This window comes from Artemia sp. Qi Xiang Cuo, chromosome 5 (genome assembly GCF_049724085.1).
Source record: "Artemia sp. Qi Xiang Cuo chromosome 5, ASM4972408v1, whole genome shotgun sequence".
In the NCBI taxonomy this organism is placed as follows: Eukaryota; Metazoa; Arthropoda; class Branchiopoda; order Anostraca; family Artemiidae; genus Artemia; species Artemia sp. Qi Xiang Cuo.
In genome coordinates, this window is record NC_142798.1 from 56,090,156 (window position 1) to 56,150,435 (window position 60,280).

General features: G+C 35.3%; 1 protein-coding gene and 1 long non-coding RNA gene across 2 annotated transcripts; one reads left to right on the forward strand and one right to left on the reverse strand.

Annotated features, from left to right (window-relative positions):
* The first annotated feature begins 7,557 nt into the window (after positions 1-7,557).
* Syn2 (Syntrophin-like 2) lies at positions 7,558-58,673 on the forward strand. Its single transcript, XM_089089743.1, has 10 exons — positions 7,558-7,645; positions 21,058-21,213; positions 25,783-25,942; positions 28,950-29,075; positions 33,785-33,991; positions 36,371-36,555; positions 39,310-39,483; positions 44,097-44,330; positions 48,837-49,034; positions 56,740-58,673. The coding sequence occupies exons 1-10, from the start codon at positions 7,586-7,588 to the stop codon at positions 56,857-56,859; spliced, it is 1,620 nt and encodes a 539-aa protein (XP_088945869.1). The 5' UTR covers positions 7,558-7,585; the 3' UTR covers positions 56,860-58,673.
* LOC148952297 (uncharacterized) lies at positions 29,082-42,569 on the reverse strand. Its single transcript, XR_016141800.1, has 3 exons — positions 42,402-42,569; positions 38,807-38,937; positions 29,082-31,317 (listed from the first exon to the last, which is right to left on the reverse strand). It is a non-coding gene; the product is annotated as an uncharacterized LOC148952297 (long non-coding RNA).
* Positions 58,674-60,280: the final 1,607 nt, after the last annotated feature.

A 60,280-nucleotide genomic window follows, 5' to 3' on the forward strand; every position in this document is an offset into this window, starting at 1 on the left:
GTATTTATTTTGTCTGAGCAATAACTTAAATTTTTTAATTCCTCTTAGAAAAATACCTGAAAATTTTCAAATAAGTTGTTTTTTTATTTCGATACAACGAACTCGTTCTGTCATTTTATGGTTAGAAGCATATACATTGAAAAGATATGGTTGCAAGTGAACGAAAGGAAAGAAAGAATAACCTTAAAAAGTATCAGAGCCGATCAATCCATATAGGCTTTGTATAAGAAAAAAGTGTTATAAAAAAATAAAGTTTACATCCTGAAATATAAAAGAAAATACATTAGCATAGTCAAGGTTTTAAGAAACTTAAATATGACAAGGAAAAAGAACGGTATTCCAGAGATCAAGGATATCCAGAATTAAAGACTGGAGTAAGTGGTAGCTAGCAACCTAAAAAGAGACGATCACGTCTAATACATAATAATGTAATAGCCCATAACTCCTGAAAAAAGTTTCAGATTAAAACAAGAAGTACACTATTTGAACTGCCTTGTTCGAAACCCTTATAAAAATACAATAAAAATAAAATAAAAAAAGTTCTGTTCTAAAGGGCTGTAAGTGAAAGAAGTGTCTGAATCGAAAGTGTAGATTTTTCTCATATAGATAGGCTAGAACTGAGTTTATGCTCCAAAATGAGTTGGGCCTTTTGGGGATCACATTTGGTATACGTTGAATCCACATCAAAATTGCCAATTCTTGTATTTAGTTCAACTGAAACTTGATTTACCTTGAAAAAAAAAACAGTGGAATTTTAGTGTAGGATTTTTGAGCCTGAATTACTGGGCGAAATACAACTGACAAGAATTGCCCTATTTTTGCTTTAGGAGAATTAAATGAGGAAACAATGGGTTGAAGTGGATTACCGGGCTTGTGAATTTTAAGAATACCATAAAAATGAGAAGATGTACACCCACGTGGGTGAAACCTTTTGTACAGATAATCTATGATCTTCATCATCTTGATCTGTTATCTTCGTCATGCTTATGGGGAGCCTTCTACCAATGTGGTTACTATATTGATATCTCTTGCAAGAAAAAAAAACTAATTTAATTAGTCAACAGTTTTTTTTTCATAATTGTTGAAAGAACCGTCTTTTATCCAAGTCAATGCGACCTTCACTTTACTTAAACACGCGTAACGAACGGCAGTTTACAGAACGCATATGGAATGGTATTTTAAATCATGTTTTTAGTTAATATAAAAGCAAGCGCTACGATTAAATAGGAATATTTTCAGGCTAGAGCGAGAAATGTTAAGCATGCTTTCTTATGCTGATTTTTATCAAACTAATGTCATCGCTAAAAATTCTTTTCGGCATGAATTTAGCATTTCTAGACAAAGACTTTCTGAGAAATTCTACTGTTTAAAATTGAAAAAAAATTACTAATAATACAACTCTTTTTCCCAAAAGTATCTCCTGGTCCGGCTTTGACAAGTTTCAGCTCCAGACACCTCACAACAGAGCAAAATCAGGTTCTGTCAAAAGGATCCAATTTTAAATAGAACCCTCAAAAATACCTTATAGTGAAATTATCACGAACACGGAAGGGGTATTTCATGACTCTCATATGGAGGTTGGAGAGATTGCTGAGGTTAGAGCACAGTTTGATGAAAGCTTATTGGTTTCACTTTCCGTTCATGATCCAAAGTTAAACATTTTTTAGTAAATATGAACGCTTAATCTTACGGTCACTACATAAAGAGCATTCCAGGATTATTGCTAAAAGGCAATATTGTTCTTGTACTGGACAGTGACATGTACAAAAAGTGTGGGTTCAATCCGGTTTTCTATGACTATAATAAAAGAAAGGTTGAGGTGGCTAGGGCATGTTATATGGATGAAGGATGACAGATTGTCATTTTAGACCAACTGTCTAGGGTTAAATGGATAGCAGGTCTTCTGCGGTTGGGATTGGAGGGTGTCATAAAGAAAGATTTAAAGAAAATGATAACTTCCCGGGAGGCTGTAAAGAGAAATGCTTAGAGTAGATTGGAATGGAGGAGAGGCGTGCGTAGCTGTTTTAGCGTCAGGCGGCCTGGTACTGCGGTGAGTTGTTGATAGTAGTAGCATTAGTAGCATTTAATGACCAAATACTGCGTTGGTTATAAATAGAACCTAGAAAATTGCAGTAGTCTATAACCCTACTGTTTTCTTTTCCAACGCCGAATTTACCTAAGCTTTGATACCATCTATCCCCTTTTGCACCAACCTGGGCATTAAAGGTCCTTAGTAAAAACACCTTATTTTTACCTGGGATCCTGTCTATTTGTTCTCGGATCTGTAATTAGAATTCATCTTAGCGACTATTAACTCCATCTGTCGGTTCTACAGGGGCATATACTACTGTGACTAATACAAGGCATTTTTTAGTCGTTAAATGAGCGACTAGCATTTTAATGTTAACACGTTCCCAATCTAAACAAGACATAGCTGCGTCCTTATTCATCATGAACCCTACACTCCACCTTTGCGCCTTATCCTTCCTGCCTGATTAAATAAATTCTTTTTCACCTTATTTAATGTTTCCTACCCAGTATGAGTTTCTAAACCACCTAATAAAACCAGTTCAAACTGTCTAAATTCATCAGTCCACATGTCAATACGATATTTCGTTTTTATTGTTGTAACCTTCTAAGTTGTAATTTTCATATTATTTAAATTATTGAAATTATTATGGCCTCGGAAACAGCAATGGTCCCAGAACCAGTGCAGTACGGGACAAACGCGTCCTTTCAAGTCTACGCGAAGCGCTTAATCTGGCTTTGAGTTGAACAGCAAGAATTCCCTGGGACCTCCAGTTCTAATGGAGGCTTTGTGCAATCCCGTGCCCGTCATGGTCTCATGGTTTTCCACAATTAGCAATGCTCTTCTATCAATACGATTCGAAATACTGAAAAAGCAATCTCAAGCATCTTACCACCGACTCTTTCCATATTCATGCCTACAAATATTAAAATACTATGGAGAGGCAGCCCACAATAGATATATTAGCAAGGAGGAGGTTTTTCATCTAAAAATAAACTACCAAAACACAAAAAGCCAAGAAGAATTATTCAAGAACCAGAATCCGGTGCAATTACTATGTTGTTTACTAAGCTATAATTTTTACAATTGGTGCCACTCTAATAGTATTATGGATAAAAGTTTATAAAATTGACGGTTTTTTCTTTTGAAGGATTTTTGCCGTTAATTCTAACACACGAAGCTTGAATGTGTTAGATGAATTAGTATTGACAATTTGCACATATTTGCAAACCATTATTGATTATCCTTAGTGCTCCTGTGGGAGGTGGAACATCTGGAGCACTTGTTTAATTTTGTTTTATTTTTTATTTAATCGGTTTTACTGTGGATCATATGTAGGAATATTGTGAAGTTTTATCAATAGTTTTGCTTACAAAACAAAAATGTTGAATTTTCATTTGAAGTTTAGGAAAAATTCTGATTCAACATTGATAGGATGAAAGATTTTCAATCAGGGTAAGTTTTGGTCTTCTATGGGTTTGAATCCATTCCACCTCTACCCTGAAGACATCCTGGAATATAGACCTAAGTCAATCCATCGTTTCACAAGAAAATAATTTCATGCTCTGCTTTGCTGTAACAAAAGAGATCATGAAACAAAAAAGTGATTATGTCTGCCATTTCTTCCAGTGAATCATAATCTTTCACTCAAATGACAACACATAAACCAAATTTCAATTTTGAGACTTCCAGGCACTTTAGGATTATTGGTAAATATACATAACCAACAATTTTCAAAGCCTATCAGGGCAAAGTACCTATTTCTCTAATTTTGTACTGCGAAACAGGAATCTCAGTGTGGAGAGGACGCAAATGCTATCAAGTCCAGATTCTAAGATAGCTAGTCAGCATCTAACTATTTTAGCCATATTTATTGACACACTTGACATAGCACTAAGAAGCACTAAAACTGAGTAAGCAGTCTACACAGTACATAAAAATGGCACAAACACGAAACACTGTATGAATTTTCTCTCGGTTTCAGAGGTCGCACGTCACATGGTACGCATTCGTCCGCGAAAGTGTGCAAAGTTCACACACAATTAAAGAACTATCTTGTGGCACCAATGTAGAATATTAATAGCCATATAAAGGGTTACATTACTACACACCTACAATTTGGGAGGAAGAAACTTCAGGCGTCTTTTTAAGAGAAGGGGGTGTTTAAACTGTCAAAAACAAAATTTCTAAGACCAAATTTTCTGACTTTTTGTGAAAAGTCCTTCTGATTACAAATACAAAAGGGTTAAGCCTCTAGTATACTCTCATTTAGAATAATACCCTTTTTTAAAGCATGTAATTTGGAAGCTAAGCTAAGAATGGGTTCCCTTTTGTTAAAAACAATATTTATAGTGTAAATAGGTTTTTTCAGACGATGCTATTAAATGGCTGCTGAGACTATTCCCGATAAATATTGGTCAAGTTGAAAAATGATTAGACATTTTATTGACAAAGTCCACACTGCCTTTCCATATCAAATAGGTAGTCCGGGAATCAATCGAAATCAGGCTCGAAATAAATAAAAATATTTCCTTAAATAGGGACTTAGGAGAATATTCACTGAATTCTTTATACTCAAATTTAATTAAAAATGATCTAACAAAATATTTTATTAAACCAATTGACAAAAGTATTGAACCCGTTACAAAGAGGCCTTTAAGACTAGCTGCCAAAAAAGCAAGATTAGCTTTGAAAACATGTATTTAATTATTTTATTTTATTTCGTTTGAATGAATTTATCATCTCACATCATTGTATTTATCAGTCCTGGTTGAACTCCGTTGAAGTAAGGATGCTGGGGCTGTTTTAAAAGTTTTTAAGAGCATTTTTAGTTTTAAACTTTGCATTTTAATGTAAGTTGTTTATATATATATTTTTTCTTTAATGTTGTGCTGAAGACGGCCCTTGGACATAGGGCCGAAATATTCACCGATTTAAATTGCACTGTCTTGGAAAAAAAAAAATTCCCTATTGTTTTTAAGTTGTGTTTGTTAGACATTTTAAAATTGTTCTTAAGGCATTAGGAACAAAAAACTAAACCTTAGCCATCAATTAAAAAAAGAATAAATAACAAAATTTTAAGAGGCTACCAGACATTTAAAATTATGCCTCACAACAAGTTCTAGCAGCAGTTAAACATAGTATCTCCATTTATTATTTTTTGAATTATACCATAATGCGCTTGTTAATCAAGTGCCGGTATTTGTGCAAATTAAGTACTTAGATAAGACCTTAAAATACATTTCACAGGATGTTCCTTGAAATTCTTTGAAATGTACTTTTATGCACGTACTCAAGTACTTTTTCAATACAGGTAGAAATAAAAGTCGAGAACACTTTTCAAGACTCTGATTTTAGTTTTAAATTAATTTTTGAAAGGATCCTTACCTCAAAGTTTTATCATCATGGGTTTGTCAACTCAATTTAACAATGGACAAATAGCTATCAGATCCAGTAGAAGCATTTCTATATGTAAGACCCGGTTTGCAATACTTCAACGCAAGATAATAAAAAACTGTCATGCATATTTCAAAATTAATCATAAAAACTAGAAATGTTCAAAACGGTTGATGGCTGGCCTAATATGTGCAAGCTTCAGTAACTTGTTCTTAAATTGACTAGCATGCTATTTTAACTACCAGCCTATTATGTCACCTATATGATCTTTTCGGGTAAAAATAAACTTCAAATTGGACTGTTTCTTTTATAGTGATATATTTAATTAACAAAAAGTTTAAATACAAAAATCAATATGATTCACCCAAAATCAAACGGCTGACGTTGGGTGAAACATGTAAAAAAAAAAATAATACATATATGTAACATCATTAAAATACACTATAATAAGAAAGAAAGATAAAAAGAGAGAAAAGAAAAGAAAGAAAAAATAAGTAAAGAAAAATAATAATAGTACAGGGACAGCAACTACATACCATATTCATGTTGTGGGGTCGCAATCACAAACCAACAAACAATTACAACTTAATTTAAATTAAATCAAATCAAGCTACCTCCAAAACAAACAAAACTAGAATTCATACTTACTTAATAATTTTTCCCTCAATTTTGCTTTTAAACCACTAAAATTTTCAAGTTTCTTCATATCATTATCCAAATTATTCCATAAATTTATACGCTTTATAACAAAAGAAAACGTGGACCTGGCAGACACTATAGGTGGAGTATAATAATCATTTTTACCCCTAGTATTTTGGTTATGTATATTCCATCGGCTGTAAAACCAACCATTAAAGCACTCTGGCAGCTGCTTCATATTGTATCTATACATAAATACTAATATATAAAAATGATGAAGACCCGCCGCTGGCAGTATCCTAAAATCCCTATAGACTTCTCGAACCGATTCTCTTTCTGATTTTCCTGATAATACTCTAATAGACTTGTTTTGGATAATTCGCACAGGACTAACAATTGAAGAAAATGTACCCATGTATACAGAAGAACAATACAAAATATAGGGATGGATTAACGAAAAATAGAGAAGCCTAAGTATACTAATTGGAAACATATACTTAAGTTTACGAATCATCCCCAAATTACGCGATAGAATCCGGGATAAAGTTTCAATATGGGATCGGAAACTGAGAGTCTCATCTATAATAATGCCAAGATACTTTACTGCCTTTTGACAAGCAATCATACCATCTTCATATGCTATATGCTGTATTCATGGATAATAATTCGATGTCCTCGAAAGTATAAGAAAATTACTCTTAGAGGGGTTCACCTTTAGCTGATTCACTCTCAGCCATCTTGAAACCTCATTTAGCGATTCTCGTACACTCTCTAGGAGCAATCTCTCTGACTTTGCGATCACCACTAAAGAAGTATCATCAGCAAACATAGGCACTGTAGCCGCGCTATCCTTTTTGACGATCTCACTTGCGGTCATTTCGTTTAGGGCAGCATGTTTTAAGTGTATTTATGTATTCAATTTATCCGAACTGGGGTTTCATAAAATTTGAAGGACATTTGAAAAATCATATGCATTACATCTGTGTGATACGATCTATCTGCAATTACATCTATGTCAATCTTTGGTAGGTCGATTTGATCCTTGGGAGCAATTGGTTACATCGCTTATTATAAATAGAAAAGTATTAAGGCCATATTTTGCAAAATTTTGAAGTTGGATTCCATAATAAACCCGGAGTCACGCTACATATTTGAACGTAATTCCAAAAAACAACCAAAACTATCGAAATTCTAACCTTAATGAACAAAATTTTAAATTGTTATAGTAGGACCCGATGAATCTAAAAATTAATAAAAGACAAAATCTTCTTCACACTCTGTAGGATAGAAAAATTCTAAGTTTGAAATTCTAAAAATTTTCCTCTAAATGTGTAAATGGTTATCCCCTTAATTTTTTTTGCCATTTTTCCATCACTGTGTTGTACTGTTGGCCCTTTGTCTAACGGTTTCTTTTATCTGCATTGTTCAGGCTTTTTGGATTCAACGTCCAACTGCACCATTATAAAAATTTTCTATTCGAAGAGAGACTGGAATGGAATAATTTTAAATCAGGAAGGGCCAATGCATTTAAAAACCTCTGGATCATGGAAAATAAATGAAATAAAAACAGATGATGGGATAGTAAGATTTTGCACACATAAATTTGACTAGGAATCAGAAATTTGCAGCCCAAGAGTTTCCTCTGTCTATCCTGAATCACCCAATAAGCCCCATCAACAACAAGAACAAAAGCAGAACCCCTAGATGTTCCAATATAGGCCTACATCCCTAGGCTGATAATACAAAAAGCTGTTGAAAAAGATTAAGGCCTATTGCAGTGCAGAAATTATATAAGAAAAGATATTAGATCCTCTAGTCAATCCTTTCCAAAAATAGAATGGTAAAATTCTACTTTAGTTACTTTTGGCTATCTTGGAAAGGGGTTGGGTTAGGAAAATGAAACTTTCAGGGATGGATGTACATGCTAAGGTATGTCCCAGGAAGGTACTTTGAAGTACCTACCTCCACTCTTCCCCCCTCTATATAATGGTAAATTACTGCACATTACTAGTTGTTTTAACTCATATTTCATCCTATATTACTATCATAGGCCTAGTTTTAAATCACTGCTTACCTTACGCAACTTCAGCTTTTAACCTTGTTCATTAAAATATATTCCAAAATCCTATTTAAATCCTAAACCATTTAATTTCCTATCCTTGCTGACTATTGTTATGGTATAGTAAAACCAGTTTTGTTGTGATGTCACGACTTTGCTTATCAGAAACCCTTACCCTTGAGAGTAGCAGGCACATGCCAAACACCTCTGTGTTGAAAAGACCATTTAAACTGTAGTAATTAGGGAAAGGATTTGACAAGAGGGACCAGTAAAAATAACCTAATTGTTTTTAGAGGACAAATTATGTCATGGGAAGATGTTTTTGAAATCCCTCTTCCACCCAAACTCAAAGTTTTCTAAAATTCTACTTTAGAAGCTTTTAAAGTATTTCTAAAGTACTAAAAGATAGAGTGCTAAAAACATCAGAATCAACTTCAGAGGAGACGTTATATCACGGGAAGAGGTTTTTAAAATCCCCCTTCCCCCCAAACTCAAAATTTTCCAAAATTCTACTTTAGAAGCTTTTTAAATATTTCTAAAGCACTAATAGATAGAGCACTACAAATATCATAATCGACTTCAGAGGACAAATTATGTAACAGGAAGATGTTTTTGGAATCCCACTTCCCCCCAAACTCAAAATTTTCCAAAATTCTACTTTAGAAGCTGTTTAAATAACATCTTCCCATGACATAACTTGTCCTCTTAAGTTGATTCTGATGTTTGTAGTGCTTTGTGTCTTACCTAGACCCCAGCACCATGCCAACGCATCAACCAAACGCTGCCAACGAGAGGCTCGGTTGACCGCCACTGAAGTGTCACAACGTTGCTGGCATGCAGCTGGAAGAGGCGGCGATGTTTGGTTGACTTTGAATTAATTTTGCAGCAATTCTTTATTGCGTCAACTGCAAAGTCAAAGCTTTTCTTTTCTCGTGAGGTTTAAGTATTTTGATTTTTCTGATTAGAAATCAAGCAGAGCTTGCACTATTCCCAAATTTCCGGGGATTTTCCCAGAAATCTATTTGCCACCCCAAAATAAATTTGGTTCCCCAAATCTTCAAAAATCATCCAATCATGTTGCCATCCCTAGTGATTTATCCCTAGTGACTATCCCTGCCAAATATTACTTTGTATACCCAAATTCTTCACTACTCTCTTGTATGTTAATTTTTGTCTCTTGTGTTACTTTGCATATAAACCAGACAGATATAATTGCAATATACACGGCTCTTCATATGCTGACAAAAGTATTGTCTTTTTGAGATTAAGTAATAAAAACAAGTTTTTTTTTAACTGAAAGTAAGGAGCAACATTAAAACTTAAAACAAACAGCAATTATACCGTATATGAAAGGGACTGTCCCCTCCTTCACACCTTGCTCTTTACGTTACTTTAGCGTAAAGAGCTAGGGGTTGAGGAGGGGACAGCCCCTTTCATATACTGAATAATTGAAAGTAAGTAAGAACTGAAATTGAAAGTAAGGAGCAACGTTAAAACTTAAAATGAACAATAATTATTCCGTATATGAAAGGGGCTGTCCCCTCTTCAACCCCTAGCTCTTTACGCTAAAGTAACGTAAAGAGCAAGGCGTGAAGGAGGGGACAGTCCCTTTCATATACGGTATAATTGCTGTTTGTTTTAAGTTTTAATGTTGCTCCTTACTTTCAGTTAAAAAAAAACTTATTTTTATTGCTTAATCTCATAAAGACGATACTTTTGTTAGCATATGAAGAACCGTGTATATTGCATTTATATCTGTCTGGTTTATATGCAAAGTAACACAAGAGATGAAAATTAATGTACAAGAGAGTAGTGAAGAATTAGGGTATACAAAGTAAGATTTGGCAGGGATAGTCACTAGTGATAAATCACTAGGGGTGGCAACATGATTGGATGATTTTCGGGGATTTGGGGAACAAAATTTTTTTTGGGGTGGCACAGAGATTTCTGGGAAAATCCCCAAAAATTTGGGAATAGTGCAAGCCCTGCTTGATTTCTAATCAGGAAAATCAAAATACTTAAACCTCATGAGAAAAGAAAAGCTTTGACTTTGCGGTTGGTGCAATAAAGAATTGCCGCAAAATTAATTCAAAGTCAACCAAACACCGCCGCCTCTTCCAGCGGCACGCCAGCAACATTGTGACCTTTCAGTGGCGGTCAACCAAGCCTCTCGTTGGCAGCATTTGGTTGATGTACCGGCATAGTGCTGGGGTCTAGGTAAGAAATAGATTACTACCAATATCAGAATCAACTTCAGAGGATAAGTTATGTCATGGGATGATGTTATTTAAAAAGCTTCTAAAGTAGAATTTTGGAAATTTTTTAGTTTTGGGGGAAGGGGGATTTTAAAAACCTCTTCCTGTGATATAAAGTGTCCTCTGAAGTTGATTCTGATGTTTTTAGCACTCTATCTATTAGTGCTTTAGAAATATTTAAAAAGCTTCTAAAGTAGAATTTTGGAAAATTTTGAGTTTGGAGGGAACGGGGATTTCAATAACCTCTTCCCGTTATATAACATGTCCTCTGAAGTTGATTCTGATGTTTTTAGCACTCTATTAGTGCTTTAGAAATATTTTAAAAGCTTCTAAAGTGGAATTTTGGAAAATTTCGAGTTTGGGGGGAAGGGGGATTTTAAAAACCTCCTCCCGTGATATAACGTCTCCTCTGAAGTGGATTCTGATGTTTTTAGCACTCTATCTTTTAGTACTTTAGAAATACTTTAAAAGCTTCTAAAGTAGAATTTTGGAAAATTTTGAGTTTGGGTGGAAGAGGGATTTCAAAAACATCTTCCCATGACATATTTTGTCCTCTAAAAATGATTAGGGCATTTCTACTGGTCCCTCTTGTCAAATCCTATCCCTAATTAATACAGTTTAAATGGTCTTATCAACACAGAGGTGTTTGGCATGTGCCTCCTACCCTCAAGGGTAAGGGCTTCTGATAAGCAAAGTTGTGACATCACAACAAACCTGGTTTCATTATACCATAACAATAGTCAGCAAGGATAGGAAATTAAATGGTTTAGGATTTAAATAGGATTTTGGAATATATTTTAATGAACAAGGTTAAAAGCTGAAGTTGTGTAAGGTAAGCAGTGATTTATAATTAGGATAGTAATATAGGATGAAATATGAGTTAAAACAACTAGTAATGTGCAGTAATTTACCATTATATAGAAGGGGGAGGAATGGAGGGAAGTACTTCAAAGGACCTTCCCGGGACATACCTTAGCATGTACATCCATCCCTGAAAGTTTCATTTTCCTAACCCAACCCCTTTCCAAGATAGCCAAAAGTAACTAAAGTAGAATTTTACTGATCATTATTCTATTGCATTTCTTTCTCTTCCCCCTTCTATATAATGGTAAATTACTGCACATTACTAGTTGTTTTAACTCATATTTCATCCTATATTACTATCATAATCATAAATCACTGCTTACCTTACACAACTTCAGCTTTTAATCTTGTTCATTAAAATATATTCCAAAATCCTATTTAAATCCTAAACCATTTAATTTCCTATCCTTGCTGACTATTGTTATGGTATAATAAAACCAAGTTTGTTGTAATGTCACAACTTTGCTTATCAGAAACCCTTACCCTTGAGGGTAGCAGGCACATGCCAAACACCTCTGTGTTGATAAGACCATTTAAACTGTATTAATTAGGGAAAGGATTTGACAAGAGGGACCAGTAAAAATAACCTAATCATTTTAGAGGACAAATTATGTCATGGGAAGATGTTTTTGAAATCCCTCTTCCACCCAAACTCAAAATTTTCTAAAATTCTACTTTAGAAGCTTTTAAAGTATTTCTAAAGTACTAAAAGATAGAGTGCTAAAAACATCAGAATCGACTTCAGAGGAGATGTTATATCACGGGAAGAGGTTTTTAAAATCCCCCTTCCCCCCAAACTCGAAATTTTCCAAAATTCCACTTTAGAAGCTTTTAAAATATTTCTAAAGCACTAATAGAGTGCTAAAAACATCAGAATCGACTTCAGAGGACATGTTATATCACGGGAAGAGGTTATTGAAATCCCCGTTCCCCCCAAACTCAAAATTTTCCAAAATTCTACTTTAGAAGCTTTTTAAATATTTCTAAAGCACTAATAGACAGAGTTCGAAAAACATCAGAATCGACTTCAGAGGACACGTTATATCACGGGAAGAGGTTTTTAAAACCCCCTTCCCCCCAAACTCAAAATTTTCCAAAATTCTACTTTAGAAGCTTTTTAAATAACATCTTCCCATGACATAACTTGTCCTCTTAAGTTGATTCTGATGTTTGTAGCGCTCTGTGTCTTACCTAGACCCCAGCACCATGCTGGCACATCAACCAAACGCTGCCGACAAGAGGCTTGGTTGACCACCACTGAAGTGTCACAACGTTGCTGGCGTGCCGCTGGAAGAGGCGGCGGTGTTTGGTTGACTTTGAATTAATTTTGCGGCAATTCTTTATTGCGTCAACCGCAAAGTCGAAGCTTTTCTTTTCTCATGAGGTTTAAGTATTTTGATTTTCCTGATTAGAAATCAAGCAGGGCTTGCACTATTCCCAAATTTTCGGGGACTTTCCCAGAAATCTCTGTGCCGCCCCCAAAAAAAATTTGGTTCCCCAAATCCCCGAAAATCATCCAATCATGTTGCCACCCCTAGTGATTTATCACTAGTGACTATGCCTGCCAAATATTACTTTGTATACCTTAATTCTTCACTACTCTCTTGTACGTTAATTTTCATCTCTTGTGTTACTTTGCATATAAACCAGACAGATATAATTGCAATATACACAGTTCTTCATATGCTGACAAAAGTATTGTCTTTATGAGATTAAGTAATAAAAACAAGTTTTTTTTTAACTGAAAGTAAGGAGCAACATTAAAACTTAAAACAAACAGCAATTATACCGTATATGAAAGGGACTGTCCCCTCCTTCACGCCTTGCTCTTTATGTTACCTTATCGTAAAGAGCTGGGGGCTGAGGAAGGGACAGCCCCTTTCATATACAGAATAATTATTGTTCATTTTAAGTTTTAACGTTGCTCCTTACTTTCAGTTTCAGTTCTTACTTACTTTCAATTATTCCGTATATGAAAGGGGCTGTCCCCTCCTCAACCCCTAGCTCTTTACGCTAAAGTAACGTAAAGAGCAAGGCGTGAAGGAGGGGACAGTCCCTTTCATATACGGTATAATTGCTGTTCGTTTTAAGTTTTAATGTTGCTCCTTACTTTCAGTTAAAAAAAACTTATTTTTATTACTTAATCTCATAAAGACAATACTTTTGTCAGCATATGAAGAACCGTGTATATTGCAATTATATCTTTCTGGTTTATATGCAAAGTAACACAAGAGACGAAAATTAACGTACAAGAGAGTAGTGAAGAATTAGGGTATACAAAGTAATATTTGGCAGGGATAGTCACTAGTGATAAATCACTAGGGGTGGCAACATGATTGGATAATTTTCAGGGATTTCGGGAATCAAATTTTATTTGGGGTGGCACAGAGATTTCTGGGAAAATCCCCGTAAATTTGGGAATAGTGCAAGCCCTGCTAGATTTCTAATCAGGAAAATCAAAATACTTAAACCTCACAAGAAAAGAAAAGCTTTGACTTTGCAGTTGACGCAATAAAGAATTGCTGCAAAATTAATTCAAAGTCAACCAAACATCGCCGCCTCTTCCAGCTGCATGCCAGCAACGTTGTGACACTTCAGTGGCGGTCAACCGAGCCTCTCGTTGGCAGCGTTTGGTTGATGCGCCGGCATGGTGCTGGGGTCTAGGTAAGACACAGAGCGCTACAAACATCAGAATCAACTTAAGAGGACAAGTTATGTCATGGGAAGATGTTATTTAAACAGCTTCTAAAGTAGAATTTTGGAAAATTTTGAGTTGGGGTGGAGGGGGATTAAAACAAACTTGTCTTGTACCATAATGTCTCTTCTTATGACAATTCTTATATGTTCATCTATCTATCTTATAGTGCTATAGAATTTTTTAAAAGGCTGATAAAGCGAAATGTATTACATTTACCTGGGGTGGAAGACGAAGGGTTTTCATAATATCTTCCCGTGACATAACGTCTCCTCTGAAGTTGATTCTGATGTTTTTAGCACTCTATCTTTTAGTACTTTAGAAATACTTTAAAAGCTTCTAAAGTAGAATTTTAGAAAATTTTGAGTTTGGGGGGAAGGGGGATTTTAAAAACATCTTCCTATGACATAATTTGTCCTCTAAAAACGATTAGGTTATTTTTACTGGTCTCTCTTGTCAAATCCTTTCCCTAATTAATACAGTTTAAATGGTCTTATCAACACAGAGGTGTTTGGCATGTGCCTGCTACTCTCAAGGGTAAGGGTTTCTGATAAGCAAAGTCGTGACATCACAACAAAACTGGTTTTACTATACCATAACAATAGTCAGCAAGGATAGGAAATTAAATGGTTTAGGATTTAAATAGGATTTTGGAATATATTTTAATGAACAAGGTTAAAAGCTGAAGTTGCGTAAGGTAAGCAGTGATTTATAACTAGGCCTATGATAGTAATATAGGATGAAATATGAGTTAAAACAACTAGTAATGTGCAGTAATTTACCATTATATAGAGGGGGGAGGAGTGGAGGTAAGTACTTCAAAGTACCTTCCCGGGACATACCTTAGCATGTACATCCATCCCTGAAAGTTTCATTTTCCTAACCCAACCCCTTTCCAAGATAGCCAAAAGTAACTAAAGTAGAATTTTACTGATCATTATTCTATTGCATTTCTTTCTCTTCAGTATGTTTTTTGATAAATTTCTAGTGGGCTAGGTTATATAGCCTAGGCTAATTTAGCTAAGATGAAAATGTCATTTGATGCCTTTTTTAGGCCTATGCTCTTTCATAATTCAAGAATCACTTCTGGAGATAGTTGCATCTTGTGTCCTTTTAAGGGGTCCCAAATGTATTTCATTTTTGTAACCACACAAAGAAGTTATCAACACTTTTTAAGCTATTGAAAAGTTGTTAATAACATATCAGTAGCTTATAAATAAGTTGTGGTAAATTTCTACCAAATCATATTGGTAAATATCTACCAAATCATATTATTGAGTTAGGACTAAAGTGAATACACCATTCGATGCCTTTTTTTTATACTGATTACTAATATAATAATCATTTCTTTTGGCCATTAATTTCAGCCCCCCCCCCCTATATTGGCCAATTCAGGTTTAGGTTGTAGAAATATATACCCTGATTTGGCATATATAGGTGGGGGGGGGGCTGAAATTCATTTCCGATAGAAATGATTACTATATTTGTAATCATCATAAAAAAGGTATCAAGTGGTTTATTCACTTTATGCGTAAGTCAATAATATACTACTGCTACTAACAACTCATCGCAGCACCAAGCCGCCTGAGGCCAACACAGCTACGCACGCTCCTCCTCCACCCCAATCTATTCAAAGCCTCCCTTTTTACACCCGCCCACGAAGTTCCCATTTCCTTTAAATGATTTGGTAGAAATTTACCTAAGTTATATATTCCAAAAATGTTGATTTATAACATTTCAAACCTCATTTATTAAGCAACTCAAATATCCTGTTTCAAGTTTTTTGAATGTTGTTGACAAAAATAGCATTGTATTTTATGATTCAAAACTTTGCTGTCAACAATTCAGGATATAATCCAATTTAGGGTATATATTTGCACATTGGAGGGAATGGTGATGGGTAAATTTCAATGTTAATTTGCAGTTGGCCATATAGTTTAGCATGGATGAAAGTGAAAACATCAATTTATGCTTTTTTATGCTCTTTCATTATTCATATAAAATACCTTTAGGGCCCCTTTAAGGGCTCAAGATGCAATTAGCCCCCAGAAGCAATCATTAGATTGTGAAAGAGCATAAAAAAAGGCATCAAATGACATTTTTACTTCCATCTTTGCTAAATTATATAGCCCATTAGAATTTTACCTGTTTTTTTTATATTAAACAAAGCTATTTGAATAAAGAAGAATTTGCAAACTCTTATAAAGAGCCATGCTAACATATGCTAGTGTAAAGGTAAAAATAGAGAGATAAGGCTCCTCTAAAGGAGCCATGATAATAAAGATACTTGAGTTTACTTTCAATAAATTGAAACTCAAGAGACCAGAAGAAAAGTTCAAATTACCAAGATGATCAAAATAACAAGAGTTCAAATAATCAAGAAGGAACAAGGAAGAATTTCAAATAAACAAGTGCTTTGTTGAAAAACATAAAACATATATGTACATACTTAGGCCTACATGTAAACTTTTTTATTTAACTTCTGATTAGCATATGTATATTGAGTATGGTAAAACCATGCATATAAAAAAATAAAATTATTTTGTAAAGTAGTTTATAATTTATTTATAGACTTCCATCTTACATTGTTCAACTTATTTTCAATGGTAATGAAAGCTGTAAAGAAATTATCACTTGTTTCTCTTCTGAGAGCATAGGAACACAAGGTCCAGATTAATAATCTTGCCTAGTTAATATTACTGAAATAAATGTTTCTTCTTATTTATCCTCCCCCTCATCAACTTGAAAAGAGAATAATTTGGCATCAATAAAAGCACTATGGACATTAATTCCATCATCCATTTGAACAAAATCCTCAAAGGTAATCACAATTTGGTAGAAGTAACCGCTCTGTGTCTATGGGGATGAATCCTGTTAAATATCAGGACTCTGATAATTATGCAGGGTTTTCTGTTTCCTTAGCAAACCCACCTTGTTTGAAGCAGTTATGTAGGGTGGTAGAACTGACATCTTTCAAGGCCTAATCAATCATAATTACAGAGGTCAAAACTGCTCAGATTCTCACTTTTATCAAGGCAATCCAGTGGAATTTATATATTTTCATAGACTACTGCAAAGCAAGATGCCCTTATTACAAATCCAAATTATTGAGGTATTTCTTTTCCAACTTATAAAGTGTTTTTCAAGGGACCACAAACACAGTTCTAATTATCAACAGATTCAAAGTGTCAAATTATCTAGAGTTTACTGTACTGTTAGGTTTCTTATTTTATGCTTGGCCATTCCCAAATATTTGTCACTTTGCTATAAATGTACCATCACTCCCCAGGTGGTCCCTCATACATCTGTAGGATTATATTACACAGCCTAGGGAGAGTAGTATACATGATGTGATATTTTTTGTATGGTAAAAAAAAAAATCATATAAAATGGTTGACTAAAGAACTGGTTAATAGGTCAAATGGAAGCCCATTACCAGGAGAATAGAATGTGATTTTTTTCAGTTATTTTACTTTTCAACTGAAGAAAAAGATGGGAAATTCCTGAACGTATCAGTTGTCCCACTAAATATCAGGGGGTTCTGCATACAGGGACAAGGGATGGTACATAGTGGGTTATGATCTGTTTATTAGCAAAAACAAATAAACTAAAATCGTGAAAACTAAAAAACAAAACAAATAAACATCAAATAACTAAAATCAAGCAGTCCATAAATGGACTGCCTGTTGGGAAACATTAAATATGAAGTTGTTCTGGAAGCAGGAACAGGGAGTGATAATTTTTTGAGTATATCTTCTCTGAGGTTAAAGATAGAGTCCCCTTGGTTTGGCCACTTCCAATTTTGAAGTCTGGCCAGACACATGACATATACTTTTGCACTGTATGTTCATATATAGATTTGTAAATATATAGTTAATCTTAAAAATAACTTATTTGAGTGATAGCAGTTGTAGTTATAATAACAGTTACAGTCACAAGTAGTCACAGTTACAAGAGTCACAGTTGCATGTAGCCATTTTCACAGTTTGAGGTGCCATTCATATTTGCAAGTAGTTCATGCAGTCAAAGTTGTATGTACTGGCAATTGCAGATGTTGCAGTTACAATTAGTGGAAGTTGGAGTTGCAATCAGTCACAGTCATAAGTATTTACAGTTGCAAGTAGTCACAAATGCAAACAGTCAAAAGCAGTCACAGTTTGGAATAGTCAAAATAGCAACAATACTAATAGAATAAGTAGTAGTTTTAGTAGCACTGAAAGGTTCAATTGAACACTTTCAGCTGTTCCTCAGATTTTGTTAATATACTTTTTTGAAAAACTTGCATGCATAGAGTGCATTTTGGTTTTGCTCCACATTCACTGCACTATTTCCTGATATTTTCACCTTAATACCCTTACCTTTTGCATATAGGCCATTTTGACATGCATATTTAATTATAAATCAACCTCAACATACCCTGAAAGTTTCAACTAAATACTTTTATCTGTTCCTAAGATGTTCTGAAGATGCTCTTATGACAAGCTTGGATGGATTGTCTTTTGATTCAATTAAACATCTCCCCTTGACCTCCCTGTTTTTCTGGAATATTGCACGTGCACCCTTTCAACAATATGGATATGCATAGTGCCTTTTGATTTAGTTTTACCCCTCCCCCTCGAATTTCCCTGAAAGTTGAAACTTAATACCCTATTTTGTTCCTAAATGTTATCTATGCTGCTTTGACAACTTGGATGCACCTAAACCCTTTTGGAGAAAATTATCTTCAGAAGAAAAAAAAATCTCCCTTGATGTTGTAGAGGGGTGTCATCTGGTACATGCTGAGACATGTCCCAGTGTGTACCATCTTTTTTTTGTCCCATTGTATACCAGATGACACCCATCTACAAAATCAAGGGTTGATTTTTTTTTTTTTTTTCTGAATATTTTGCCATAAGATGGACACAGAACATGACAAGATAATTCAGCTTTTTTCTAGTAGACTACTACAAGGACTAAATTCCACTGAATTAAAAAAGAACAAACAAAGGAAATTTAAATGCAAAATATTTTTAAAGGGGGTATTTCCCAAACTTTGAGGTAGGTTTACTCAAAAACAAAAGTTGTAACATATCAAAATGATTTTCTGGATGGTTGAATATCAAACAGAACTATGCTAGATGACCTTGAGTAATGTTTTAGAGAATGCTGGATGGCAGAAAGGCAGCTTTACCTGACAGCAATGGTTCTTTGTAAAAACAGGTTTTTGCATTCTAAACTCAATGATGTCTGTTTTACCTGTATCTGATTACCATGTTGGATAAAAATATTGTTAGAAATTATTTTGAAAAAGCAGATAAGAATTGGAAATTCTTTGGGCTATATCTGGGACCACCTTTTCTAGCTATGAGGATTGATGTTTTGCTTGGCAATTTAGGGCGAATGGATCAATTATCCACTGCAACAAGATTAGGCAACAGGCTTGTTACTTTCCTTGCAAAAAAAGACCCTGCAACCAAATTATCAATTCAATGACCTATATGCCAGCAATGACTCTGGAAAATCATGTTTTAGGGGATAGACTGCATTTTTATAAAACCAGCCATGATATTTTAAAGTGTATAAAATAAAGAATCTAATAGTACTACTCTTATTTTATTTGGTTGTTTCTTTCAAAAGAATCCTAACTCTCAAGTGTTACCAATATTTCATTCACCAGAACCAAAAATAGTGTTTTGAATATAAATATACATAAGTTTTATAGTTTTATGTATATCATAAATATACATAAGTTTGTACAGATTCAAAAAAAGAGAGACAAACCTCCCAAAATGTACTTGAAACATGAACAATATAAACTTCCAAAAAAAATAATGAAATAATGACAAGAAACCCCTTAAGTCTGCTTCTATGTAAACGTTTTTCATATGCTTTACAGTATTCTAGTTAGAAGGACCAGCAAGGCACATGTCAAGACAAGCTTAGACTCTTCAATAGCATTGTTCTTTCAATTCTGATGTATGCAGCTGACTCATGACATATTAATGGAGAGCAATGGGGGAAGCTTTCAAAAGGCCAAATGAAATCTGATGATCAAATGTCTTATTGCGTTGTATCAAACTTAGACTCTTCAATAGAAATGTTCTGTCAACTTTGATGTATGCAGCCAAATCATGGTATAATAATGGATAGCAATGGGGGACCTTAGAGCTCCCAAGGCAATCCTCCAGTGGCAACTTGGAGGATCAAGAAGAAGTTTCATCCCAAGAGCACGCCATGCCAAACTTGCCAGTCGGATCTCTGCTCTCATAACACATGCCTGCAACCCAAGTGGGAAGATGTGCTAGTGCTGTGGGATATGAGAAAGACTGGTGACTCTTTGTTGATGCCCTAAGTGCCTCCGGAGGCACATGAGGATCTGGGGTCTAAGTATTAGCATAAGATTATGACAATTTAGCCACAACTGACCTCATTCATAAATAGGAGCAATTAAATATTGATTTTGCAAGTAAATTCAAAAATCAATCAGATACTTACTAAAAGCTCAAGTGATGGGTAGGATTTTCAGAAGAAATGACAGCCCATAATGCTGTACAATTCTATTGTATTAAAAAAGACCTTTGCTGATGAAACAAATCTCCAATATTGATTCTGACTTGATTAAAAATCCCTGATTTTCCCAGTTTCTGATGCCTATAGCTCATGCTATTAAAAACTTTCTGAAGTTCATACCATGAAGACTACAATCTCCAAGAATGAATTGTGGTCAGTGAAGGGGAAATAGGTGGACGAGGAGATGGCGCAATAGACTTGCCAAGACAACTCTGAAATTTCAGGTGCAGAAGGTCATGTTTTGAGCCCCCCCCCTATAGAATTCCCAAAAGAATAGCTGTAACCTCCCTGAAAATTTGATTTTCTTGTATGAAACGTATTCATACCTACAGTTGTAAATCTACAACCTATATCATACCTGCAAAGTGGAAGAATGAAAAAAAAACTTCTATTGTGTTCATGCAAATGTTCCCTCACACCAAGAATAGTTTAGAAATACAAATTTTTAACTACTTTGAAACTTGGTCATGTAGGCACAAGAATTTATTTTAAGTATTGGACTACCCCCCTCCCCCTGCTCTAATGAAAAAATGTCCTCATGTGTTTCAGCTTGTGCAGCTCTTTTTTTTAGGTAATTCGCCATGGCCTTGTTGCTGTGAGTGATGGTAAGGTTTCACCACAATCGAGGTGCTTGGTTGTTACTAAAGACTCAATTCTCCTTCAAAAACAGTGTGCTTCAAATTGTGATTCTGCAATTGGAAATCGTCCATTTCCTTTGGACAGTAAGGTAGTTTTCCTTCTTTTCTTATTATTTATCTCCTTTGGCCAAGCAACAATAGCTAACTAATGACCTATATAGATCGTTTTTTTTAGGTCAGAATTTCCCAGGATGCCAATTATTCTGAAAAAATATGGAGCCATTTTTTCGAAAAAAAATACCTACATAATTACTACTCGTTGAATACATTCAAAAAGCATACCTACGCCATATATGCCTCAGTAGCAGCTATATTGTTGTCAGTGTCTATGATGTAGACAAAATTGCACAAGAAACATATGATTGACAAAAAAAATCCTATTATTGATTTCATATTTTATGAGTATGTTTCAAGAGAATGAATTGCATCATTATGGTCCCTCCCCCCCCCCCAGAAGGGAACTTATCGTTTTTATATTTATGATGCATGGAACATCACAAAAGGAACATACGGTAGCTCAGTATAAAATACCAAGGGTAATTAGTCTATTTACAAACGGTATTTTCAGTAATCTTGTAATGCCTAGAGGGCAAATGAGCCTCGGCTTGTCTTTTGTCATTATGAAAGACGCATGGCCAAACCTTTGTTTCTTTTAATTGGTCAGGTGGTGGAACAAAAACTTCTTCTTTTGCCTCAACTTGTCTGTTGTCACTATGTAAGACATATCGCCAAACCTTTGTTTCTTTTAATTGCTCGGGCGGAGGGACAAAAACTTCTTTTTCTTCAAACGACTTATTTGTTTCAGGTGTTTTATTTTTCAAAGGCATACTAAGTCTTGATGACCTTATCCATGTCAAGATCTAAAACCCAATCATTATTGTTATCATTTTCAATTTGTTTGGTTCGTTTTACCTCGGCTTGTCTTTCGTCATTATTAAAGACATATAGCCAAACCTTGGGTTTTTTTTAAAGAAAGGTATGGTAGGCATTGATGATCAAAAAAGAAATATCACTCTAACAATAAGATGTTTCGTTGGTAGTTGTCAGGACTTCCTTCACACTTTGTTATATGTTTTTTATTCATTTTCAGGTGTAGCAGAACTTTTAACCTATGTCGTCTTTTCACACAAGAAAATGGAACTTATAACATTCCATGATTAAAAACTGGAGTACTAAAGTTGGTGCCAACAAATTCGAAAGTTTGCCCTTGCGAACCATGTATAGTCATGGCAAATGCGGGTCGAAGTGGAAATTGCTGTCGTTGAAAAGTACATCCAAGTTGACCTTTACTAGAGTTAACTGAAACTCAGGATATTATTTCCCTCTGAAATATAAAAATTTTCCTTTATTTTTAAGTCATGGGGGGGGGGGGGTAAATCTGCTGTTTCTATTGAATTGAGGAATTATGGAGTAAATTAAATTCCTCCTTTTTCTTTATCTTTTACAGAATCGTAACTTTTATATGGTTTGTATTCTCTTGGAAGGCGATCGAGAATTTTCGCATTTATTTTACTAACTTCTTTGTTGGTTGAAGCTAAAATAACTTGATCCTTCATTAAATGGAAACTTTGTTTAGAATAACATTCTCCAAATACTTCCTCAATTAAATTTCCATTGGAAATTATATCTTCCGGTATTCAATTTCATTGAGTTCATTTTTAGGAAGATTTCCTTTTCCCAGTTTGAGGATATACTTTGCAAATACTTCCTGTTCAGGATCGACCCGTATTTTTTTCTTAAAAGAAACATGTTTGAAATTCTTACAAAGATGAATTGTTTTTACTGATAAATCCAGTGTTTCACTGTGGTTGCTTCGGTGTTGAACTGGTAAACACTGTCGAAAATCACCTCCAGCAACTAAAATTTTCCCACCAAAGGGTAGGTTCAGATTTGCAATTGACCACAACAACTGATCCATATTTTCTAAGCCATATTTGGGAAGCATGGATGCTTCGTCAAGTAGGAAATCATCTACTGGAGCTTATTCCTAAACCTCTGCTTGAACCAGGTCTTTTATAGGAAACAGAATCTGAGGAAAGTGAAATTTTCAAGCCGAAGGTCTCTTGTGTTGTTAGTCCAAATGGCAATAAAGTTGCTGAAATTCCTGTATAAGCCATACATTGTACTTTGTAATTTTTTCGACACACAATGTGATAAAAGGCGCTATAAATAAATGTTTTACCGGTACCACCTGGCCCATCTATGAAAAACATTTTTTCCCAAAATAATTAGGATTATATATGGCGACATGACGATTATCCCGAATAATTTGGCGATTATTAGAAACTTTTCGATAAACAGCATGGTCATGTGAAAATTCTTCTCTATTTATTTCGTCTAGTTTGCGATCATAACGACGTCGATACTTGTTTTTTTTTTTTTACATCCGCTAGAGATGTGACTGAATTGTACTGCTTTGGAAAACCAAAGCAGCACTGGAATTTTCCATTTTTATTAATCATACAACTCACATTTGGATTTAAATTCCCACCCGGATTATGAATCATCCACTTTAAGACTAATTCTGTTAATAATGGATCGTTGGAGTTTGGAATTTCAGCTGAAATAAGATCATCAATTTCAGCTGGATTATGGATTTAATCCTGAGGACTCATGATCAATAGCAAATGCATATGTGGTAGTCCATGTTTTTGAAATTCAATCGTATACACATATGCCGCAGCCTTTCCAAATATCTGATCCTTATCAATATCATTGATTATATGATCAAATTTTAGTTTTGCAATTCGAGTAATGAGATCGGGACGATTTTGAGGGAACGGTTCTATAATAGAGTGATAATCAAATTTAATAGTTGCTGCTTCTTTAAATTCAGGCCAATCAGGATTGCAAATCAGAGATATAAAGAAATCTGGGGGTCCAAGGTGACGAACAATAGCCAAGGCATCTTCAAAATGTTTAGCGAAGTAGCGTGTTGATCTGACGAATGATGACGGTAGTATAACCTTTTCACCAACGAATGCATCCTGTTTTGAGGCTAAGTATTTAAGAAGTCGTATAATAACACCTATAAACTGCCTATAATCTACACCATCTGGCAAAATAAAATTGAGCTGCATGTTTGGAGGCTGTTGTCCCAATGAAGCAGCAAGTTGACTTGCATCATCCTCCACTTTATTCATTTTGTTGCAACCTTTGCCATATGAAGGTGGCTCAATTTCACCTTTAGCAGTTTTTAACCGATTTGCCGCTAAATTGATTATGTGACAAATTTGTCCAGCTACTTTAAAGCTAAATATATTCCGACTATTTATGGTTCGATCATCGCTTACGTTGAATGAAGCTAGGGTAAAACACTAGTTCAAGTAATTTTATTATGAAATTCTTCAGAGAGCAAGTGACTTCCTAAAAAAAGGCAAACCAATTCATTTGGAATTGAGGTGGCGACATTGCAATTCGCCCAAGCTAGCAGCAATCTGCAAAAGAATTACCGTTGTTTGCTACTCTTTCTTCCGGAAAATAAAGGGCTCCACAGTGAATACAAGCAACGTTGAAGGGTCTCAAAGACTTATATGTAACATTTACTGACCTTATGGCATCTTTGTACGTATGTACTTGGTTTTGTACCACCTGTTATTGGTAACGAAGATTACGACACCGCTGTTCTTGTAACCGCATGTGTCTTTAATCTTCATTTTCATTTTTGACACGCTTTAATTCTTGTTTTCGTTTATCTTTTAACCGGGTGTATCTTTGCTCTTCTTTTTAAGTTTTGATACGCTATAATTCTCATTTTAGCATATCTTTTAACTGCCCCTGTCTTGTTGTTCATTTTCGTTTTTCATACACTCTAATTGTTGTTTTTGTTTATCTTCTAACCGCGTCTATCTTTGCTCTTCTTTTTATTTTTGATACGTTCTAATTGTAGTTTTCGCATATCTTCTAACTGCGCGTGTCTTTGGTTCTCATTTTTGACACATTTTTGGATTTTAATTACTTCAGATACTTTAGCAATGTCCTTTTCTTTAGCTGCCCGTATTGGTGTTGTCACAACTGATGGTCCAGGTTCTCTAGTTTCATATCTTATCACGTTTGATAGTTTAGGTATTGGTTCCACAGAATCATAATTTATAGTAAATGCAACTGCAAATTTTCGTTTTTTGGGTCTTCCTTTCAACATTGCATTGGATAAATAACTGACTACATTTGGACACTCAGGTATCTTATATAAGAGGAATGGTGTCATATGATGCAGTGACGTACATGACGTCAATTTAATTTTTTACGTACATAACGTCGTTATAATTTTTGATGCCATGACATACATGACGTCATTGTATTGTTTTACGTGTATAACGTCATTGTAATTTTTACTACATGACGTCATTTGCATAAAACCAAAATTAAGGCTCTTACCGAATTTTCTCAGACTTGTGACCTATCTAGATCATGTTTTTATGCGAAAGTATCCCAAGATATCAATTTTCCCGAAAAAATACTAATTTTTTTTTGGAAAAGCAGATACAGTGCAATAGTTTAGTGTTTGTTTGTAAAAAAATTATCATGGTGAGGTAGGTACCTGTATTGATACTGTTAGTCTCAAACAGGAAGTAGATGACATTACAATGCTTGCAATTAAAATTGGTAGCTTCTCCTTTTCTGCATTTACTTTTTGTATAATTTATATTTCTATTTAGGAGAGGGAAGTGATTGTGGTGAAACAGAACGGTTCTGGTCTGGGGCTTAGCATAAAAGGAGGAGCGGAGCATGGACTACCTGTTTTTATCTCAAGAGTGTTTCGGGATCAAGCTGCAGATCTTACTGGCCAACTCTTTGTGGGGGACGCAATTTTGTCTGGTAAGAAATAAATTCACAAGACCTTTGACCAACCTCAGAGTGGGATCAGTTGCAAGGGAAAACAAAATGGGGAAAACTCAGCCGATTTTTTGGCCCAGAAATGAATTTTAAATTTTGGATGCTGAAATTAAGGGCGGGCAATAATTTGACTTTATTTTTACCTGAATTTTCCACTACTACGGAAAACACATTGCAATACCAAGCCATGTGGGGCCCACATAGCTGCGCATGCTCTTCATCTCCTCCACTCTGTTCAAGCCTTCATTCTTCAACCCCTTTTCTGAAACTCCTACTCTGTTTTAATCTTTTCTTAAGACCTTATCCCACCCCTTTGACGACGTCCTGCTTTTTATTTGGCCCCAGCTAGATTACATAATCAGTAATTTTGGGCAACATAAGATGCCAACACACATGAGTAAAACTTAATCTACGTATCCGTCTTGACCTTTCTTGCATTATATCCCTAGGAAATGGGATGGAATCTTATCTTTCCTGTAGCTGATTGTTTGCTTTACGGTCATTCAAACGAGTGCTTAAAAACTACCCATAAATGATTTTTTGGAAAACATTTATTATATGCTCCTCAATCTACTGAAGCAGCCCCATTTCAGAGCCATACTTGACCGCTGTCATTACCATTACTTCAAGTATCCCGATCTCAGTTCTAGAAATTATCCTAATATTTTCCAAGCTTTTACAATAGCAAAAAAATCACCTGCACCTGTGTTATTCTACTTTTTATTTCTTCGCCCTGTTTACAGAGTGTTTACCTAGTTACTTATTACTTAGCTTCACCTCTACATCCTTATTTATTCCAACTTTAAGTGACCTAGCCTTCTTAACATTCATTTTCAAGCCCATTTTTGCACCCTGAACCCATAAAACCATTGAAAATTCATTTCTTTTGCTAACATATGTAGGTCACTCAAGTCATCTCCATAATTTGGGTCTTGAGGAGTTCTAGCTTCTCATTTAACTCTTTGTTCTTTCATGTGCGTTCCTGTGTTCGTACTGATAATCAGTAATAATGGAAATAACTTATAATATTATTACTAAAAAGCTATATAAACTAAAATGGTGTTTTTCGGAAAATTATAACTCTAAAATTTATATATGGTATTTAAGATGCCTCCAAGTTTGGACTAATAGGAAGGTAAGTCTCCGTACTAAAACCAGAGTATTGGAAGCTTCAATAATAACAGTCTCCAAGTATGGCTCTGAAATGTCGGTGCTCCAAAATGCGACGGAGGATTTACTAGATTGTTTCAAGAGGAATTGCCTACCGACTGTTTTGTATACCTGTCTGACTGACCGTATTTCAAACAGTAAGCTGTACGAAAAATGTTGTTCTATTTCGCTTGCTAAGGCTATAACGAAAAAAATGTTGGGATGGCTAGGACACGTTCCGCGGAGGAAGGATGACAGATTGCCAAAGGTTGGCCTTTTTCGTCCATCCATCTAGGACCAAACGAAGAGCAGGTCGTCCCCGAATTGGATTGAATGAGGTTGCAAAGAAGAATTTGAAGGAAGTTGAATTTATTGTGAGGGTGTAAAGAGGGAGGATTTAAATAGATTGGTATGGAAGAGGAGCATCTTAGCTTTGTTGGCCTCGGGCGCCTTAGTGGCGCAGTGAGATTTTAGTAGTAGCAGTAACACTTGTAGTTACTTCGTTTATTTTAATATAATTAACTTTTATTTTTCCCCGCTAAGAAATCGCCAACGACTATTCGTCATTAGAAAAACAAACCAAAATCCCTTAAAACCAGCAACATTCGAAATACCCGAGCCAAAAAGCGCCTTTTTTCTCTTGTTTTTGGGGTATTGGTGGACAATTCTATGTTTTGGAAACTAGTGGAAAAGCCGAAATAATTTAGAAAAATCGAAATAATTCTCCAAAACATAATTTTATGTTTTGGAAAATTACAAGAAACTAGGGGTGCCGTCCTTGTGGCTTAAGGCTGGTTTATTATATTCGATTTTTTCTTCTTTTATTGAATAGATGGAGTTGCTTTATTCAATATAGTCAGTATTGTCCCTGTTGTATAACAGCTAAGATAAGGATGACCGTAAGTTTCATCATCGCCTTTTCTGTCTAAGCAGCCAAAATCAGTGTATTCTGGGGAAAGTTTTCTTTGGCAGTAATTATTCTTACTAGTTTTCTATTGTGAATACTATTCCCATTTCTCCTTCTTTTTTTGTACCCGGAATCACACGTACTTGAGCCTAAAAAACATTTTTTTTTTTTCGTTTTTGGGGTGTCCATCGACTTTTCTGTGTTTTAAAAATTGCAGGAAATTAGCTGTGCTACCGCTTTGGCTTAGGGCTGCTGCAGGATATTCGATTTTCTCTTCTTTCATTAGATAGATCGAGTTGTGTTACTCAAGATGGTCAGTATTGTTCCTGTTATATAACAGCTAAGATGTGGATGACTATAAAATTCATCAGTCGCCTTTTCTATCTAAGTATTGAAAATCAATGTATTTGAACCGGTAAAATTTTGTTTGGCAGTCCTGCTTCGTTTTCTTTCTGCTCTATTTGTATGAAGAGTATTCTACTATTTTTCTTTGTTCGGTTTGTAGCTTTTCTTTTTTTACACACACGTACTTGAGCCTAAAATTTGCCTTTTTTCTCCTTTTTTTTGAGGTGTTGGTCGACTTTTCTTTGTTTCAAAAATTGCAGGAAATTTGGCGCACTACCCTTTTCGCTGGATATGGATGACCATAAAATTCATCGGTAGCCTTTTCTATCTAAGCAGTGAAGATCCCGGTATTTTAAGCGGAAAATTTTAATTGGAAGTGATTGTTTTTACTAATATTCTATTGCAAATATCTTTTCTGTTTCTTTTTTGTTTTTGTTATTCCTACAGTATTTACATGCACACCCAATATTTACCCTTATTCCGCTTGTATCTTTTCTTTTCTTATTTTGTATATTTTCTTATTCTTGTTTTTTACACCCGAAAAAAAAAATCTAACAAGCTTATAATGATAGCATGTTAAAATTACAGTGAATGGTCATCGGCTGAAAAATTACACCCATGAACAGACTCTGAAGGTTATGAGAGAAACGGGAGATGTCGTTACGCTAGTTGTAAAGCATTACAGAGCAAGTACACCCTTCCTCCTAAGAAATTGTAAGCATTATAATTCTGTATCTGTGACTGGACCTCAATGGAATTTAGTTTTGTCTTTTTTATCACAGAGAGATTTTGACGTTCGATACTTATCTAGTAATATAGCAATTAGGTTTACCGATCCTGTACTAGACTCTTCTCTTTGTCCGAAACATCCTTTGGGATCTTAAAAGATGGACACAAGTCCCAACTCCGGCTAATAAGAAAGAGCGAGAATTGCATCTTTATGCATGTTTTGTGTCTCTGTATTCCAACCACATTCGTCTGTAACGAATTCCGTCCTTTATTTTTTTTATTTTACCCACTAATAACACAAAAATAAATTGCGGAGTAAAAAAAAATTAATAAAAGAAAAATCTAAAAAGAGGAAGAAAAATACTAATGCAAAAAACTATACTTTCAAAGGACTGGAACGACGACATTTTATTATTGATAATTTATGAAAGCTTTCTGCTTAACACGGCAATTTTACTAAAATGAACATTGACCTCAAATTTTGACTTTATTTTCCTATTATTTTACTATGGAGGGAGGATGCAATATTGGAAGTATCGACTGAGTAAAAATGAAATTTGTTTCTTTTCTAACAGAGGTTAGAAACCCAGGAAGGTTGATTTCGAAGGATAATTCATTGAATGATCCCAAAAAGTGAAAATAATCTAATGTTTTATGATCATATTTATCTTTGGTTCCAGTAATTCTCGAGTGACAAACATGAACCTTCACTCTGAAATCCAAAATCAGCCGAGAACGGCGAGATCGTAAATTATTAGTAATACTGAGGCCCTATTACCTAAATGATGTAGCAGGGGGGAGGGGCTGAAAACGATTTGCATTCCAGAAGCGAAAGAGAAGGAGGTGAGAGCCGGAAATATTTTCAATATTTGAATAAAGACCGATCTGAAAAAAATGCTTTAGGATTGTAATTAACAGAGTTAGAAAGGCTATCTTTACTTTTGTTCAAAACAAGAAGATTAACAGAACCTGGTAGATACGAAACATTAGACGACCCGACAAATAGGTCAAAGGGTTTTTATTAATAACTTGAGAAATAGATATTTTAAATATACTAGGTGATAAAAGACCTCCTTGGTGGAACCCTTCCGGAAACAGTGTTTCTGTCTCAAAATTTAAACCATTAACCTTGAGTTTTAGAAAAGATGAAGTGTACCAGTACTGTAGCAACAAATTGATAGAAACATTAATGCCTTTCGTGTATAGTGGGTGAAAAAAATGAAATTTGTTACTAGAATTGGAAGCTTTTGGGAATATTAAGAGCGCAAAGCTGAGTGGTTTTATTATTTGGAGAAGCATCCAAAAGAAGAGAAGAAAGTATCAGATGAGATGACAGCGGCTGCACACAAACCCAAATAGAATAGCAAGTTGATTGTCTCCAAAACTCAATCCTAGATGTAAGTTACGAAAAGAAAACATGTACTCTAAGACTATTCAGATTGCAAGATTCCGTAATATGTCGATAAGACGAGCAACTGAGAGAAGACTATCCAATTCCCAAAAGGGCTTCTTAGTTCCAACTTTCAATATAGTTTCTGGAACAATTAATTCTTTTGTATGTTTTAGACGAGATACTTTCTGATACTAATATGCATGTACATAGGTTTTCGATCACCAACATTAAAAATGTAGTGAAGAAAATGATAAGGAACGTGTGTTGTTGCTAGTATGCTACTGTCAGTCAAATAGCGCCGTTACCGGCTATGTTTCAGTCACTCTCAGTAAAACACTTATTTTTACTAGGCTTTGCACAAGTCACTTTGTGAAATTCCATAGACACTTAAGACAATAACGTTAAATGGTTAAAACCCTGCTATTCGATGAGCACGTCAAGTGACGGTTTGAGCCTGCTTGAATGGATAATGTAACCCAGGTTCTATACACCACCATGAATGTAGGATGTATGATTAATTCACCAATTCCTTTGCAACAGTGTGAGCAGATACAGCACTTAATAATGCATCACAATGGGGTGACTAACACTTTATGTCTAAATCGAAATCACTCGTGAACAAGAATTCAAATCCCTGAGGTTAAAAATTTAGAACTCAGGAAATTAGAAATTTCGAACTTTGCAGTTGGCCTTGCGAAGCAGGGCATTCAAGATACTGTTCGATAGTCACACTATACATAAACATTTATCAGGACTGTAGAATCAATTTTAACTGCTAAGTAGCTCCCATCAGAACCAATATAACGAGAGGAAAATCTTCAAGCGTTTCTTAATCTGAAATTAGGAATTTTCGTTGAAATCTTGAGCAGAAACGTGCCTTGAGTTAAATTTTAAAATTCACAAATTAGGTGCTCCCTTCATGTCAGTGTTATTAGATGACCATAAAAATGGCATTAAAAAGGGGTATACGGAATTGTTTAGCTCATATTTGACTTTCAAAATGTCAAAACGAAAACTACAACAAAAAAATTATTTCGGAAAAATCACCCTTCTTTTCTTTTTTGAAATCAAATTGTTCACTAATCCTGAGACTAACTCATGTCTTCTAAGATTAGCTTCTTCATTCAATGACCACCTGTGTTTCATGGCTTTTGCTGTAATTTGGAAAAATTGCATGAAGTTTCCTCATAAAACTCTAAGTCCATTAATTGCCAGACAAAGCAACTAAAATATCTCAAGTTTCTAGCCAAATACTGTAGCAAGATTAATGTTGCTTTTATATGAACATATGTATAAACATGAGGAAAGATTTTTTTCAAAAGGAGAATTTAAACCAAAATCCAAAAATAAGAATGGCTCATTTCAAGTTTGGTTGATCAGCATAAAATTTTAAATGATTGATGTCAGAGAACGGGAGAAAAAAAAAGTACAATCTTTGTCTTTTTACTGTTTGAATGTATGACCTAGTTCAGTGGTTCTCAAACTTATTTTGACACTACATCCCTTTTTACCTACAGTACATTTTAGGTACCCCTTCTCAGTTACCGGTACGAAGTAAACTATAGCTAAAATATAAATAAAATTGCCAGTTCTAGAGTTAAAGGGTTGTTTATTTTTTTTTGTTGACCGGCCGATTACCTCCTAAAAATTGTTGCGTACCCCCTAGGGGTACGCGCATTACAGTTTGAGAACCACTGACCTAGTTAATAGGAAATACGCATTGACATCAATTTATGCTAGTTTAAAAATGCCTATACATGCATATAAGTTGCTTTATAACGTGCGTTCTCAGCATAGGAAAGATGTACAATAACATACATATTCTTCTCTGTCTGGACACTACTGGCAGTATAACCTTTTTCTTCCTTAAACGTGTTTCCAGGCGTCCGTTCCCGTTCTAAGCGACCAAAATGAGCTTTAAAAATTTGTTGATCTCAAGTCCTTTATTTTGTTATTAATTTTATTAGTCGTATTTTATCTAGTTCTATGGATTCTAATTCTACGACAGTAACCAGTGGACTGGTGAACTAATTTTTTTCTAATTGGAACCAACCTGTCTGGACAGTACTGGCAGTATAACCTTGTTCCTCCTTAAACGTGTTTCCAGGCGTCCGTTCCCGTTCTAAGTGACCAAAATGAGCTTTAAAAATTTGTTGATCTCAAGTCCTTTATTTTGTTGTTAATTTTATTAGTCGTATTTTATCTAGTTCTATGGATTCTAATTCTACGACAGTAACCAGTGGACTGGTGAACTAATTTTTTTCTAATTGGAACCAACCTGTCTGGACAGTACTGGCAGTATAACCTTGTTCCTCCTTAAACGTGTTTCCAGGCGTCCGTTCCCGTTCTAAGTGACCAAAATGAGCTTTAAAAATTTGTTGATCTCAAGTCCTTTACTTTGTTGTTAATTTTATTAGATGTATTTTATTTAATTCTATGGATTCTAATTCTACGACAGTAACCAGTGGACTGGTGAACTATTTTTTTTTCTAATTAGAACCAACTTGTCTGGGTAGTTCTGGCAGTATAACCTTGTTCTTCCTTAAACGTGTTTCCAGGCGTCCGTTCCCGTTCTAAGTGACCAAAATTGAGCTTTAAAAATTTTTTGATCTCAAGTCCTTTACTTTGTTGTTAATTTTATTAGGTGTATTTTATTTAATTCTATGGATTCTAATTCTAGGACACTAAACAGTGGACTGATGAACTTTTTTTTTCCAATTGGAACCAACTTTTTTTTTTAGTACAGAGAAATTAACATTCTCTAGATCATGCTGCACAAAATTGCTGAAAGTGTGATATTTTATGAATAATTTTGTTTCTCCCGTCATAAAATACAGTTTTTATTATTCTTTTTTCATTTTATTTTAGATATGGGTATTTAATTTATGGTTTGTGAGTTTATTTATGATTTTGTTTTAGTCGAGAACATAATGTCGTGGGGTGTTGAAAAATAAAGACGAGGCAAGAAAAAAGTTGATTAAGGAATAAGGAATTAGTTGAACAACTCCCGTTTTCGCTTTTACAACAGTAGTGTTAGATAATTTTCATTCATGTTTCCTCTGTTTTCTTGTTCTTGCTACCAAGTTCTATGCTAACAAAGATAATATTTGAATGTAAGGATAGTTTTTTTATATTTTAAATTTTCTATTTTCGGTATTTTCAAATATCAAAAAAATATTTGATATGTTTTTATCCGAAGTAGATATTTGGCATCGATGACTAGAAGAATTTTTTGTCAAAATAGAACATATTTGGTTTGCTATTAATATTCTTTTGTGATAGTTTCTGATAATACCTTTAGCAACTAACGCGGAAAGATGTGCAGAAATACTACAGGATTGTCCCTATTTGAGGGCAGAAGAAGGCTGGGAAACAGTAGCTGATGTAAATGATAGCCTATCTAATTCACGACGAAGTTCCTCTCCCGCTGATATAAGTCAAGCATCGTCTATTGCTAATGATTCTAACTTCTGGGCCTTAGATGGAGAATGGATTGATATTGCTACTGGTAATTGATAAATTAATTTAACTTAAATTTTTGTATAGAATAGAATGTGTGTATTACAATAGCTTTTAGCCATGTCAAGATTTAAAAAAAGAACTACAAGAAACAGCAACAAAAAAAAATTCGAAATTGTAAGTGTTACATCAAGGTCAATACATTTAGATATGCAGGAATGTCAAGCAATAAGATAGCTAGTCAAAATGGTGAATACATTACTGAACAAAGGAATTAAGATATCTTTCTGTTGCCGAAGTGAAATTTTCTTGAGGAGGGGGGGGGTCCAGACGTTTTTTTTCAAGTTTCTCTAGTATACTGTTATTTTCTAAGTTGTCTTGGTAGGGAGGATGAATGTGGCGGTAAGTCGCACTTTTTGTATTTCAGTCAGAAGTGCATGGTAAATTTGACGTCTTATTTCATCGTTCTAGAAGCTCATGTAAATAATTCAGATGAAGCTGAATTTACGCCATCCCCGGAAGTAGTGAAAGAATGATCAAGGATAATTTTGGAAGCCCTTTTTAGAAACTTTCAATGAAGATGTCTGATTTTGGTGAGACATAGATGCCAAACCGGGCAAGCGTAGTCAAGTAAGGGCCATAACTGCAGGCCCTAAAAACTGAAAACTATTCCACTATTTTCTCTTTTTCTGAGGATTGATACATTGTTTGCGATCTTAGTTTAAGAAACGATGTTCTCATAGAACCATGCCTTGGAAATTTCTATCCGATGAACTTAGTCGAGAATCATTTCAGCTAGTCTCGTTTTAAAATTGTATTTTGCATTGGTTAAACTTCTCTTTGGGTATTCAAAGACACAGGATTCCAGACAAGGGTAGGACAAATGATTTCTGGGGTAATTTTAGGGGTGCCGTATGGGTAGTGCTTCAGGGAAATCTTTTGGTTATTCTAAAGAATCTACGAGACTATGTCATAAGACTCGAATTGCCACCGAACTGGAAAAGAGCGTAGGCTCAATATTATAAGTTAATGAATTTTTGGCGGATATGATTTTTGAATGAACTGTTTCAGCTCATCACACTATGGACTTTCGGTTTTTATTCATTTATTTTCATTAGTTGACCTTTGTTGCTTATATCTACTGGCACCAAAACTGTAACTAGAGAATTGTCGGTCGGTTTACCTTGTTTTTGTGATTGTTCAATGTTGGTCACACTAGGTCAAGTAAGCTTAAGATCCTGTTGTTTTCTTTTCTTTTTCTGTCTTTTTTTCTCGTTATACATACAACAATATAGGTCAAATGCAATTTAAGATTAAATCAAGATGTTCCAGTTCAGTGCTTGACAAACCGTCGCTCCCGAACCGTGGACGACTTTTTGGCCTCTCAAGTGTTATTCTGGTACAAATATTCCTGAGCAGGCGTTTAAGCCGTGCCGAGGGTAACGGTCAGTTTTTATCTGCGGGGTACGTGGTGTTGGCCTAAATCACGTGTTTCAGCAATTCTAGGTAATGTTAGCCAACAGTGATGAATCCACTACACCCTAATTTCCGGGGAAATCTCTTAAGTTTTTAGATTATCGTTGAAGGAAAATTTGATCCGTTAAATTCTCCCGACACTCATTGTATCTCCCGATATCTTCATGTAATCATATTTCTTTCTACCTCAAAACAAACCTTCTGCTAGTACCCATGAAACTCTTTTCAATTTTGTATTCTTGCGTATATAATTGTTTTATTCATCCCGATCTTGTGTACCATAATAAACAATATAATAAATAAACAAACCACCCTTGCACATTTTTTTGTCAATTCAATTATTTCTAGCTTCGAAGAGCCCGATAAAAACTATAGTGTCTTAGTGTTCTGAAATCAAAACCAAATGCAAGCAGACAAGAAATAGGGCGAAATTCGTCAGATTTCAAAATTGTATCAAGGAGAAAGAACCCAAAATCTTACTTCATTAATTCAGAGAGACATTAAGACAAGCCAAAGCAACCTAACTTTTATGTATTAACCTTTTTAAGACGGTACTTCATATGCTACGTTGTAATTCTAAGAAAAGGCTTAACACAAATTCTAGAGATTTTTCTGGGTTTGGGGGTCAGCATGTATTTACATGACCATACATTTCAGCATCCATTTGCCAAAGTATTACCAAAAATAGTTTCTCGAGTCATCTCATTTGGGGAACTTCCCTCATACCTTTTTGTGCTTCTGCTGCTCTTTTCTGCCTTTTTTCTCTCTTTCCTGCCGATTTATTTTTATTTAATGAAAACGAAAGATTAGTTAGATCCGTGATTGAACAAGTAACCTACTGTGCTTAAAGCAGATGTGGCAACCCGTATACTATAGAACCGTGCAAAATGATCTTGTCTAACGCATTATTAATGTTCAAGAATGTTCAAATTTGCTTAATTTTGTTTTTTAGTCCCGTTGAAGTTTGCATATATAACTCGGTATATATACGGTACTGATCAGATGAGAAGAAATGCTTTTGAAGTTCGTGGCACTGGCGGCAAAAGCACTGGTGTTATCACGATTCTCGAGCCTGCTGCTTTATCTCAGTGGATCAGACTTATTTCAGATGCCATTCAATCCATTAATAATTCAGAGGTCAGACGTTCAGCAATTTCTGTAGGGCTAATTTTTATTTTTTATTTTTTTTGTGGAAAAGCACTCTTTATTCTTATAAAGGAAGAAGTGGTATTTAGGGTCTGTTTCAAGGCTTTGGATCAAAATTTACTATAGGAAAAATAACAACTAGTTCAAGTATAGAGCCGCGTACAGGTTTTTTCATGTGCCACTTTGAAGATTAAATTTCTATGTAGATCCAAATGATTAATAGTGTTTTCGTGTATTTTATCTTCTGTATTTGCCAAAAATGTACGAAAATAAAGAATTGCAAGTTCAGAGTAAGAAGTTTTTATTATTTTTTTAGGGTAGTGGCTTTACAAACTTTTGGGGAATTAACTTCCCTCGCAATTGTTGTTATAGTATCAATTTAACCAGGTATTGAACGTTTCGAGATCTTTTTATTGAACATAGACCTTTTTTTTAGTAACAAGCTGGGACAACTTTAAACAAGGTGCTTTAAAAAAGCACAGCTATGATGCAAGTGTAATAGTAGTCCCTACCTTCGGGCCACGAAAACTTTGGCAAATTTCTTGTGATTATATAAGGAACAAAACTAATTAAAATGAACTGTTTGATATTTTGTTTATGTTTTTGCTTAAAATTAACAAAATGCATTTAATTCTGTGCTGAAGGTTTATGTTCTCTGTGGATTATGCCATTTTGTGACAAATATAATGGTATAACTTGCGCCGTAAGTATAAGCCTAACGGATCGAGTTGAAAATTTAAGGGAGCATTAGGGTGTAATGCTCAAGTGGATTTTAATTTTTGTGACAGGAGGATCAACGAAACTGTGTATATCCAGGTCATCGAAATAGCATGACACCAATATCTTGGAAACGGCAAGGGGGATGAAGTTGAAACTTTCAGGTACTGTTGGAGAAAGGAAGGGGTAGGGCAAGGAAGAGGCTAAAAATCTTTTTTTCTCCAGTAAATTAAAAAGGAAACTTTTGGACCGTAAGATCTTAGGGAACGTAATTTATTCACGTTTCACTAGCAATAAAAATCAAAAGACATTATGTGGTGCCAGGTTGTCCAAATTGCATAGCTGCAATATCATGGGAATCGCTCTAACTATTTAGTTGAAACTTTCAAGGAATGTCGTGGGAGCGGCAAGTGAACGTTGAATTATGATATGGAAAAGGGCAGACCTAAGTCAAAAGACACTATTTGCATCCAGGTTATCAAAATACCATATTTGAAATATACCAGGACCAGGAATAGGCTCCTGAAATTAGGAGTCTATTGCCCTTTGCTTGAGTCAAGAGTAATTTAAGGGTAGCCAGCCCCCTTCCTATGCCTATTTTGGCTACATCTTCCGCAGTCCCCAAGATATCTGACCAAAATCTTGGGATTTTGTTCTAGAAAATCATCCATTTTTTTGAAAATTCATCGAAAGGTTCAGTAAATATACCTTCGTGAATGAAATGACCCCCGCAGTACCTTGGGCAAGGGCTGTAAATTATGGCAGTTGTCAGTTGTTTACACATAGAGTTTTTCTCGGGAACGGCTTTGGGGATCGTTTTGAATCTTTCACGAAGACCGGGGGGGGGGGGGGTCAAGTATATCTCGAGTATTAACTTAGGAGAGGGGATAGAAGAAATCCAAAAGAACTTATATGTATTCTGGTCACCGAAATAGCATAGCTGCAATATCTAGCGAACGGTCTGGTGTTTGAAGTTTAAACTTAAAGGTATTCTTTTAATAGAGCCCGTTTATTAACTATTTTTTTGTAAGTGATCTTGAAATACATTTATTTAAGCAAGCAAGCAGTGACAACAAAATGTATTACAATAAGATTCTTGTAATAAAATTTGGATCAGGATTCGTTTATATTCAAGTTTATAACAGGATGGAGGCCAGGATTGCCTCAGACCTATATAACTCCAAACGTTATGCAGATTTTCAATCCATTTGAACAACATTTTCCCTCATCATCCCCCCAAAATTGTGTAGTGAAACTATTATTAAGATTGTTGCATAACTTAAAGTTATTTTAAAATTATGATTGAATTTTCCAATCTTCATTCCTAAGAAGAAAAACTAAAAAAAATAATATATAAATATTCCTGTAATTGGCTAATAAAAAAATAAAAATGTCAAATAAAAACAAATGAAAATTAATTAAAAATCATTGATTCAAAAAAAAAAAATGTTTTTCAAAGAAAAATACAAACTATATTAGAACCAAAGACGATTGGAAATAAAGTCATATAATAACGAACACTTACAACGATCAGAAATGGCCACAAACAGGAGTAGGACTGACGACCACTTCTAAAGCCATGCTGAGCTTTACTCCAAAGATTATTAACTTCAAAATAATTTCTAATGCGGACTGCCAATATTTTCCCAAAAAATTCTACAAAAAAGAAAAGTGTTTACTACTGGTGTGTAATTTTTAAACTCTGACTTTTTTCCTTTCTTGTGCAACGATTTAATTATTTACTCTTTCCATGGTTTGGGACACTTCCTAGATTTTAAACACAAACTTAAAAGACTAGTTAGGGTTTCTGCTAACACTATAGCAGGTTTTCACACCATCATATTCGAAAGACAATTAAGTCTGTTACTTTGTAAGTTTGGTTCTTTGTTACAATTCTATTCACATAGTATTTCAACTACTTGCTTTTATAATACATCACTATCCTCATACCCATGTGCTGGATTTACTTCAGGTGATAACACTTCGGGGAGACATGTCCGTTTGGTTATGTTGTTTTTTTCTTTTCAGATGACGTTGCATAACCGGCTATTGCCCGGTGTAAAGCAAGTTATTTACATTGGGTGGATCCATGAACGAGTGCCATCTTCAGAAGCTCAAAATATTTCTAGTAATGGCTATTTATGGTTACCAGTTTTCATAGGGTTAAAAGGAGATGCTGTTTTGTTTTTCAAAGAGCCTCCAGTAAGTTAGAATCATTCACCTTTGACAGTGTCTTTCCTAATAATTTTCAAAAATTAAATATTTTCTTTTATTGTACACAATAATTTTAGAAGAGGTTCACTTTTTTTGCCTTCAAAACATGTTGTTTGTATCTGTATTTTCATATATTTTATTTGTTTGCTGTCATAAAAAACAATGCATTTCATTTTTTTATGTAGCAGAACTATCAAAGTTGTCTACTAGTATTAAGGGACTAAACTAGAAATATCAAGGACCAGATATCCCAGGCTTTGAAGGCTCTCCTGACCAAAACACGGTCCCCTCCAAAACAAATCTCAGTATTTTGTTCATATTGTCCATATAATTTAAGTTCATATGGTGTTTTAGGACCCCCCCCCCCCTAAAAAAAGTATTACGTAGCTAGCTGGTGTAACATTATATGTTAACTGTGTACATTGTTTCAAAACTTTCATTTTCAGGTGAGATTTCTTCCTAGTCTTTTTTTTTTCTTTAAAAAAAAAGGATATGCGATTGGAAGGCAAATCTTCCAAAAGATCTGCCGTCCAGCTTTTTTTTTATAAATTTACAAAATGTTCCCAAGGTCACCAGTCCTAAATACGATTAAACACCAAAAAATAAATATTTTTTTTTTCAAATGAAAGTAAAGAGTAAAATTAAAACTAGAAACGAACAAAATGATTCCGTATATGAATGTGGCTGCCCTCTTCTCAACCGCTTGCTATTTACGCTAAAATTTTATAGTGCTGCACTGCCACCAGTTATGAGTGCAATAAATGAGCAACTGGTTGCGTTTTAAAACATTTGAACAGTAAGATGCTTTGCGTAAAACGTACTAGCAAAAGCACAACAATAAACTCTTCTGTTGTCGAGCATGACAACGGTTTGCGGCTCAGCATGACAACACTATCAATAAAAGATTTGCGCAGGGCTTTTAGCCTAAATATTCTTCTGAAAACCAAAGGATAAGTAATAGAAAATCTGGATGTTCAGATATATGAAAGGACTTATTTGGAGCGAGGGAGCAAAAGATGTTTTCGTTTTGATGCCCTTGGTACTTCAATGAATTTCATATATTTAGAGACATCATAAAAACTAATTGTTTTGATGTAGCTATATATCCTTTTCAAAACTCCTTTTTTAGAGTTATGGTTACTATTAGCACGAGTCGCTCCTTACATACAGTTCGTTATGACGAACTGTTTTATCAATTATTTGGTCGAATGCAATCGGGGAGTATACCAGATTTCCCTCTTCCTATAATTTTGTAACACTAACATAGTGCTGGCGTACAACGGCTGGAAATTCTGAAATTCAATTGACGTGCTTACGCTACATTTCATTATTTCTTCTGAAATTTCCCAGCAAAAGTGTATATATGACCAGGAATACCTTTCAAGAACTCTTTTCCAGTGGAATATAGGTTTTGACTTTTATTTATTTTACGGTGTCCGTTAAGTATCAGTGAAGTGCGAAGAGCTCTCAGGGTGATCATCTGTTGAAAAAGAGCCGAATATATTGGGGAAATGGGGAATTCTATTTGGGGGATCCATAAGGGTTTTTGAGATTTATCTCTGTTGGCAAGTATATAATTTATTACTTTCACAGAAACATTTCCAGGAATTATTCCCAAACTTTGTGACAAAAAGACTGGAAATGTGCAAATGAACTACGACAGAAGGCTTACCCATCATGAGCACGTACCTTTATAACCTTTCTTGAAATGACACAAAGAATATAAGCCTCAGAAATTCTATCAATTACAAACCCGCCACAGACCAGTATCATTTTGGGCTGTAATGTCGTGTGAAAGGACTAGGCTCACGTGCTAAAAAGCTTATATCCGATGGCTTGGAGGAAAATTCCACATAGCATTAAAAAATTGGAGAACTATATGAAAATTATTAGAAAATTAGGACAAAATGATCAAATTTGTAAGGTTTTCAAAGGATTGTGCCTGGGGGCTCCCTCACCCCAGCGCGTGTGCCTTGCGGTGCTGCTTTGCCAACTGATTAACTAAGGATAAATAACCCCGATAATTGTATTCAAACATTCTATGAAAAATAGTTTCTAAAAGCATACTTCCCAAAATTTTCAATTGATCTGTGTAGCTGCCCTACCTACTTCTGGAGTTACAATGGCTCGATATTTAGCAAATTTTGCTTGGTTGATCTTAGCCTCGTATCATGAAGGGAACGATAAGTTTCGAAACATGTAACAAATATCTCTTATCTTATTTACTCTATAAGCTTCTTTTTTTCTTCTTTGCAAGTTTTTATGCGTAAAAAACAAACCTTTCTTTCCATACATGGAAATCTAGGGTCCACCCTGTATAGTATCAAAAATAAATTTAGAATAAGCTCAACTCTATGGACTCTAGGGTTGATACTACCACTACTACTACTAACAACTCACTGCAGCACCATGCCGCCTGAGACCAGCATAGCTACGCATGCTCTTCCTCCTTTCCAGTCTATTTAAAGCTTCCTTCTTCACACCCTCCTAAGAAGTGTCCTAACCATCTCAGCCTTACTCTGGTTATAGCCCTAGAAAGCGGGATTTAACCACATTTTTTTGTACAGCTTACTGTTTGAGATACGGTCAGTCTCTAATGAGGGGGTTTCGATGGTTGGATCAAATGGGGGGATTTTATCTTGTATTTTCAAATGGGGTTTTTTATACTTCTTTGTAGTGAGGCTATATAAAACTTATACCAGAGCTTAAGGGGAAACTTTGTGTGGCGGGGGATTAAAATAGTGGTTTAATCGGGGATCGTATGTTAATGGCCATACTGAGTCGAAATCAGACTCCTAGGATTCAGGTTCCCTAGGGACCGGTTGGAGCCACAAGGACTAATTATCTTGAGAAATACTAACATGAAGAGGTAAAATCAAGAAAGTAATGTATTTATTTTTACTCACATTAGCAAAACAAGGTTGATTCAAGAACATCAAAGTGTCTGCACTTTAATTCACGGTCATAAGCACTTTGATAAGATTATACATAGAGATGTAGGTAATGCAACGTAGGTCCATTAATGATCTCATACAAATTGTCAAAAGTTATTAATGGTTAGATCATACGTTCACTTACATTAGACTGCTCTCGACTGCCTACCGACTCGCTATAGACTGGCCCAAAATTGCTAAGTTCTAACTAACAATACCATCCAATTTCGCCAGAGGTTACACTCAGGCGTTGCTAAAAAGTATGTTACATTGGTCCTATTGGTCCAATAGTATGTCCTATATTTCTATTGGACAGGAAATACACCAATTGACTACTTCAACTTTCATACGATTTATAACTTTAAGATTTGCATCTTGGAATTTTTCTTGACAATCAAAGTATTACTTTTGTAATTTTATTGCTAACGACATGTCACTTAGTTTCCAGATGGCTTATAATTTATCACGGTGAAACTTGTTAAGGGAAAATACAACTTAGTTACATTGGAATACATAATCCTAAACTTAGTTTCAGAACAATGCAACTAGATTACATGAAAATACTTTGTATCTCTAGTGCCTTTTTTATGATAAGTTCTACCTTCTCTAGACAGTTTAGAAATGCATGCTCTTAAAATTTAAACTACATTGTTGGTCGCCTGTCGCATAACATTTGGTCACACTGATATGTATTGCATATTTTGGTGACACAGAGATGGATTTATTTATTGCTACTGCATTTTCTGTGGGAAAGATTATACAAAGTTTATTCAATCAAGATACTTTTGTTTTGCTACTTTTTAAATTGGACGATAAGCCTCACTCGATCTGTGGGTTACTTGAATTTTTAGGTTCATATTTTGGGTGATTCTATTTTACATGGGTAACTTTAATTTGGAAGATTTGAGGTTTTGAATTTTGATCCCGTTACAAGTCTGATAACTCTGGCTGATAGCTTTTTTATTATTGAAATGTAAGTACTATTATACTTCAAAATTCAAAGTCAGTAGTCTTGCTCAAAGTGGTAAAATATCCGTTACAAAATATATCCATCTACCTTAATGGTTACTAAAATAGTTTTGTGCCATCCCCTAGTCAGTATTTATCAACTTATATCATATCTTATATATCACTTATCATGATAAGTATATCCTTATCTTTCGTTCAAACTAAAATATTAGACCACAATAAAAAGCTTTATCAGATATACAAACCAAAGTATTCCCTAGAATATTCCTATATGCGTCATTTAAAGAACGGCTTGGTCAAGTCTGCAAAACAAACAGTTGAAATAAAATTGAAATAAATTATTCCTGTTTTTTGGTTTAAATGCACTAATTTTCTGGTCAGAAAGGCCAAGACTTTTGTTGTGTTTGCTTAGGCCTCAGTCTTTAAAACGCTCTTTGTTGCAGTTTAGAATTGACTTAGGTAAATTAGCCTCTAAAGAAAAATTGTGAATTTGGATGACAAACACTTTTTACTCTTTTTCTGTAATAATTCTATATTCTGTGGATTTTTTTGGTACTATGTGAAGTTCAGAGTTAATTATACGCTTTGACGCTAAAAAATGAGTCAGATTACGAGTAGCTTCTAAAAGCCTCGTGTAACTAACTACTGTGCCTTCAATGTTGGTCTGTCCTAATCCAACTCAACTTTATAATCGTTTAGGTTGATGTGAATGATTGGAATACTACAGCCAAAGCTTTTTTCGTCCTTGAGGTTATGTTCCGGCCGTTACGGGATTCAGAACACCTAGATGATAGACCTAACTGCTTCACTTTGCAAGTAATTGAGGAGAGCAATATAGAATCTCGTTATTTCAGCGTTGAGACTCGTCAAGATTTCTTAAGGTTTGAAAATGCTTGGCATCGGGCAATGACTAGTTCGGCCATCAGAACTGGGGTAAGTTTGATATAGTCCATTTGCTAGATTGCCTGGTAATTCTTGCATGCTACTCGGCAATCGACCAACAGTGAGTGTTAGGTCATTAAGCTTCCTTGAAATAAATATTTTGAAACGTGGCTGCACTTCTTTCTTCTTTTTTTCTAGTTATTCTTATTCCACTTGCAGCTTAGATTTTACAAAGTTACCTTTATTTTTGTTTATTTTGTTCTTCTTTGTTATTTTTTATTTTTCTTTGTGTCCGTCTTTTAACGTAATTTATTTATTTTTATATATATATTAAATGTATATTTATGTCGCATATACATTTATAAGCTAAAATATATCAGTAGCTACAATTTACAAGCATATAGGACCTGGACGTTTACGTTGAAAAATAAGTTTTAAAATGGGAATCCATAAAATGAACTTTGACCTGTTTATAAATTCTGAGAACAAAGTATAACAGAAATTGTCTATTAAATAGGAAGTGTTCTCTATATAATATTCCAGTTCGAACATACTTACCAGTGTTTCTGATATCAATATGGCAATAACTACTGAAGATTTTTGTCATCCAAGAAGCCAATTGTTGCCGTGAAAGGCTGGAAACTGGAGAATTATGAAATTTACACTGTCATATGGAGTATGTCCCAAATAATATCTGTTATCATCGTTTCTCACTTGCATCGGTAAATGCAGATTTTTACGTTTACTGATGTTCAACGCTTAATAAAATATTTGCGGTATGTTTTAAATCAAACTTTTTCATCTGATCATTCCTCAATTTGAATTTTCAGTATTTGCGATTTCTTTATGCTGTGTTTTGATTTTAATGCTTGCGATTTGTTCATGAGGCAAAGATGACGATGCTTCGCGTTTTTTGTCTAAGACCAAACATGGGTCTACAAAAACTTTGTCCTATTCCTTTGTGGTATGTAATGTTCATGGTGAATAGAAAAAGGTCAAATATTCTGATTTAGCTTGTTGTGTATGAGGTGTGGTTCGAAAGTCTTAAGACTACGTTTGTTATTTGAAAACGACTATTTTTACAGGCTATTTCGATGTACAAACTTCAAAGCCATTTCTTGCTGAATGAACACGCTGATTCCAACGGTGTTTCCACTTCGGGAAGTATTCCTGAAAATTCTATTCCGTAAAGATGCAAAGAACTCCCTGCGTATTGGCTTGGGCTTTGTCAATTGAGTCAACTATTTTCCCTTTCAGTGGTGATTTTAATTTTGGAAGTAGATGAAAGTCAGCAGAAGCCAAATTTGGAGATTAAAGGGTTCCACGAACAGAGCAATAATGATTTTGGCCAAAACTCCTGGATCAAAAACGCAAAATGCGCGGATGCGTTGTCGTGTTGAAGGATCCAATTCTTTTCTCTCCAGAGGACAAGTCTTCTCTGTCGAACTTCTTCGTGTAAACGCTAAATGACACTTTTGGGGTATTCCTGGTTAACTGTCTGCTCTTTAGGGGCATATTTAGGACCTACACTATCCGAAGAATTAAAAAAAGAAACACCTACATTGTCATCACATTTGACCGACTTGTCGTGGTTTCTTCTGTCATAGTGAATCTAGTCTCTTCCACTGAGAGAATTGGACATTTGTTTCTGGGTCATACCCAAAAACCCCCAGATTCGTCACCTGTTATAACGCGTAGTATAACAATGTTATAACAGTTAAAATTCAAGATTTCTCCATTTCTACTTGATTGACAATTTTTGGGACATTCAAGTCAGTGCTGCTTCTGCTCGTCTAACAACAATTTTAGAATAAGCTTTACCAACACTCTACTCATGTTCCGGAAATGAACATCTATTTAATACCATAGAAAGTTAAATTCAGGACTTCAGCCATCTCACTAATTTCGGGTTTGTTTTCCGTGCGTACTAAATTGCGAACTTCCACACTGTTTTCGTTTTTTTTTTTTTTTTATGTGGAAGACCGGCTGCACCGGTGATCATCCTCAACTGACTCCTGTCCATCTTTGAATGTGTAAGTTAGATAAGAATGGTTTGACTAGATCGGAAATTTATCTGCAAAAGCTGTTTTTAAGATTTTATAAGTTTCTGAAGCAGATATCCCAGTTTTAAAACAAAATTTTACTGAAACACATCGTTCCAGTTTGCCACAATTTCGCAAAGTTAATAATCCAATAGTTACTAAAAAAAAAAAAAAAGAAACACCTAGCCATCAGTTTCGTGCAAACAGGCAGTTGTATCTACTCTTCCTGAGCAGTTATGGTGCCTGTCTTGAAAATTTCCAATCACACCTTGTATATCCTGATTGGCCCTTTAAATTGAGCCTCGCGTTTAACTATGTCAAAGTTTTTCCAAATGATTTTGATACCATGAACTTACTCTCGCCAATCATTACTTTCATTCGATAATTAGGCTATCTGAATAAATTTAACTACAAAATTAAAGCTTGGTATATTATTTATAATATTTTTGTTTTTAACTTAAAACTCTTTAAGTACGTTTTTTTTTTTTTTTTTTTTTTTTCAGGCAATGTATACAAAAAAAATGTATAATAAACAACATAACTCTGTAAGTTCGTTTCATCAAGTTTTTATGGTAGAGTTAATCTGTATTCCAATAGTGTGATGCACTTATTTTTAGCAGGAGTCACTCCAGAAAGTATTTAAGAGTACTTTCTTGAAAAAAGTAAAAAAAAATTCTTCCTGTTTACTAGAAATTAATGTGGATTTTTTTTTTTTTTTTACAAAAGAAGATCCCGATTCACCGATCTATTCCCTGATTCATTTTATGTAAATTTAGGTATCCGGTAAAAACACATTTTAAAAAATGTGGCACGGACTATCAAATCTTACATAAGATTAACAGACAGCGTAGCAGAGCATAGTATAAAAAATTTTTGAAAAAATTGTACAAATTCTTGGAATTCCAGGGGGGAGCGTAAAGGCCAAAAATATCTCTTTCCTCTCTTAACTCGTACCTCCCTTGCGTACCTTAACTCGTTGAGCTATGAAAGCCGCTAATAGCTTCACGATTACGTATTTTTCTTATAATGAAAACTTCTTGCTAATAAGTGTTTTTCATAATAAATTGCTAAGCTAGGAAAAAGGAAATTTCCTCATTATTCGTGTCCAACACAGGCTTCTTGTTCCAACGTCCACCAGAGCATATCTGTGATTGTTGCCATACACCAGTGATTACCCGAATGTAATGAAAATATAACCAAATAGTCTATCTTTCAATGATGTATTGGTATTTGTTGATATTCACTGAATAGTGTCACCATTCTCTAATTTAAGTTTTCCAGGGTAACAGCCGTTACATACATATTTTGTATTTTTAAAGTTCGTGCAAATGAAACGAGGTATTGTATTTATAACTTGCCATATTTATATTATAGAAAGTGTGCGCAGAAAATATAGTCTTTTTTTAACCATTATAGTTCAGTTACTCTGAGAGCTAAGAATTAGCTGTAGCTTGAAAAAAAGACAAGACGCGCTCCACTTCTTTAAGTTACTTAGACAAGTTAACTAATATGGATATTTTGTACAGCATGCATGGAATAAAAACAGGGTGTGGTCCACCCTGGACTTCCCTGGAAGCGAAATTTTGGTATAGATTTGGTTTAGAACCGATGTTCCATTAAATGTCTTGGTAATCTTACTACTGGCTAATATGGCGATCAATAAGACAAGAAAATTACTCAATGGTTGACAGCTTGTATCCTATGGCGAAATGTTTACAGCCATAAATAATAATCGCAACCGTAAAAATATCCAACTCAAGGCACCACTTTTGCGTTTTTTTTTTTTTTTTTTTTTTTTTTTTTTTTTTTTTTTTTTTACTTCTTTTGCTATTTTTAATTATGTTTAATCTTCAACTTCATGAATCTCCATTTGTCTTCGTAATTGCTAAAAAAAAACGTTAACTGATGCTCAACAGTTGAAAGTCTCTTGTATTCTTTGTATTTTAATTTTTTTTTTATTTTAAGTTAGTTTCAAACTCCTCAGGATAGAATTATATTCCTTCAAAACTTTGTTTTTTTCTTTTTTTTTGTAAACTGCTGAAAACTTGTCCGAGAACTGTTGGTAGCCTATGCGTTACCTAGTAATCATAGTCTTTTTTTTCTGCTAGTCTGGTTTGTAGTATTCCTATTTTGATCTAAGTCTTAACACCCATAACGTTCATTATCTGCTAATGCTTTTTTTTATGAAGTATTAAAGGCATGCGTAGCCGTAAACTACTAAACTGTTCAGTTTTGTCATCATTTGTTTTAATAAAAGGCAATTTTTTGCATAAAGGTCAGCCCGGGCGCCACCGATGAACTTCTAGGTTGTGATAAGTGCCATCTTAACCTTTGTTTTTACCGAAATTTAAGTAAAAATATTTTTTCATCTTCCTATTTCTATACATTTTTAATGCCTTCTTACTTTCCGGCGGGGGGGGGCGTATTGTCCCCATAAAGGTCAGTATGTATGTATTATTATTCTATCTTTGTTGTTTGTTTTTTTTTCTACTTTGAATTCAATGACTCTTTTTAGGTTAAATCATTTCCTGTTGTGTGCGATGGATTAGAGGGTACATTAACTTTAAATTGGAATGATGGTTTTATTTTTGCTGCCTCTGAAGGACATGTATGGTCATACAAGTTTAGTCAATTAAAGGGTTCATCTGATGATGGTAAAGAAACCTTGAAGTTCCATTTTGGACAAGCAGATGGCCGAGGAATCGATAGAAAGGTATGTTCACAGTCTAGTGCTATATAGGCTACCTGGTAGACTTGTTCATGAAACTAGTTATAAGGTCCTAGCTTTTGGAGGGGCTCAAAACTGAGCTTAGTTTTACAACACGAACAAAGTTTTATTTTATAGATTCAAAAATATTATGTGTGTCAAGTATAGTAAGAAGATTGAGAATAGATTGGAGAAAGCTAGAAAAAAATCTTTTGAAATTAGATGCAAAAGTATGTCATGTTCAGAAAGTTGTCTAAGCTGGGAGTCAAGATATATGTCAAGTAGAGTAATAAGACTAAAAATGGAATGGGGAAAGCTATTGCAAATTTTTCGAAATATAGGCATCAGATGCAAACGAAAAAGTTGGATTTAGCTAGTGTTGTGGAACTGATTTCTGTGTGCTTTTACATGGAACCGACCTGGTAAAGTCAAAATTTCCTACTGTAGTGATCAAGTCATGAGATCTTCTGGCCTATTAAGAATTTAAGCCTTTGGTAAATTCGCAATTATGAAACTATGTTGAAGTTGTGTCCTCCTTTGAAAAACTTCAGATCATGGCCTAAGATACACTTTTCTCGTATTGGCCCTCCCCCCTCACCTCCTTCCACTTAGGAAATGCCTCTTCAATTATTCCTCCTCTAAGTATGGAAGTGTGCACTTAAGCGCCACAGAAAGCCATCAAATGAATGTACACTTTCAATGCTTCATGTGGTTTTCAGAATGGTTAGTTTGAGTCTTTCCAAATAGTCCAGTAAATCTACGGAAAAAAATCGATGATCTGGGACAAAATTGCAATATAAATGGTTTTTACACCAATTTGTAGAGAAATAATTCTGTACAACATACCAAAAGTCCCCTCGGCGGAACAGGGTCAAAAACAGGAGGAAAGGGGAAAATCCAGGGGAAAACTCGAAAATCTACGACCGGTCGTTTTTGATGCTGAGAATGGCGTTCCTGATGCTCTTGGGTCCAAAAAGATCGAATGTGCGTTGTTTTATTGCTGTGCATTAAGTCTTTCCCTTGTTTCCCCACTTACAGGGGGAAAAGAGGGGGTAAATAAAGATCCTTTACAGCAGTCTGCGAGACTTGTTTTCTGGGGTTTCCCAGTACGAGACGAATGAATATGTCACTTTGATTGCTCTCTCATTTCCCCCCGTTTTCCAGTTACCACGGAAACGAGGGGGACATCAAGATATCCTCTAAAGGGAAATGATAGTCAGACGGCTGTACAGAATTTGGAGAGGAGACAAAGGTCTATCAACTTGGTTTTAAAACCCTCTAACACCGTTTTGACGAAAGTGTAATATCCTATTTTTAACCACTCATTACCTGATCCATCTTATTGATACCATGGGTAAATTACTTAAAAAACCTAACACTTGGCTTAATCTGATTTTTATTGATCTTCAAGAAGCTTTCGATTTGATTAACCACACTTTACTCATAGATAAACTTATAAATGAATTCCACATTGAAACTTTCCTGGTTAAGCTTGTTGCCTGTTCTCTCTAATAGATCTCAAGAAATTAAATTTCTAAATTGTTTCTCAGATCATCTTCCCATATTTAATGGCATTCCTCAGGGGACTATTCTAGGCCCTCTCCTTTTTCCTCTTATGATTAACAGCCTTTCAACCCTTTATGACAATAGGTGGAAATTTGTCGATGACTTGACAGTTTTAGAGATATGTCATAAAAACATGTTTAGCAACCCAATGGGCATACTCCAAGATATTGCCTGTGAGGCCTCTTCCCTTGACATGACAGTTAACACTTCTAAATCCGCAAATAGTCTCAGTAAGTTTCCTTAAATCCCCTCCTCTTTTTCTTGCTCCTATTCCTCCTGAAACCTCTGTCACATCTCTTAAATTCCTTGGTGTTACAATTTCTTCCAATTTGAAATGGGATGCCCATATAAATAATATCCTACGACAAGCAAACTCCTCGCTTTCCCTCCTTAAACTTTTAAATAAATTCAGTTGCCCCCAATCACATTTACTACAAGTATACATTTCTTTTATGCGTCCCATATTAGAGTATTCTTGTCCTGTGTGGCACCCTGGCCTCTCAAATGAAGAAACACAAAAACTGAAAATTTCCAAAAGGGAGCTCTAAGAATTATTTTTAAAGAGGGCAAGATACCATATTTGCATTTGTTAAATATTTCAAAACTAGAGACCCTCGAGAGACGACGAAATAATTTGTGCCTCCGTTTTGCAAAAAAATGCCATAACAAACCCTCGGACGGCAAGTATTTTCCCCAAACGTCACTCCCCATCCACATTACGGCCGCCTCAAGCTGTTTCTGAGCCCATCCCTGTTTTGTCCCCCATTCGCTGCGTTACTTCCAGATACGAAAGAACTTTTGTCCCCTTTATTACAGAAAAAATGAATAAAATGTCCCAATAGTTTCTTTTTTTCCCTTCTTTTTTGTTTATTAGCTGATGGTGCTGCCCAGGTTCTTGCACTCATTTGCTTGTCCCCCCTTTTTTTCAGTTCCCCCTTTAATTTTTACATATTTTATGTTTCGTTCTTTTTTTTTTGGGGGGGGGGGGATTTATTTATTTTTGTCCCCTCCCCCCCCCTTCTGGACCAGTTTTTATTTTTTAACTCTTTTATTGACTTACTGTAGTTGAATTATTGACACTTTCTTAATGTCCCTTTTAATTTACATGCATTTGTGTCTCGCTCTTTTTTTTGTATATTCGCTTATGCCCCCCCCCTTCCTTTTTTTATGTCCGTTGTAATTATTTTTATGATTCGTATTTGTGTAAGTTTAGTTTGACGAGTTTTTATCTTTTTAACTTTTTAATTGACTTTTTACAGTTTTGATTATTGACTGTTAAATGATTGTTCATTATGATTTTTCTATTTTCGTTGTTGTGTTTTGCATTTTGGCCAGTTTTAGTGCAATCATTTATATTGTCGACTCCGAAGTCCAAATACGGCCCTTTGTGGGCTTGTGATAGTGATCTTTTTGAAATAAATATCTTATCTTATAAATATCTTAGCTATTCCCTGGTGCTTCTCTTTTCCTGTTTGCTGGAGATTCACTACGGCTCAATCGATCGAGCAATAATGCAGACTTGCCGTCCCCAATCTTTGCTCGCTCATTTACAAGCATAACTTGGAGTCCAGCTACACCAGCAATCTGGTTCACGTTTTTTCATCGAGCAGTTGAATAGGCTAGGCTTTTCTACTTGTTATGCCGAAATGATTCAATTCAAGTGTTCTACCACAGTAACTCATGGTACAGAATATCCAGAGATGACTTCTGTAATATTCATCCAGTTCATTGGCGAAAATGTCAACCACAACATTTGCGCTATCGACGAAAAAGTTACTTTCCATGAGATGGGCATGCTAGCTTCTGCCAAACCAAGGCTACCCACATTTCCAATTATAATCCCAAGAGCAGTTGTAAACCTTGAAGTACTCGAGCAGGTTGGAAAAGTGCCTTTCTTCTTCTATAACAGAAGCTGACAGGAGAACAGTCTTGTGTACAAACCCATGCCAACCATAACCTTCGACTACAATATCGATGGCATTGACCTACTTTAGCATGCAAGCTGGATACATGACACGAAACGGGTCAGACGAAGTCTATTTGCGAAAGCAATTAATTATGGGCTACGAAAAGGTGCATCATTAATTATTTTTCTGACAATGGTTGACTATAGTCCCTCTTATCTCTTTTGTGCTTGCAAGACCTTAAGTGGTATTTCCGATTAAGCTCGCCAGCAGGGAATGGTACCAGTTTTTACTTTCGACCAACCCTTGTACATGAAAGCGGTGAACATCATCAATGCTGAGCCTGCTGATAGTCATCTCAAGCCAACAGTTCCAATGATTGGTTGTATCCACTGCCGTATGAAGTTTCTTGGAGCGATCGGGCACTTGATGACGGAAACAGGAATAAATTAAGTGCTCGAATGGCTATATGCCAGTAACACCATTAAGCACATTCTTAGCGGTAAGGCTGTTTCAAGAGCCATGAGGATGCTCGAGTTTATAGATTCAGCATTGCAGATCATTCTCATTGGCAAATCGTATGGTTTCAACAACACAAACGATATACGTACGAGTCATCCAGACTTTCCAGGACCTTTGACAATAGGTATAGCTCTATTGAGTGAAACAAATAGCTCTGAAAATGTGTTCATATCACACTCAGTGTGTCAAATTTTAACCTGAGTGAGTGAGTTTCAGAACATATTTCACAACATCAAGACGGCAAAAATGTGGCTTCAGTGTTCAGAAATGTTCGGATTGCTTAAGAAGGCCATCAGGGCAGAACGGACTGGAAACTGGTTGCAGTATATTCAAGCATTCTCTGAGAGACTCCCTTACTTTGCAGCTGCAGGACACAACCTGTATATGAAATCGGTGAGCATATTTCTTCAGCAAATGGAAGAGCTGAAAGAAAGTAACCAGAAGCTGTATAAAGACGTCGGGGATGGGATGTTTGTCTTTCGAAGAAGCGATAGATTTTGGGCTGGGCTCTCTCCCGACTTAATAATTGAGAAAGTACGGATGAGGTCACTGAAAAGAAGCATGGGAGTTACAAGAGGAAATGGAATGAGTGAGACGCAAAGGTTGATCTGGACAATGTCAATGCCAGGGCGAGCTGAAATTAATGAGCTTATGCAGTCACACCGGCGTTGAGTACGTTTCATCTGACCAGCACGTTTCTGCAAGACCAGCTCGAATAGAAAGAGATAGAAAGGACGTAAAGGTTTTAGTAGCTTTTATACGCAGTCCTGTCCGTGCGACAACTGCACTCAATTGCGCAATATATCGAATGGTATGACAGTTGCAAGGGATGTCAATGCGGATGCAGCAAAGGCAATAGGAAAAGAAATTCTGAAGTCAATGGACGACGCCGATGTCGATCGCTACATCTTCAAGTGCGAAAGCAAAGTGATAACGATTGCCCATCAAGGCAACACTTCCAAAGCTGACGGTGAAGACATACAAATTGACGCAAGTCTTCTGTTCCGACATCTTGCAGCAGCGGCAACTACAGCCGGAGGGGATATGGAAGAAACTCTCAGATTCGAACTCATCAGCTATCCTACTGCCCTTTTCGAATCGTCAAGCCTGCTACGACAGCCCGATACAATGGAGCTAGCGAGAGTTATCTGGAAATTAACAGAGGAAGAACCTGTGAACTTCCTATCAAAAGAGCTGGAAAAAGACGTAATCGATGATGGATGGCCACTCCAGCATATTCTATGGAAAACAGGAAACACTTTCGAACAGATTTGCAATAGTTAAGTTTCATTCGTGACACGAAGTATTCAAATGCTTCCGTCGTCTTCGATGGTTACATTTCAGGTCAATCTACCAAGAATGTCACCTAGCTTTCTCACTAAGTTTGAAGTTGCAAAGGAAGAAGGAGAACTTATTGCGGAATCCCAATAATAAGCAGAACATTATCTGAGCTATTAGTAAGAAGCTTGTCCAAGCCAGCCTCACTGTCCTTCATGCAGAAAGAGATGCGGACGTTCTGGTTGCATTAACAGTTGTTAATGCGGCCAAGGGAAGGGTAACCACAGCAGTCGGAAAACGACACTGATTCATCGATTAGTCTCCTCCATCACCTACCTCCGGAAGCCAGGGATCTCTACTTCGCAACCAGTACCAAGTCAAGAGCACTGTCAACTAAAAATTTGCATATTAACTTTATCAAACAATGGCTGGAACAGGTTTGTCACTCTATTCATGTTGACCAAGCTTTTTTTGGTTGCGACACGTCCCGTTTGTTTGGGATTAAAAGCAGGCTGTCCTGCCATTCTCGAAAAGCCTTCAAGAATTTAGGAATAAATGTGAAGTATTCCTTAATCCGTGCTCTACGAAGGAAGAAATCCAGCAAGCCGGTGAAAATATTTTGCTGTGTTTCTACAAGGCTAAGAAAGGGGAGGGTCTCAGCAAAGCTAGGTGCAGTGTTTTTCCTAAGAAACTGAACAGCTCAAAGACATCAACTGTTAAGAACCCAAAGAGACTTTCACCAACTCCATTGGCTGTGAAATTTCATTCTTATAGAGCCTTCTATCATGTAATGGAATGGCGCAATACTGCGTCAGAACTCGACCCGAAAGATTGGGGTTGGTGATTACGTGACGGACACCTCACTCCGATCATGACAGACATCGGACCTACTCCGCCTCATCTGCTAAATGTGGTTCGTTGAAGCTGCATGCATTCCAACTGTGACAGTGATGCTGTAGTTGCCAAAAAATGGGATTGCCTTGCACACTTACTTGCAAAGACTGCAAAGGGATTGCGTATTCCAATAAATATGTTTTTGTTAATGACGATGAAGAAAAGGATGTTTAGTGCAAATCCTTAATCTTATCCTTTTTAGTTCAATCAAAACCGTAATTATATTTTGCTTTGATTACCGAAGTAACCTGATTTGTTTCATTTTTTACATTTAATTTTGCCTTATGTTTCTATTATATAGTCGAAGTAAATCTGCAGACGTATTCCGAAGGCCCGATGCATTGCCTCCCCTATGGTAAAAACACTGCAGAAAATCAAGATACGAATCTAATACCATGTTTTTTTAAATCAACGAGTTGAAAAACCTTGGGGGCAAAATTTTGACCAGCCATATCGCACAACTCTCGAGGACACTGTTTTCCCCCTCTCCCTTCCCCGCTAAAGGGGGAAGTCGAATCAAGTCCAGAGATAAAACAATATAACTTTATGTTTTCGAGTTCTCCAAAAAAAAGAGCAGACGTGAAATTCGAGCGCACAATAAATCTGTCCCTGAATTTTTCCAATTTTCCCCCTGTTCCGCCAAGGGGATTTTTGGGGACTTTTAATTTGTTGTACAGAATTTTTTTCTCTACAAGACGGTGTAAAAATCTTTTGTATTGCAATTTTGTCCCAGACTTTCGTAGAATTACTGGACTAAAAGCAGGGTATCACGTTTTCCTGCCCTTAAAGCTAGTTATAAAAGCACAGTTCTGACACAATTCTTATCTAGCGTCTTAAAAATCTTTTTATCCTTTGGTAAAATTCATTTATTGCAACATTAAACGTTTTGAGTAACTTTTCTTCTTTTTTGAAGTACAGTGGACTTTTTTTTTATTCTACCAAGAAGTTTGAAATTTCTTAGGCTAGTTTCTCCAGTCACGGTCTTTTTTGGATATGCCGGATTTTGATTGGCTCAATACTTTTCAACGTAGTTTCATTGAAAACTAGCTACTTTTTTTCTTTTATACATACTGATCTACCGTTTTTAAGGTTAAGATCAAACTGCATACGTATTTGAAGGAGGTTAAATATCTCTGATGTAACTAAGCTATAAACATAGAGTCGTTACATATAAGAGTGAAATCTTCTTATCTTCAAAGCGTTTTTTTATTATTATTATTATAACAAAACAAGCCAATAGCTAACCATGGTGACGCTTCAACAAAATACTTTAATGATACACAAGTTTGTGCAGTATCAAGAAGACGAAGAAAAACATTAACAATAATTGACATGAAGAGGTGGATTTTTTTTTCATCTGAGACAAGTCCAAGGGCCTCCACCCACCCATCCACCTCCTTCCCCAGAAAATAGTGCGTACCAAAATCATTTTCCCTTACCACGCTTCGGACCCTTCTCTCCCCCTACCCCTATATTTGGGTTGTACCTGCATGTATGTATGGTGTCAAGATGGGTTTGAAGATTGTATTTTTTTTTTTTTTTTTTAGGAAATAACTTGCTCTGATCTCCATAGTTTGATCTACTGCATGACATCATTTTTGACAGCAAAAGTGGCGACCATCGATCCAAGCTTCGTAAAAGTGGATGCAAGAAAGTCGGGAGCATAAAATACAATAATCTTTGTCTTCCTGTGGACCCAGTTTTTTCCTCCTGTTTTATATTAAGATCGTCTTTAGATGACGTATTGAGGACTCAAGTAGCTCCCTCCCTCCAATACTAGTCTTTTTTTAATGTTTTCAATCCCATAAAAGAATGTATAAACGTGCAGTTTGTACTTGTTTCCTAGTAATAAGTCAACTGCTTCGATTTGGTATTTTGCCAGTAAATTTAAAACAGATCATGTAAATCTTGTTTTTATTTGGTTTTTATTTGTAGTTGTGGAACTGACAATCAGGCAATGTTGAAAATGCGATCTTACAAAGTCATCCCAATATTTTATTTAGCTCAAGAGGTCTTAAACTTTTAAGACTTCATTGGACCTGTTTTTGCGATTAAAACTAAAATCTAAAGATATACTCTTCAAAGTGAGACTCGAATACATTAGCGTAGGATGGTTAACTAGGATATAACGACTTTATTGATTTTTGGGGAGACATGCTGTGGCACAGCTGGTGTTAAGAGACCGAGTCCAGGCGTTTGCGTAGGGTGATTACTTTCCCGCATGTACTCACCCCCCCCCCAGGATTTTCGATATTTATTTACTTTGTCTTATAATTTCTTATGCTTTCCATATAATCCGCCTATTTCGCTCATTTTTTCAAACCGATCCACCCCCCCCCCCTCCCAAAAAAAAGAGAAACTGATGCTCCCTTTGAAATGAATTCCTGCGAATATTCCTCATAAGTAGATTTGTTTGTGTGATATCATTTCACAACAGTGTTGATATTGGAAGATCGTGAATTTTAAACCAGAAATAATCATCTTAATTGGAGCAATAGTAATATGTTGATTAGTTTCTGCGACGCCCAGTGTAGAAAGTTATCCAGTGGAGAAACATGGAGGTTGAACTCCATGATGATCCTGAGCCAAATACCACAGCTTTTTTTTCAAATTCCACTAAGAACATGCGATTTCTATGGGAATTACTCTTAGAAGTATTTTATCATCTTTTTAGGAGAAATCCGAGAAAAGACTAGATCTAATGTAAGAGGAATAATTCGTCATAACTACAGAATCCTCTTATCTGAATTTTCTACTAGGTTCCCCGGAGATTTCTATACACATATTTTTCTAAATAACAACGCCTTATTTGACACTTTCACAAGATCTTTTTTGGAAGGGGGGGGGGGGGGAATATTTGATAATTTAAATAATCAGTGCCCGAAAATTCGGGAATTTTTTTTAATCATGATGGGCCGGACCGCAAGCCCCCTCCCTTCTTATGCCTCGTAACCGTAGTTGGTCCAGTCTGACCCTTCTCATGTGTGAAGTACTGTATCTCTAAGAATATTCAAGAAAAAAATCATCCCGATTGAGTGTATATATATTGCTGTTGACATACACGATGCTGTAGTTTGGTATACCTAAGCCGTATATTATTAAAATTTACAGTAAATTTGTCATCTCTATTTAATAAAAAGTGTCACTCAAGATATCTTTTTTCTTGTCCCTATTTTAAAAATTGTGCCAATATGCTTAGTTATTATATTCTCGATATGAGCAGCTATTACTTTCCTTGTATGTCAGTTGATATTCTTTCAGTTATTGTTGTCAGAACTTGAGTTTCTTTTGTTTTTTACTTTTTTAAGGGAATCGTACTGGCTTTGATGTATAGTTTGCTATATTAGGTGGATAAACGTGTCAACTTCGTTTATGTTAGTAGTTGTTTATTTCTTATGCAGCTCTTGAAGGATTTATGAATGTGCTAGTTCCATTGTCTTTCTGTAATTTTCTGTGTATTACATTAAATTAAAAGAACCTTCGTGTTTTATAATGTCGTTGCACAAGTTTAGAAAATCGGTCTGATGTTCATGGAAGACAGGGATGATAGCCTCCACCGACCCATAATTTGATCATTTGTTAGCCTTAGTTTTCCTCTTTTGAAAATGTTAAATAGATTCTAGGACCACACTGGTTTTTTATGACGTTTGATAACAAGTAAAAGAAAATACATAAATAATTAAGAAACCAACAAACGAGGACGATTTCAGGCAGTTGAAAAAAGCGAATAACAAAGCAGATATTTTGGCAAGAACTCCCGCCAAGCCGTCTTCAGTGCTTTACACAGAAAAAAAAAAGACGCTAATCGTCTGAAGTGAAATATAACAAGACATAGGAAACACCGAAAAAAACTAGAATGAATGAAAGAGTATTCAAAACTAGAATGGGCAACAATTCGGTCTCTAGAGATTAACTCAGCCTGTCTGCTAGCCTTATTTTTGTTTATATGGTCATTGACCTCTTCGTTTAAAATGAGAAGGAATAATTAGCTGATTCTCTTTGTATTAAATGATCGTAAACTGAGTTTGTAGATTTATCCCCAGTTAGAAATATATCCAAATAATAATTTCTCTCATTTCAAACCAAGTTCAACCGACCTAACTAAAAAAAAAAGCAGGTTAGTAGACAGGCTCCGTTAGTCGCTAGTGACAGAACCCTCATTTCTTGGTTTCTTATTTCATATTTTTTTTTTTTTTTTTAACGTTTGAAAATGCTTCCTCTTCTTTGCCTTCACAATTATTCCTTTGTCGAAGGCCTACTGTTCCTTGTTTAATTTACTTATCTATTCACTATCTAATTTTTGTTCATGTTCGATTTGAAAGTCTATTCCTGTTATTAGCATTTCAGTTATCTCTTTGTCTGAATATGGTGAGAGAACTTAATAACTGATGGTCAGCTAAAACGTCAGAAATATTGCAAAAATTCCGCTAATGGTTCCTTGCAATGCTTTATTTATCAGTTTGCGTCATTCACGTTGCAGAACAAAAGGAAGCAACTATTATAATTTTGAGACAACACGATAAACGAACTACAAACTTTTTGAACAAATACACTTAATTAATATATATAGGATTCTTATATGTCGGCTGCTATAAATCAAAAGGCGATATACAACAGTATAAATTTGGAAAGAGAGAAAGAAACTGAAAAATGTGTTTTTGTACAATAAATAGTGTTTATAGGCATCTAAAACCGATTTCACACGTGCGATTAGCTAGACATCCTGATTGGCCATGACTAGATGTTAGGACCAATCCGGACTACTTAAAAAAGAGGAAATATATTACGATTGGTTATTAGAATGATTAGTCTTGGACATTATTGTCTAGTTGAGCATACATGTGAATTGGACTTAAGACACGGCAAAAATGACAATGATAGCAAATCCTCCAATTCCCCAATATTTCTGCAAGAGAGTTAAGAGAATAAGCATTCAAGATAAAAAACAATATCGTAAGGAACAAACATGATAGGAGGCAAAATATTGAATCAATCAATCGAATTTGCTTAGTTTAAGCGATTTATATCAATTTCAGTCTAATTGTAGTCAATTTATCAAAAGAGAAAAATGCCGGGTTGAAATTCAGT

Bases quoted from the DNA above. Each gene is read 5' to 3' on its own strand.
- Syn2 (XM_089089743.1), top strand. From the start codon at position 7,586: ATGCATTTAAAAACCTCTGGATCATGGAAAATAAATGAAATAAAAACA. The intron at 25,943-28,949 runs GTAAGAAATAAA...TTAAAATTACAG, and splicing joins GGGGGACGCAATTTTGTCTG to TGAATGGTCATCGGCTGAAA. The intron at 36,556-39,309 runs GTCAGACGTTCA...TTTTCTTTTCAG, and splicing joins AATCCATTAATAATTCAGAG to ATGACGTTGCATAACCGGCT.